Below are 72,089 nucleotides of genomic sequence, written 5' to 3'. Positions count from 1 at the left end.
ATACTACTGAACCTCGTAGATCAACCAGAGCGAGATCCGCGCCAGAGTGGTACGGTAATCCTGTTCTGGAAGTCATGCTACTAGATCATGATGAACCTACAAACTATGAAGAAGCGATGGTGAGCCCAGATTCCGCAAAATGGCTTGAAGCCATGAAATCTGAGATGGGATCCATGTATGAAAACAAAGTATGGACTTTGGTTGACTTGCCCGATGATCGGCAAGCAATTGAGAATAAATGGATCTTCAAGAAGAAGACTGACGCTGATGGTAATATTACTGTCTACAAAGCTCGACTTGTCGCAAAAGGTTTTCGGCAAGTTCAAGGGATTGACTACGATGAGACCTTCTCACCCGTAGCGATGCTTAAGTCTGTCCGAATCATGTTAGCAATTGCCGCATTTTATAATTATGAAATTTGGCAGATGGATGTCAAAACTGCATTCCTAAATGGATTTCTGGAAGAAGAGTTGTATATGATGCAACCAGAAGGTTTTGTCGATCCAAAGGGAGCTAACAAAGTGTGCAAGCTCCAGCGATCCATTTATGGACTGGTGCAAGCCTCTCGGAGTTGGAATAAACATTTTGATAGTGTAATCAAAGCATTTGGTTTTATACAGACTTTTGGTGAAGCCTGTGTTTACAAGAAAGTGAGTGGGAGCTCTGTAGCATTTCTGATATTATATGTGGATGACATATTGCTGATTGGAAATGATATAGAATTTCTGGATAGCATAAAGGGATACTTGAATAAGAGTTTTTCAATGAAAGACCTCGGTGAAGTTGCTTACATATTAGGCATTAAGATCTATAGAGATAGATCAAGACGCTTAATTGCACTTTCACAAACAACATACCTTGACAAAATTTTGAAGAAGTTCAAAATGGATCAATCAAAGAAAGGGTTCTTGCTTGTGTTACAAGGTGTGAAATTGAGTAAGACTCAAAGCCCGACCACGGCAGAAGATAGAAATAGAATGAAAGTCATTCCCTATGCCTCAGCCATAGGTTCTATAAAGTATGCCATGCTGTGTGCCAGATCTATTGTATGACCTACCACTGAGTTTGGCAAGGAAGTACGATAGTGATCTAGGAGTAAATCACTGGACAGTGGTCAAAATTATCCTTAGTAGAATAAGGATATGTTTCTCGATTATGGAAGTAAAAAGAGGTTCGTCGTAAAGGGTTACACCGATGCAAGTTTTAACACTAATCTAGATGACTCTAAGTCTCGATCTAGATACATATTGAAAGTGGGAGCAATAAGCTAGAGTAGCTCCGTGCAGAGTATTGTTGACATAGAAATTCGCAAAATACTTACGGATCTGAATGTTGCAGACCCGTTGACTAAAATTATCTCACAAGCAAAACATGATCACACCTTAGTACTCTTTGGTTGTTAATCACATAGCGATGTGAACTAGATTACTAACTCTAGTAAACCTTTTGGGTGTTGATCACATATCGATGTGAACTATGGGTGTTAATCACATGGTGATGTGAACTATTGCTGTTAAATCACATTTCAAAGGTGTGAAGGAAATATGCCCTAGAGGTAATAATAAAGTTATTATTTATTTCCTTATATCATGATAAATGTTTATTATTCATGCTAGAATTGTATTAACCGGAAACATAATACATGTGTGAATAAATAGACAAACATAGTGTCACTAGTATGCCTCTACTTGACTAGCTCGTTAATCAAAGATGGTTATGTTTCCTAACCATAGACAAAGAGTTGTTATTTGATTAACAAGGTCACATCATTAGTTGAATGATCTGATTGACATAACCCATTCCATTAGCTTAGCACCTGATCGTTTAGTATGTTGCTATTGCTTTCTTCATGACTTATACATGTTCCTATGACTATGAGATTATGCAACTCCCGTTTACTGGAGGAACACTTTGGGTGCTACCAAACGTCACAATGTAACTGGGTGATTATAAAGGAGCATTACAGGTGTCTCCAAAGGTAGATGTTGGGTTGGCGTATTTTGAGATTAGGATTTGTCACTCCGATTGTCGGAGAGGTATCTCTGGGCCCTCTCGGTAATGCACATCACATAAGCCTTGCAAGCATTGCAACTAATGAGTTAGTTGCGAGATGATGTATTACGGAACGAGTAAAGAGACTTGCCGGTAACGAGATTGAACTAGGTATTGGATACCGACGATCGAATCTCGGGCAAGTAACATACCGATGACAAAGGGAACAACGTATGTTGTTATGCGGTCTGACCGATAAAGATCTTCGTAGAATATGTAGGAGCCAATATGGGCACCCAGGTCCCGCTATTGGTTATTGACCGAAGACGAGTCTCGGTCATGTCTACATTGTTCTCGAACCCGTAGGGTCCGCACGCTTAAGGTTACGATGACAGTTATATTATGAGTTTATGCATTTTGATGTACCGAAGGTTGTTCGGAGTCCCGGATGTGATCACAGACATGACGAGGAGTCTCGCAATGGTCGAGACGTAAAGATTGATATATTGGAAGCCTATGTTTGGACATCGGAAGTGTTCCGGGTGAAATCGGGATTTTACTGGAGTACCGGGAAGGTTACCGGAACCCCCCAGGAGTTAAATGGGCCTTGATGGGCCTTAGTGTAAAAGAGAAGAGGTAGCCCTACATGGGCTGCGCGCCTCCCCCCCCTCCCCTAGTCCTATTAGGACTAGGAGAGGTGGCCGCCCCCCCTCTCTCTTTTCCCCCCTCCGCGAATCCTATTCCAACTAGGATTGGGGGGGATCCTACTCCCAGAGGGAGTAGGACTCTCCTGGCGCGCCTCCTATGGCCGGCCAGCCTCCCCCCTTTGGTCCTTTATATACTGAGGTAGAGGCACCCTAGAACACACAAGTTGATCCACGTGATCTATTCCTTAGCCGTGTGCGGTGCCCCCAGCCACCATATTCCTCGATAATACTATAGCGGAGTTTAGGCGAAGCCCTGCTGCTGTAGTGCATCAAGATCGTCACCACGCCGTTGTGCTGACGGAACTCTTTCCCGACACTTTGCTGGATCGGAGTCCGGGGATCGTCATCGAGCTGAACGTGTGCTCGAACTCGGAAGTGTCGTAGTTTCGGTACTTGATCGGTTGGATCGCGAAGACGTACGACTACTTCCTCTATGTTGCGTCAACGCTTCCGCAGTCGGTCTGCATGGGTACGTAGACAACACTCTCCCCTCTCGTTGCTATGCATCACATGATCTTGCGTGTGCGTAGGAATTTTTTTGAAATTACTACGAAACCCAACAAGGTGACCTCCGTAAAGTGATCATGAACGAGGCTCACAATTCTCTCCTCTCCATCCACCCTGGGAGCACGAAGATGTATCAGGACCTTAAGCAATCTTATTGGTGGACTCGAATAAAGTGCGAGATCGCTCAATTCGTGAATGAATGTGATGTCTGCAGAAGAGTGAAGGCAGAACACCAAAGGCCAGCAGGTCTCCTCCAACCTCTTGCCATTCCAAAATGGAAGTTTGACCACATTGAGATGGACTTCGTGACTGGGTTTCCAAAGTCCAAGCGTGGCAATGATGCTATATTTGTTGTCATCGACAAACTCACCAAAGTGGCTCACTTTCTGCCTATCAAAGAGTCGATCACTGCAGCTCAATTGGCGGAACTCTATACCTCTTGTATTGTCTCTCTGCACGGTATTCCTCAACTGATCTCTTCAGACTGTGGCAGCATCTTTACCTCAAAGTTTTGGGATTCTTTTCAGAAGGCCATGGGCACGAACATCCGCTTCAGCACAGCTTTCCATCCTCAAACAAGCGGTCAAGTCGAGCGTGTCAACCAGATTCTTGAAGATATGCTCAGGGCTTGTGTTATCTCCTTCGGCATGAAGTGGGAGGATTGTCTTCCTTATGCTGAGTTCTCCTACAACAACAGTTTTCAAGCAAGTTCGGGCAAGGCCCCTTTCGAAATTCGGTATGGCAGGAAGTGCCGTACCCCTATCAACTGGTCTGAAACTGGTGAACGTCAGCTTTTGGGTAATGACTTAATCACAGAAGCAGAAGAAATGTGCAAAGTCATTCGTGATAACCTCAAAGCAGCCCAATCCCGCTAGAAGAGCTACTATGATAGTAAGCACCGTGATTTGGCTTTTGAGATCGGAGATCATGTTTACCTTCATGTCTCTCCTATGAAAGGTACTCAAAGCTTCGGTATGAAAGGGAAGCTTGCCCTAGATACGTGGGACCTTTCAAGATTGTCAGCAAGAGAGGCGACCTCGCCTATCAACTCGAGCTTCCTTCAAACTTTGCAAATGTTCATGACGTGTTCCATGTCTCTCAGCTTCGAAAGTGCTTCAAGACTCCTGACCGCACCGTCAGCTTCGAGGACATTGAGCTCCAAGAAGATCTCTCTTATCGTGAGCACCCAGTTGCTATTCTGGAAGAGACTGAACGCAAGACTCGCAACAAGTCAATCAAATTTCTCAAAGTCAAGTGGGCTACTTGAGTTTTCAAAATGTTCATCTCAGACAGTACATCATTTCATTCCATTGCATCATTTTCATTTGAGTTCATCTTGATGCCCGAAATGTTGTTAGAAGAGGGCTACTTGAGTTAATTGTCAGATCTGCTACTCTGTTTAGCACTTTTGTCATTTTTGCCATGATTATTGTGTGCATGCTATGCCCGTGAGTTCTACATGTGTTTCGTTAAGGGTTTTGTCATCTATCCAGAGGTGCAACCCATGTATTTTTAGGATGTGTGTGGTGACTTGTGCAAGCTTGCAAAGTGGTGCACTTGCTAATTCTGTTTTCAGGGACTTAGTGATTTCACTAAGTCCTGGGATTGTTTATCTCATGATGCCATATGTTCATGTTGTTTCCTAGTGATCCGTGCCTCTTTTGAGGATGATCAGTAAGGGAGTTTTCTTAATATTGTAGTGCTCTATCCATCCATGTCTTTGTTTGCAATTATGGAGCACCCTAGCTTGAGACAATCGAGCTCTACTTTTGCTTCGTTGCGAATCTGGGCAGATCGTCAACTTGTTTGCGATTTTGCCGATGTTATTGTAGTTTATCCGTGCATGCTATGCCATTGTTCTTGCCATGTCTAGCTTGTATTTTGTGCCTTCTTGGTGGATATATGCTTGTCTTGCCATGACTTGCACCGTAGTGAGTGCATCGAGCTCATAAACATGCCTTCGTGAGTTATATTTCAGCATGTGTCAGTTCTTCACTAAGTCTGAAACTGATTATGTTTTTGCTATGTTCACGTGCTTGCAATTGTATTTCCTGATCCCTTTTGGCTCAAGGTCACTAAGGGACTTCTGTTAAGCTTGTTGAGTAGCTCCATGCCATGTCTTTCTTTGTCATGTTCAGGTCCTGTAGCATGTTGTTTTGTTGCTCCGAAGAGGGCTATATGATCTGAAATTCCAGACAAGTGTTAATTTCACTAAGTCTGAGATCTGTTTACCATTTGCGTTTTTTTCATGCTTGTTTCAACCCCCTAATGGATGAATTGGCCGTAGCTCAGTGCTAGACTTTTGTTAAGCATCTTGTGTGCATCCATGCCATGTATTTTGTTGTCTTGTTTGGGTGCTGTAGCATGTTCATTTCATTGCATTTAGATGCCTACTTGCTGTTAATCGCAGACCGGTGTCATTTTTGAATCGCTTGCCATTTCCAAACCGTAACTCCGATTCCGGCGTTCTTTATATCGTTTTCAAGCGATTTCATCTCATCTTTCCAGTGGCACCCTTGGAATTCCAAGTTGATGCCAGGTTCATGCATTTTCCTGTCATACTTTGCATTTTGCATCCCGCATCGCATCCCGCATAGCATATCATCTTTGCATCGTGTTGTTTGAGTTTGCACGTGGTTGATTGTATCCTTGTTGCTTGTTTGTCTTGTTTGGGTAGAGCCGGGAGACGAGTTCGCTAACGAGGAGCCCGTTGAGTTTGCTTTTGAGGATCCAGTCAACTCTGACAACTGTGCAGGCAAGATGATCATACCCTCGAAATCACTACTATCTTTGCCATGCTAGTTTGCTCGCTCTTTTGCTATGCCATTGCTACGATGCCTACCACTTGCTTGCAAGCCTCCCAAATTGCCATGTCATACCTCTAACCCACCATTGTCCTAGCAAACCGTTGATTGGCTATGTTACCGCTTTGCTCAGCCCCTCTTATAGCGTTGCTAGTTGCAGGTGAAGATTGGAGGCCGTCCCCTGTTGGAACATCTTTTATTTACTTGTTAGGATATCATTATAATGCCATGTTATCTTAATGCATCTATATACTTGGTAAAGGGTGGAAGGCTCGGCCTCTCGCCTAGTGTTTTGTTCCACTCTTGCCGCCCTAGTTTCCGTCATATCGGTGTTATGTTCCCGGATTTTGCGTTCCTTACGCGGTTGGGTTATAATGGGAACCCCTTGATAGTTCACCTTGATTAAAGCTTTTCCAGCAATGCCCAACCTTGGTCTTACCATTTGCCACCTAGCCTCTTTTTCCCTCGGGTTTCCGGAGCCCAAGGGTCATCTTATTTAAACCCCCTCCCCCCCCCCCCCGGGCCAGTGCTCCTCTGAGTGTTGGTCCAAACTAGAGTCCTGTGCAGCGCCCCCTCGGGGAAATTCGAGGTTTGGTTTTAGTTGTATGGAGCGCTCATCTGAGTGTGCCCTGAGAAAGAGATATGTGCAGCTCCTATCGGGATTTGTCGGCATATTCGGCGGTGTTGCTGGTCTTGTTTTAACCTGTCGAATTGTCTTGAGTTACCGAGATACCGAGTCTGATCGGAACTTCTTGGGAGGAGGTATATTCCTTCGTTGACCATGAGAGCTTGTCATGGGCTAAGTTGGGACTTCCCTGCAGGGATTGAACTTTCGAAAGCCGTGCCCGCGGTTATGGGCAGATGGGAATTTGTTAATGTCCGGTTGTAGATAACTTGAACCTTAACTTAATTAAAATGAATCAACCGAGTGTGTTACCGTGATGGCCTCTTCTTGGCGGAGTCCGGGAAGTGGACACGGTGTTGGAGTAATGTTTGTGCAGGTTGTTCTCTAGCTTCTCGCTCGTGCTTTGCCTCCTCTTCTCGCTCTCTTTTGCGTAAGTAAGCCACCATACTTGCTAGTCGCTTGCTGCAGCTCCTCTCATATTTTACCTTGCCATACCTACAAGCTTAAATAGTCTTGATCGCGAGGGTGCGAGATTGCTGAGTCCCTGTGGCTCACAGATTACTATTACACCAGATGCAGGGCCTGATGATTCCGCTCCAGGAGACGCGTATGAGCTCAAGTGGGAGTTTGACGAAGACTCTCAACGTTACTATGTTTCCTTTCCCGATGATCAGTAGTGGTGCCCGGTTGGGGGTGATTGGGACCGTGTCGCATGTTGGGTCATCTTTTATTTTGGCGCCGTAGTCGGGCCATGAGTGTTTGGTTGATGTAATGTTATTTATGTACTTGATTGACGTGGCGAGTGTAAGCCAACTATGTTATCTCCCCTTTATTATTCATATTACATGGGATGTTGTGAAGATTGCCTAACTTGCGACATATGCCTTCAATGCGATTATGCCTCTAAGTCGTGCCTCGACACGTGGGAGATATAGTCGCATCGAGGGTGTTACAAGTTGGTAATCAGAGCCTTCCCTGACCTTAGGAGCCCCATTGCTTGATCATTTTTAGCGGCCGAGTTGTGTCTAGAAAAATGTTTTGAGTCTTTAGGAATTATATATTGGAGAGATTAGGAATTCTTTTTTACTTCCCAGTCTCCTCATCGCTCTGGTAAGGCATTCTGACGTAGAGTTTTGACTCTTCTCTTCTCAAATTTCACTAAATTTTTTTTAGGATCACGCGGGTATCTTGGAATCGTTCCAATGGTTTTATGATGAGAACATTGTCTTGGTGCCTCCTGTCAGGGGTTTAGTGGAAGTGTCCCGGGGAGTTGAGCTCTAAGGTGTTGTCATCATAATTTTATCGTTGCAGTTCTGGAATACCTGAGTTTAGTACGTCGACATCGAAAATCTCTTTTATGCAGTTCGTTGGTGAGATAACCTCGACGCCACCCAGTACTGGGGCGGGAGTTCGGGAGTATCGCCATAACTTGTATAACGGATGCTTTTCGAAGGTTGAGGTAGATGGTTTCCGAAGGTTTCTTGGTTATGTGTTGAAGGATGGATACAGCTGGATGTAGGATTTGCTAGTTTGGGTGAGATATTATGCTTCCCCTGTATCCCCAACACCTGATTGCATAACCGGAAAGGTTCGGGAGTTTCATAGGTGGGAATTCTAGTAGCTCTAGTTTTTCTTCCACGGATATTGGTTTGAGATTGGGATTTCTTACCGATTATTCGTTCTTGATCCGTACCTTGTTGATTTATTTCTCTACCTTAATTCTACGTGGCTTCTCAATTTATGGATATGTGACCATTTCAAGAGGAATGCATTCGTTCATTTTGTTCGGATGTGAAGACTATATGTTGCAATTTTCATTCCATTGGATTCAGCTTCAATATTTATCTGTCAATGTGCTAATGGTGGTCAACCTCTTCAGGATGGCTCCTCCAACGCGCACGACTCCGAATCCTGATCCGCCACCACCCCCACCTCCTCCAGAGGCATGGCAAGCTGTGATGGCCGCAACCAATGCAAACACACAGTTGATAATGCAAATTCTCCAAGAGCGCAATCAAGGCAGTCAAGGGAATCAAGGCAGCAATCAGAGTCACTTTGCTACACTCAACCAGTTCCTTGCTAATGGGCCAAAGACTTTCAGCAATTGTGTTGAGGCAACCGATGCTGACGATTGGCTTGTGGATCTGTGCAAGCATTTCGAGTGCAGTAACGTCAGGCCTGAGGACTTTGTCAAGTTCGCTTCCTTCCAACTCAAAGATCAAGCTGCAGAATGGTTCCAGCAGTACAAGGACTCCAGAGGTGGACGTGTTATCACTTGGGATGATTTCCGTCGAGATTTCCGAGCTCATCATATTCCGCAGAGCATGGTTGAAAGCAAGCGTGAGGAATTCCGCAATTTGAAGCAAGGCTCTTTGTCTGTCTATGACTACAACAAGTTGTTCCAGAAGCTCGCCCGCTTTGCCAAGCAGGACGTACCTGATGAGAAGAGCATGATATATCAGTTCAGGGGTGGTCCCAGAGAAGAAATTCAGCTTGCTCTTGTCCTCTTTGAGCCCTTGAGATACTATGAGTTCTACAACATGGCACTGAAGCAAGAGGCTGCTCAGTTGAGGTGTGATGCTTCCAAGAAGTGCGCCAGAGATGTTACTCCTTCTTCCTCTACTCAAGTGGCCAAGCAGCAGAAGTTCTAGCCTCCTCCTCCTCCGTTCCGTCAGCCGTATCAGCAGAAGAGCAAAGGTGGCAGTGGCTCTTCCCACCCACCCAACCCTGGCTTTCAGAACAAGACTTCGTCTCAAGCTCCAAGATCAAGTGCTCCGTATCACCGTCCGCTTTCAGAGGTCACGTGCAACAAGTGCCAACAGAAGGGTCACTATGCCAACAAGTGTCTCAACCAGAGGCGTCTTCCTCCTCCTCCTCCTGTCAGATCGACAAGTACAGCTGTGGTCAAGCATAACCCCAAGTTCGCCAAGGTCAATATGGTGAATGCAGCTCAGGCAGAGGACTCGTCAGATGTGATCATGGGTAACCTTCATGTTAATGATGTTCCTGCAAATGTTCTTTTTGACATGGGTGCATCGCATTGCTTCATTTCCAAACCTTTTGCATCAAAGTATGAGTGTGATTATCAGTATCTGCAAAGTTCCTTGCAAATTGTGTCACCGGGCAAGCAGATGACAGCTAACACATGTGTCCCTGAGGTTACTATCACATTGGGTGACTACAAGTTCCTTTCTTCCCCAATTGTTCTTGGTAACTCCGATATTGTTCTTATTCTCGGAATGGATTGGCTTTCTAAGCACAAGGCACATCTTGATTGTGCTGCCAGGCAGATTCAATTGACTCATTCCTCTGAGGATGTAATTATCTTTGCCGCTCGGGATAATACTATCCGTCTGTTTTCTCTCAATGAGAAGGGTGAATTGGATGCCATCTCTCAAATTCCAGTCGTTTGCGAATATCAAGACGTCTTTCCAGAAGAACTCCCAGGAATGCCTCCGCACCGGCCAGTTGAATTCGTTATTGATCTTGAGCCTGGTACGGAACCTGTGTGCAAACGTCCTTACAAGATCGGACCTGAAGAGTTGAAGGAGCTGAAGAAGCAACTCGATATGCAAGAGAAAATGGGTCTCATCCGGCCTAGTTCTTCTCCGTGGGGTTGTGATGTTCTTTTTGTGAAGAAGAAGGATGGAACGGACCGACTTTGTGTTGATTATCGTCCACTGAACAAGAAGACCATCAAGAACAAATACCCACTTCCCAACATCAATGAGTTGTTCGAACAACTCAAAGGTGCTCAAGTGTTCTCCAAGCTTGATCTCCGTATGGGTTATCACCAGATTCGCATTCGTGAAGAAGATATTCCCAAGACAGCATTCAGAACAAGCTTTGGTTCATATGAATACACTGTCATGTCTTTTGGCCTCGCCAACGCTCCTCCGACGTTCTCTCGCATGATGAACTTCATCTTCAACGCCTACACCAATGACTTCGTTTTGGTCTATCTCGACGACATTCTGGTTTTCTCCAAGAACAAGGAAGATCGTGCCAAGCACTTGCGTTTGGTTCTCGATAAGCTCAGGGAACATCAGTTCTACGCCAAGTTCTCCAAGTGTGAATTTTGGCTTGATGAGGTTCTTTATCTTGGTCATATCATCTCTGCCAAGGGCATTGCCGTGAATCCTGAGAAGGTGTCTGCAATTGTGAATTGGGAACCTCCCCAGAACATGAAGCAACTCGCAGTTTTCTCAGTCTCGCAAGCTATTGCCGAAGATTCGTTGAAAACTTTTCTAAGATCGCGAAGCCTCTCTCAAATCTTCTTCAGAAGCACGTCAAGTATGTTTGGTCTCCGGAGTGTGACATTGCTTTCAACACTTAGAAAGAGAAATTGATCACTGCTCCAGTTCTGACTCCGCCTGATGAATCCAAGCCGTACGAGGTCTTTTGTGATGCCTCTCTCCAAGGTCTTGGCGCAGTATTGATGCAATAGAAGAAAGTTGTTGCTTATACATCTCGCCAGTTGAAGCCTAATGAGAAGAACTACCCCACTCATGATCTCGAGTTGGTGGCAGTTGTGCATGCTCTTTTGACTTGGAGACATCTTCTATTGGGAAGAAAAGTGGACATTTTCACTGATCACAAGAGTCTCAAGTACATCTTCACTAACCCTAATCTCAACCTCAGGAAAAATCGATGGGTCGAAATGATTCAAGAGTATAATCCGAGTATTGAGTATACTCCAGGCAAGGCCAATGTGATTGCTGACGCATTGAGTAGAAAGGCCTACTGCAACAGTCTGATTCTCAAGCCTTATCAACCCGAGCTTTGTGAAGCTTTCCGCAAACTTAATCTGCAAGTTGTTCCTCAAGGTTTCCTCGCCAACCTTCAAGTCTCTCCTACCTTAGAAGACCAGATTCGCCAAGCCCAGCTTCTTGATGCTATGGTGAAAAAGGTGAAGATTGGGATTGCCAAGAGTCAGTCCAAGTACAAGTGCTACCGCCTTGATGACAAGGACACTCTCTTCTTCGAGGATCGTATTGTTGTACCCAAAGGTGTGAAGGAAATATGCCCTAGAGGTAATAATAAAGTTATTATTTATTTCCTTATATCATGATAAATGTTTATTATTCATGCTAGAATTGTATTAACCGGAAACATAATACATGTGTGAATACATAGACAAACATAGTGTCACTAGTATGCCTCTACTTGACTAGCTCGTTAATCAAAGATGGTTATGTTTCCTAACCATAGACAAAGAGTTGTTATTTGATTAGCGAGGTCACATCATTAGTTGAATGATCTGATTGACATGACCCATTCCATTAGCTTAGCACCTGATCGTTTAGTATGTTGCTATTGCTTTCTTCATGACTTATACATGTTCCTATGACTATGAGATTATGCAACTCCCGTTTGCCGGAGGAACACTTTGGGTGCTACCAAACGTCACAACGTAACTGGGTGATTATAAAGGAGCATTACAGGTGTCTCCAAAGGTAGATGTTGGGTTGGCGTATTTCGAGATTAGGATTTGTCACTCCGATTGTCGGAGAGGTATCTCTGGGCCCTCTCGGTAATGCACATCACATAAGCCTTGCAAGCATTGCAACTAATGAGTTAGTTGCGAGATGATGTATTACGGAACGAGTAAAGAGACTTGCCGGTAACGAGATTGAACTAGGTATTGGATACCGACGATCGAATCTCGGGCAAGTAACATACCGATGACAAAGGGAACAACATATGTTGTTATGCGGTCTGACCGATAAAGATCTTCGTAGAATATGTAGGAGCCAATATGGGCATCCAGGTCCCTCTATTGGTTATTGACCGGAGACGAGTCTCGGTCATGTCTACATTGTTCTCGAACCCGTAGGGTCCGCACGCTTAAGGTTACGATGACAGTTATATTATGAGTTTATGCATTTTGATGTACCGAAGGTTGTTCGGAGTCCCGGATGTGATGACGGACATGACGAGGAGTCTCGAAATGGTCGAGACGTAAAGATTGATATATTGGAAGCCTATGTTAGGACATCGGAAGTGTTCCGGGTGAAATCGGGATTTTACCGGAGTACCGGGAAGGTTACCGGAACCCCCCGGGAGTTAAATGGGCCATAATGGGCCTTAGTGTAAAAGAGAAGAGGCAGACCTACATGGGCTGCGCGCCTCCCCCCTCCCCTAGTCCTATTAGGACTAGGAGAGGTGGCCGGCCCCCCTCTCTCTTTTCCCCCCTCCGCGAATCCTATTCCAACTAGGATTGGGGGGGGGGATCCTACTCCCAGAGGGAGTAGGACTCTCCTGGTGCGCCTCCTATGGCCGGCCAGCCTCCCCCCTTTGGTCCTTTATATACTGAGGTAGAGGCACCCGAGAACACACAAGTTGATCCACGTGATCTATTCCTTAGCCGTGTGCGGTGCCCCCAGCCACCATATTCCTCGATAATATTGTAGCGGAGTTTAGGCGAAGCCCTGCTGCTGTAGTGCATCAAGATCGTCACCACACCGTCGTGCTGATGGAACTCTTCCCCGACACTTTGCTGGATCGGAGTCCGGGGATCGCCATCGAGCTGAACGTGTGCTCGAACTCGGAGGTGTCGTAGTTTCGGTACTTGATCGGTTGGATCGCGAAGACGTACGACTACTTCCTCTATGTTGCGTCAACGCTTCCGCAGTCGGTCTGCGTGGGTACGTAGACAAAACTCTCCCCTCTCATTGCTATGCATCACATGATCTTGCGTGTGCGTAGGAAATTTTTTGAAATTACTACGAAACCCAACAGTGGCATCCGAGCCTAGGTTATTTATGTTGATGTTATATGCACGAGTAGAACACAAGTGAGTTGTGGGCGATATAAGTCATACTGCCTACCAGCATGTCATACTTTGGTTCGGCGGCATTGTTGGACGAGACGACCCGGACCAACATTACGCGTACGCTTACGCGAGACCGGTTCCCCCGACGTGCTTTGCACATAGGTGGCTTGCGGGCGACTGTCTCTCCAACTTTAGTTGAACCAAGTATGGCTACGCCCGGTCCTTGCGAAGGTTAAAATGGAGTCTATTTGACAAACTATCGTTGTGGTTTTGATGCGTAGGTGAGATTGGTTCTTGCTTAAGCCCGTAGCAGCCACGTAAAACTTGCAACAACAAAGTAGAGGACGTCTAACTTGTTTTTGCAGGGCATGTTGTGATGTGATATGGTCAAGACATGATGCTGAATTTTATTGTATGAGATGATCATGTTTTGTAACCGAGTTATCGGCAACTGGCAGGAGCCTTATGGTTGTCGTTTTATTGTATGCAATGAAATCGCGATGCAATGCTTTACTTTATTACTAAGCGGTAGGGATAGTCGTAGAAGCATAAGCTTGGCGAGACGACAACGATGCTACGATGGAGATCAAGGTGTCACGCCGGTGACGATGGTGATCACGACGGTGCTTCGGAGATGGACATCACAAGCACAAGATGATGATGGCCATATCATATCACTTATATTGATTGCATGTGATGTTTATCCTTTTATGCATCTTATCTTGCTTTGATTGACGGTAGCATTATAAGATGATCTCTCACTAAATTATCAAGAAGTGTTCTCCCTGAGTATGCACCGTTGTGAAAGTTCTTCGTGCTGAGACACCACGTGATGATCGGGTGTGATAGGTTCTACGTTCAAATACAACGGGTGCAAAACAGTTGCACACGCGGAATACTCAGGTTATACTTGACGAGCCAAGCATATACAGATATGGCCTCGGAACACGGAGACCGAAAGGTCGAGCGTGAATCATATAGTAGATATGATCAACATAACGATGTTCACCATTGAAAACTACTCCATCTCACGTGATGATTGGACATGGTTTAGTTGATTTGGATCACGTAATCACTTAGAGGATTAGAGGGATGTCTATCTAAGTGGGAGTTCTTAAGTAATATGATTAAATTGAACTTAAATTTATCATGAACTTAGTCCTGGTAGTATTTTGCAAATTATGTTGTAGATCAATAGCTCGCGTTGTTGCTTCCCTGTGTTTATTTTGATATGTTCTGAGAGAAAATTGTGTTGAAAGATGTTAGTAGCAATGATGCGGATTGGATCCGTGATCTAAGGTTTATCCTCATTGCTGCATAGAAGAATTATGTCCTTGATGCACCGCTAGGTGACGGACCTATTGCAGGAGCAGATGCAGACGTTATGAATGTTTGGCTAGCTCAATATGATGACTACTTGATAGTTTAGTGCACCATGCTTAATGGCTTAGAATCGGGACTTCAAAGACGTTTTGAACGTCATGGACCATATGAGATGTTCCAGGAGTTGAAGTTAATATTTCAGCAAATACCCGAGTTGAGAGATATGAAGCCTCCAACAAGTTCTATAGCTAAAAGATGGAGGAGAATCGCTCAACTAGTGAGCATGTACTCAGATTGTCTGGGTACTACAATCGCTTGAATCAAGTGGGAGTTAATCTTCCAGATAAGATAGTGATTGACAGAATTCTCTAGTCACCATCACCAAATTAGTAGAACTTCGTGATGAACTATGATATGCAAGGGATAACGGAAACGATTCCCAAGCTCTTCGTGATGCTGAAATCAACGAAGGTAGAAATCAAGAAAAACATCAAGTGTTGATGGTTGACAAGATCACTAGTTTCAAGAAAAAGGGCAGAGGGAAGAAGGGGAACTTCAAGAAGAACAGCAAGCAAGTTGCTTCTCAAGTGAAGAAGCCCAAGTCTGGTCCTAAGCCTGAGACTAAGTGTTTCTACTGCAAATGGACTGGTCACTGGAAGCGGAACTGCCCCAAGTGATTGGCAGATAAGAAGGATGGCAAAGTGAACATAACTTTATTTGATATACATTTTATTGATGTGTACTTTACTAGTGTTTATAGCAACCCCTCAGTATTTGATACTAGTTCAGTTGCTAAGATTAGTAACTCGAAACGGGAGTTGCAGAATAAACAGAGACTAGTTAAGGGTGAAGTGACGATGTGTGTTGGAAGTGGTTCCAAGATTGATATGATCATCATCGCACACTCCCTATACTTTCGGGATTAGTGTTGAACCTGAATAAGTGTTATTTGGTGTTTGCGTTAAGCATGAATATGATTTGATCATGTTTATTGTAATACGGTTACTCATTTAAGTAAGAGAATAAATTGTTGTTCTGTTTACATGAATAAAACCTTATATGGTTACACACCCAATGAAAAATAGTTCGTTGGATCTCGATTGTAGTGATACACATAATCATAATATTGAAACCAAAAGATGCAAAGTTAATAATGATAGTGCAACTTATTTGTAGCACTTCCGTTTAGGTCATATTGGTGTAAAGTGCATGAAGAAACTCCATGCTGATGGGATTTTGGAATCACTTGATTATGAATCACTTGATGCTTGCGAACCATGCCTCATGGGCAAGATGACTAAGACTCCGTTCTCCGGAGCGAGCAACTGACTTATTGGAAATAGTACATACTGATGTATGTGGTCCGATGAGTGTTAAGGCTCACGGCAAGTATCGTTATTTTCTGAACTTCACAGATGATTTGAGCAGATATGGGTATATCTACTTAATGAAACATAAGTCTGAAACATTTGAAAAGTTCAAAGAATTTCAGAGTGAAGTTGAAAATCATCGTCACAAGAAAATAAAGTTTCTACGATCTGATTGTGGAGGAGAATATTTGAGTTACGAGTTTGGTGTACATTTGAAAAATTGTGGAATAGTTTCGCAACTCACGCCACCCGGAACACCACAGCGTAATGGTGTGTCCGAACGTCGTAATCGTACTTTACTACATATGGTGTGATCTATGATGTCTCTTACTGATTTACCGCTATCGTTTTGGGGATACGCTCTAGAGACGGCCGCATTCACGTTAAATAGGGCACCATCGAAATCCGTTGAGACGACGCCTTATGAATTGTGGTTTGGCAAGAAACCAAAGTTGTTGTTTCTGAAAGTTTGGGGCTGCGATGCTTATGTGAAAAAGCTTCAACCTGATAAGCTCAAACCCAAATCGGAGAAATGTGTCTTCATAGGATATCCAAAGGAAACTATTGGATACACCTTCTATCACAGATCCGAAGGCAATACTTTTGTTGCTAAATTTGGAAACTTTCTAGAGAAGGAGTTTCTCTCAAAAGAAGTGAGTGGGAGGAAAGTAGAACTTGACGAGGTAACTGTACCTGCTCCCTTACTGGAAAGTAGTACATCACAGAAAACTATTTCAGTGACACCTACACCAGTTAGTGAGGAAGCTAAGGATAATGATCATGAAACTTTAGATCAAGATACTACTGAACCTCGTAGATCAGCCAGAGTGAGATCCGCGCCAGAGTGGTACGGTAATCCTGTTCTGGAAGTCATGCTACTAGATCATGATGAACCTATAAACTATGAAGAAGCGATGGTGAGCCCAGATTCCGCAAAATGGCTTGAAGCTATGAAATCTGAGATGGGATCCATGTATGAAAACAAAGTATGGACTTTGGTTGACTTGCCCGATGATCGGCAAGCAATTGAGAATAAATGGATCTTCAAGAAGAAGACTGACGCTGACGGTAATATTACTGTCTACAAAGCTCGACTTGTCGCAAAAGGTTTTCGGCAAGTTCAAGGGATTGACTACGATGAGACCTTCTCACCCGTAGCGATGCTTAAGTCTGTCCGAATCATGTTAGCAATTGCCGCATTTTATAATTATGAAATTTGGCAGATGGATGTCAAAACTGCATTCCTAAATGGATTTCTGGAAGAAGAGTTGTATATGATACAACCAGAAGGTTTTGTCGATCCAAAGGGAGCTAACAAAGTGTGCAAGCTCCAGCGATCCATTTATGGACTGGTGCAAGCCTCTCGGAGTTGGAATAAACGTTTTGATAGTGTAATCAAAGCATTTGGTTTTATACAGACTTTTGGAGAAGCCTGTATTTACAAGAAAGTGAGTGGGAGCTCTGTAGCATTTCTGATATTATATGTGGATGACATATTGCTGATTGGAAATGATATAGAATTTCTGGATAGCATAAAGGGATACTTGAATAAGAGTTTTTCAATGAAAGACCTCGGTGAAGCTGCTTACATATTAGGCATTAAGATCTATAGAGATAGATCAAGACGCTTAATTGGACTTTCACAAACAACATACCATGACAAAATTTTGAAGAAGTTCAAAATGGATCAAGCAAAGAAAGGGTTCTTGCCTGTGTTACAAGGTGTGAAATTGAGTAAGACTCAAAGCTCGACCACGACAGAAGATAGAAATAGAATGAAAGTCATTCCCTATGCCTCAGCCATAGGTTCTATAAAGTATGCCATGCTGTGTGCCAGATCTATTGTATGACCTACCACTGAGTTTGGCAAGGAAGTACGATAGTGATCTAGGAGTAAATCACTGGACAGTGGTCAAAATTATCCTTAGTAGAATAAGGATATGTTTCTCGATTATGGAAGTAAAAAGAGGTTCGTCGTAAAGGGTTACGCCGATGCAAGTTTTGACACTAATCTAGATGACTCTAAGTCTCGATCTAGATACATATTGAAAGTGGGAGCAATAAGCTAGAGTAGCTCCGTGCAGAGTATTGTTGACATAGAAATTCACAAAATACTTACGGATCTGAATGTTGCAGACCCGTTGACTAAAATTATCTCACAAGCAAAACATGATCACACCTTAGTACTCTTTGGTTGTTAATCACATAGCGATGTGAACTAGATTACTGACTCTAGTAAACCCTTTGGGTGTTGATCACATATCGATGTGAACTATGGGTGTTAATCACATGGTGATGTGAACTATTGCTGTTAAATCACATGGCAATGTGAACTAGATTATTGACTCTAGTGCAAGTGGGAGACTGAAGGAAATATGCCCTAGAGGTAATAATAAAGTTATTATTTATTTCCTTATATCATGATAAATGTTTATTATTCATGCTAGAATTGTATTAACCGGAAACATAATACATGTGTGAATACATAGACAAACATAGTGTCACTAGTATGCCTCTACTTGACTAGCTCGTTAATCAAAGATGGTTATGTTTCCTAACCATAGACAAAGAGTTGTTATTTGATTAGCGAGGTCACATCATTAGTTGAATGATCTGATTGACATGACCCATTCCATTAGCTTAGCACCTGATCGTTTAGTATGTTGCTATTGCTTTCTTCATGACTTATACATGTTCCTATGACTATGAGATTATGCAACTCCCGTTTGCCGGAGGAACACTTTGGGTGCTACCAAACGTCACAACGTAACTGGGTGATTATAAAGGAGCATTACAGGTGTCTCCAAAGGTAGATGTTGGGTTGGCGTATTTCGAGATTAGGATTTGTCACTCCGATTGTCGAGAGGTATCTCTGGGCCCTCTCGGTAATGCACATCACATAAGCCTTGCAAGCATTGCAACTAATGAGTTAGTTGCGAGATGATGTATTACGGAACGAGTAAAGAGACTTGTCGGTAACGAGATTGAACTAGGTATTGGATACCGACGATCGAATCTCGGGCAAGTAACATACCGATGAGAAAGGGAACAACGTATGTTGTTATGCGGTCTGACCGATAAAGATCTTCGTAGAATATGTAGGAGCCAATATGGGCATCCAGGTCCCTCTATTGGTTATTGACCGGAGACGAGTCTCGGTCATGTCTACATTGTTCTCGAACCCGTAGGGTCCGCACGCTTAAGGTTACGATGACAGTTATATTATGAGTTTATGCATTTAGATGTACCGAAGGTTGTTCGGAGTCCCGGATGTGATCACGGACATGACGAGGAGTCTCGAAATGGTCGAGACGTAAAGATTGATATATTGGAAGCCTATGTTAGGACATCGGAAGTGTTTCGGGTGAAATCGGGATTTTACCGGAGTACCGGGAAGGTTACCGGAACCCCCCGGGAGTTAAATGGGCCATAATGGGCCTTAGTGTAAAAGAGAAGAGGCAGACCTACATGGGCTGCGCGCCTCCCCCTCCCCTAGTCCTATTAGGACTAGGAGAGGTGGCCGGCCCCCCTCTCTCTTTTCCCCCCTCCGCGAATCCTATTCCAACTAGGATTGGGGGGGGGGATCCTACTCCCAGAGGGAGTAGGACTCTCCTGGCGCGCCTCCTATGGCCGGCCAGCCTTCCCCCTTTGGTCCTTTATATACTGAGGTAGAGGCACCCTAGAACACACAAGTTGATCCACGTGATCTATTCCTTAGCCGTGTGCGGTGCCCCCAGCCACCATATTCCTCGATAATACTGTAGCGGAGTTTAGGCGAAGCCCTGCTGCTGTAGTGCATCAAGATCGTCACCACGCCGTCGTGCTGACGGAACTCTTTCCCGACACTTTGCTGGATCGGAGTTCGGGGATCGTCATCGAGCTGAACGTGTGCTCGAACTCGGAGGTGCCGTAGTTTCGATACTTGATCGGTTGGATCACGAAGACGTACGACTACTTCCTCTATGTTGCGTCAACGCTTCCGCAGTCGGTCTGCGTGGGTATGTAGACAACACTCTCCCCTCTCGTTGCTATGCATCACATGATCTTGCGTGTGCGTAGGAAATTTTTTGAAATTACTACGAAACCCAACAAGGTGACCTCCGTAAAGTGATCATGAACGAGGCTCACAATTCTCTCCTCTCCATCCACCCTGGGAGCACGAAGATGTATCAGGACCTTAAGCAAGCTTATTGGTGGACTCGAATGAAGTGCGAGATCGCTCAATTCGTGAATGAATGTGATGTCTGCAGAAGAGTGAAGGCAGAACACCAAAGGCCAGCAGGTCTCCTCCAACCTCTTGCCATTCCAGAATGGAAGTTTGACCACATTGAGATGGACTTCGTGACTGGGTTTCCAAAGTCCAAGCGTGGCAATGATGCTATATTTGTTGTCATCGACAAACTCACCAAAGTGGCTCACTTTCTGCCTATCAAAGAGTCGATCACTGCAGCTCAATTGGCGGAACTCTATACCTCTTGTATTGTCTCTCTGCACGGTATTCCTCAACTGATCTCTTCAGACCGTGGCAGCATCTTTACCTCGAAGTTTTGGGATTCTTTTCAGAAGGCCATGGGCACGAACATCCGCTTCAGCACAGCTTTCCATCCTCAAACAAGCGATCAAGTCAAGCGTGTCAACCAGATTCTTGAAGATATGCTCAGGGCTTGTGTTATCTCCTTCGGCATGAAGTGGGAGGATTGTCTTCCTTATGCTGAATTCTCCTACAACAACAGTTTTCAAGCAAGTTCGGGCAAGGCCCCTTTCGAAATTCTGTATCGCAGGAAGTGTCGTACCCCTATCAACTGGTCTGAAACTGGTGAACGTCAGCTTTTGGGTAATGACTTAATCACAGAAGCAGAAGAAATGTGCAAAGTCTTCGTGATAACCTCAAAGCAGCCCAATCCCGCCAGAAGAGCTACTATGATAGTAAGCATCGTGATTTGAATTTTGAGATCGGAGATCATGTTTACCTCCGTGTCTCTCCTATGAAAGGTACTCGTTGCTTCGGTATCAAAGGGAAGCTTGCCCTAGATACGTGGGACCTTTCAAGATTGTCAGCAAGAGAGGCGACCTCGCCTATCAACTCGAGCTTCCTTCAAACTTTGCAAATGTTCATGACGTGTTCCATGTCTCTCAGCTTCGAAAGTGCTTCAAGACTCCTGACCGCACCGTCAACTTCGAGGACATTGAGCTCCAAGAAGATCTCTCTTTCATGAGCGCCCAGTTGCTATTCTGGAAGAGACTGAACGCAAGACTCGCAACAAGTCAATCAAATTTCTCAAAGTCAAGTGGGCTACTTGAGTTTTCAAAATGTTCATCTCAGACAGTACATCATTTCATTCCATTGCATCATTTTCATTTGAGTTCATCTTGATGCCCGAAATGCTGTTAGAAGAGGGCTACTTGAGTTAATTGTCAGATCTGCTACTCCGTTTAGCACTTTTGTCATTTTTGCCATGATTATTGTGTGCATGCTATGCCCGTGAGTTCTACATGTGTTTTGTTAAGGGTTTTGTCATCTATCCAAAGGTGCAACTCATGTATTTTTAGGATGTGTGTGGTGACTTGTGCAAGCTTGCAAAGTGGTGCACTTGCTAATTCTGTTTTCAGGGACTTAGTGATATCACTGTCCTGGGATTGTTTATCTCATGATGCCATATGTTCATGTTGTTTCCTAGTGATCTGTGCCTCTTTTGAGGATGATCAGTAAGGGAGTTTTGTTAATATTGTAGTGCTCTATCCATCCATGTCTTTGTTTGCAATTATGGAGCACCCTAGCTTGAGTCAATCGAGCTCTACTTTTGCTTCGTTGTGAATCTGGGCAGATCGTCAACTTGTTTGCGATTTTGCCGATGTTATTGTAGTTTATCCGTGCATGCTATGCCATTGTTCTTGCCATGTCTAGCTTGTATTTTGTGCCTTCTTGGTGGATGTATGCTTGTCTTACCATGACTTGCACCGCAGTGAGTGCATCGAGCTAGTAAACATGCCTTCGTGAGTTATATTTCAGCATGTGTCAGTTCTTCACTAAGTCTGAAACTGATTATGTTTTTGCTATGTTCACGTGCTTGCAATTGTATTTTCTGATCCCTTTTGGCTCAAGGTCACTAAGGGACTTTTGTTAAGCTTGTTGAGTAGCTCCATGCCATGTCTTTCTTTGTCATGTTCAGGTCCTGTAGCATGTTGTTTTGTTGCTCCGAAGAGGGCTATATGATCTGAAATTCCAGACAAGTGTTAATTTCACTAAGTCTGAGATCTGTTTACCATTTGCCTTTTTCCATGCTTGTTTCAATCTCCTAATGGAAGAATTGGCCGTAGCTCAGTGCTAGACTTTTGTTAAGCATCTTGTGTGCATCCATGCCATATATTTTGTTGTCTTGTTTGGATGCTGTAGCATGTTCATTTCATTGCATTTAGATGCCTACTTGCTGTAAATCGCAGACCGGTGTCATTTTTGAATCGATTGCCATTTCCAAACCGTAACTCCGATTCCGGCGTTCTTTATATCGTTTTCAAGCGATTTCATCTCATCTTTCCAGTGGCATCCTTGGAATTCCAAGTTGAGGCCAGGTTCATGCATTTTCCTGTCATATCTTGCATTTTGCATCTCGCATCGCATCCCGCATAGCATATCATCTTTGCATCGTGTTGTTTGAGTTTGCACGTGGTTGATTGTATCCTTGTTGCTTGTTTGTCTTGTTTGGATAGAGCCGGGAGACGAGTTCGCTAACGAGGAGCCCGTTGAGTTTGCTTTTGAGGATCCAGTCAACTCTGACAACTGTGCAGGCAAGATGATCATACCCTCGAAATCACTACTATCTTTGCTATGCTAGTTTGCTCGCTCTTTTGCTATGCCATTGCTACGATGCCTACCACTTGCTTGCAAGCCTCCCAAATTGCCATGTCAAACCTCTAACCCACCATTGTCCTAGCAAACCGTTGATTGGCTATGTTACCGCTTTGCTCAGCCCCTCTTATAGCGTTGCTAGTTGCAGGTGAAGATTGCAGGCCGTTCCCTGTTGGAACATCTTTTATTTACTTGTTGGGATATCATTATAATGCCATGTTATCTTAATGCATCTATATACTTTGTAAAGGGTGGAAGGCTCGGCCTCTCGCCTAGTGTTTTGTTCCACTCTTGCCGCCCTAGTTTCCGTCATATCGGTGTTATGTTCCCGGATTTTGCGTTCCTTACGCGGTTGGGTTATAATGGGAACCCCTTGATAGTTCGCCTTGATTAAAGCTTTTCCAGCAATGCCCAACCTTGGTCTTACCATTTGCCACCTAGCCTTTTTTTCCCTCGGGTTTCCAGAGCCCAAGGGTCATCTTATTTAAACCCCCCCCCGGGCCAGTGCTCCTCTGAGTGTTGGTCCAAACTAGAGTCCTGTGCAGCGCCCCCACGGGGAAACTCGAGGTTTGGTTTTAGTTGTATGGAGCGCTCATCTGAGTGTGCCCTGAGAAAGAGATATGTGCAGCTCCTATCGGGATTTGTCGGCACATTCGGGCGGTGTTGCTGGTCTTGTTTTAACCTGTCGAATTGTCTTGAGTTACCGAGATACCGAGTCTGATCGGAACTTCTTGGGAGGAGGTATATTCCTTCGTTGACCATGAGAGCTTGTCATGGGCTAAGTTGGGACTCCCCTGCAGGGATTGAACTTTCGAAAGCCGTGCCCGCGGTTATGGGCAGATGGGAATTTGTTAATGCCCGGTTGTAGATAACGTGAACCTTAACTTAATTAAAATGAATCAACCGAGTGTGTTACCATGATGGCCTCTTCTCGGCGGAGTCCGGGAAGTGGACACGGTGTTGGAGTAATGTTTGCGCAGGTTGTTCTCTAGCTTCTCGCTCGTGCTTTGCCTCCTCTTCTCGCTCTCTTTTGTGTAAGTAAGCCACCATACTTGCTAGTCGCTTGCTGCAGCTCCTCTCATATTTTACCTTGCCATACCTACAAGCTTAAATAGTCTTGATCGCGAGGGTGCGAGATTGCTGAGTCCCTGTGGCTCACAGATTAGTATTACACCAGATGCAGGGCCTGATGATTCCGCTCCAGGAGACGCGTATGAGCTTAAGTGGGAGTTCGACGAAGACTCTCAACGTTACTATGTTTCCTTTCCCGATGATCAGTAGTGGTGCCCAGTTGGGGGTGATTGGGACCGTGTCGCATGTTGGGTCATCTTTTATTTTGGCACCGTAGTCGGGCCATGAGTGTTTGGTTGATGTAATGTTATTTATGTACTTGATTGACGTGGCGAGTGTAAGCCAACTATGTTATCTCCCCTTTATTATTCATATTACATGGGATGTTGTGAAGATTGTCTAACTTGCGACATATGCCTTCAATGCGATTATGCCTCTAAGTCGTGCCTCGACACGTGGGAGATATAGTCGCATCGAGGGTGTTACATTGCCTATACAACTAAATGTCATTACAAAAATACACTGGCCTAGCTTCGTTCCTTCCTTGTAAAGATATAAAGTACCGAAGGCTTCATGGATAATCTCTACTTCTAATGGAGCAGTTGGTAGTCTCCGTCGGTTTTTTTTCGTCCCACCTTCGTCCGGTTTTTTTTGCCTTTTTTTTCGTCTGGTTTTTCTTTCGTCTTCTCAACGCACAAAGTCTTCATATTGTTTTGCACTACAATGCTTGTACTTCAACCATACTAACATAACAAAGAGATGTGGATCGTTTGTAGATAAAACTTGAGATACATTCTTCATCAGCTGGGATTTAGTTCCGAACTGGCAAAGGCTTACTCAATGGACCCAAGCGGTCAGCTTAGCTGCGGTACTAAGCAGCTTATTACAATTTACAATACGGCAATAACAATCGATCAAGCTAAGACTTCTCACATCCCATTATTTTCCTTCTGGGGTCTGAGTACCGAACGCAGACCCTATGCTCACATACCTTCTTCATCTTCTGCTGCATGTATCGCAAGCCATACATGTTGTAGTGCTAAGCTTCCTACTATTTGTTGTACTACTATAATTTTTTGCCTTCCTTCCACGTGCATTGTCGTGTGCATCAGCGCTTTCTAGCATCCAAAGTCATAGGAAACCAATCCTTGCAGCTCCGGGCCGTTCAGTCTGCTGTTGTTCTCGAAGCTGGAAAAGTAACAATTATGTCTTATTAGCCATTCATCGGATGAATTCATTGTCAGAGAAGATGCCATATCTGATACGAAAGCTATCAAGTTATGAATGACACAGCAGTCGAAAAAAACTTATGAATGACACGACCTCAAACACCATCGTCCTAACATCTCTAGTCTACGCAATCATGAAAAACTAGACCATCGCCCTTGAGGACATCACAGTACAAATGTAGAGGTTTTTAGGTCTCCAGATCCATGTTAGTTCCACAAAATATGCTAGTGGACTTTGAGATATTACCTTCTAAGAGGGAAGCTTGAGAATGGACCATCGACAGGGATCGTCCCACATAAGTCATTGTTAGACAAATCACTGCATGTCACAATGACTTAAAAGTCAGCAACCATAGAGAATCAACGGCACAACTAAATCTGGTATACATATGTTAAGATGCACACTCACATGACTTTAAGGTTGGAGAGTTTGGCCAGCTCCCGTGGAATTGATCCAGCAAGTTTGTTGTTGTTCAAACGCCTGTAAGATATCAATTTAGTATTCGCTTGGGGAAAATTGTTCCCATATGAATTAAGACAGGCAAACGTACTTCCTTTTAATACATCTAATGCTTAACTATGCCAAAAGCAAATTTTTAAATTGCATTTCAGTTTATTCAGAACTATGGCCACGACTGCCCAGCCATTTTGGGTACATCACTTGGACAAAAGATGCCATGAATTAGTGCTGTAGTTTTTTTTAGAGGGGGCATTTGTACTGTGGAGGAATGAAGTGCAATCAGAGGATAATACATACATGAATCTCAGCGAGCTGAGCTTGGAAAGCGACTTGGGGATTCTTCCGGTGAGCTTATTGGCATACAGATCCAAGCTGATCAAATTCTTCAGCTTGCCCAACTCTTTTGGGATCTCGCCGTTGAGGTTGTTCCTGTACAGCTCCCTGCAAATCAAGTTCCAATTGAGGAAATCAAAACCATTTTGCTCCGTTTGAATAACAGAGACGGTGGAATTCATCACAGGGGCACATACAGGTACTGAAGATTCACAAGGCGGCTGAGCTCGGGGCCGATGGAGCCGGAGACGTTGGAGTTGCCTAAATCCCTGCACAAGTTTGCCACAAAGAGCGTCACGCAACACGGTCATCCAACCAGCAGGACGCAATATCGTTGAACTATGACAGACAGACGCCACAACTATTGATTATGCTTGCAAGTTGTTCTTTTTTTTATATAAATCGGCCCTTTTGAATGAACAGTTAGTATGATTATTCAACTATCGCTTAAGCTATCAATCCCTTGAACAAGAAGCAAGTGCAAGAGTAAAGATGAAAGACCGTCGATATCCTTGCAGCACGCAAGCAATTTGACCTAGTAGCAGTTCAAATCGAGCTGGGTTCCTGGGCTAATCTGAGTAGGCGCGGGGAAACCTGGAAGATGAACTGAGCGGAGGTGGGCGGGAGGGGGACGAGCGGTAGCTTACAGGCGCACGACGCGGCTGGCGGTGTCGCAGGTGACGTGGAACCAGGTGCAGGGGTTGACGAGGGTGGGATCCCAGCTCTGGAGCACGCCGTTGGGGTCCGACAGCCGCATCCGCAGCGCGTACAGCGCGTCCCCCTCCTCGTTGGACGCCCGCGCCGCGCCGGCCGCCAGGCCCAGGAGCAGCGCGGCGCCGACGAGGAGGAGGGAGGAGGGCACGCGAGGCGCCATGGCGGCGAGGAGCGGCCGGGTCTGGGGGGGAGAGGAGCGCGGAGTAGATCGACGGGGCTGCTGCTGCTGCTCTGCTGTAGCGTGGGAGGGGGAGGAGGAGGAGGACGGGCGGTTGTGGAAATGGGGAAGGCGCTGCGTGACCGGGTGGGGGCGTGGTCAATACGGCAAAGGGAGGGTACAAGTCCACGGTCAAACTTTGGACCGAGCACGCGGAGGAATCGATTTATCTGCAGAGGCTCACTGGGGTGGAAGCTGCGTCAGTAATGAAAAGTGACAAGGACAGGAGGTAGAGAATAAAAGAAAAGCTGGACCGAGCCGATCAAAAAGCTTGTAGTACATGGAACTGAAAGATACGGTGCAGGCAAAAGCAATTCATGATCTCAGGAACCATGATGCCGACTCTATACACATCAGACCTCGCTCAGAATTTCCTACTAGACATGATATGTTCAGGATCCATATAACCACCGCAAGATTAAAGTTGAATTGACATCTGAATTATAAAAATTCTTTGAAATCTTGATAGAACAATTTAGAATTGAAATCTCGGTGAATATAGTTTTAGAGAAAATAGACCTTGGCCCGAGGCGTTTTTTCTACCCCCGCTCTTGGTTGGCATGTATTCGTAGACAAGGATGATCTCTCTCTTGTTGAATTTGAAACCCCGGAAATCGCTTTTCCCTTTGAATGCAAAACCAAAGTATCCTTATTACATTTCTGTTTTTAAGGATTTGCAATTATTTCAACCTCAGTAGTGAATTCTGTTGAGCCTTGAGTTGATGATGATGTCAATCTTTTGACGGCAATCTCAGTCCCGCTAGGTAGTTTTCCCTAAAACATCCATATCAGGTTCGAGAAACAAATACCAACTTTTCTTTGGTGGACGAAGAAAGACAGATGTATCTAACTCCTCTTTTCACTAAGCACGGCATATCTAAAGACTTAAGGGGTCTCAAGACTCTTATTTACAATACAGGAAATCAAAAGTGAATATAATCTTAGTACATAATGGAACATAACAGATCAAAATTTAGGCTCATGATAGAAAATAACGCCACTATGAAAGACACGTACAATCTTAGCTGATTCCCCTACATCATTTTATTAAGGGTAGTAGCCTAGTAGTATGTGGGTGTACTTTAACTGCCTAAAAAGAATAACTAAGGCTGCTTCATAAATGACATAAAGGAAAATGGTACCTTGTAAACACAACAAAAAGAACTGTATCCAACCACGTTATCCAATTTAAATTTTATGTAAACTTTTCAATCTGGGAGAGTTAGAATAGAATGACAACAGTCGCGAACGTCCTTCTACAAGTACGTTCTTGCCCATAGCAACTCCTTTGATGCATAGAGCTCAGATTTGTTTATAGTGGAATGACAACAGTCGTGAAAAAAGTTGAAACAAATTGGTTATTTAAATTGGGCCAACCTGATCATTAAGTTAACATGAGCTCGGATTTGTTTATAGTGGAATAAGGGGAATAGAACTGGACAAGCACAAATTTCATTTACAATAATAATACTTAACAAAAGCATGTGTTCTGAATTACATAACCAAAACAACATTATTTTGAGTAGGACCCATCCCTACTCTTCTCATTTTCTAAATAACGAAGCAAACTAAGACAACAAACTAAAAAAACAAAATTATATTGTAAAATATAGAATGTTTCTTTGGAGAAGACCTAAATGTGTAGCTGATGAATATAATTACCCCACAAAAAAATAATGAATATAATTACTTGATAATTGTTCTTTATTATATCTGTCAAGTTCTTATTTGCTCCCTAAAGTCTTGATTCAACAATCTCAGTTGCGGCTTAAATCCTGAAATTTGTAGTCCAATGCATAAAGAAATAAGATGTAAGCTTCTGGGGATAAACATGCAAGTGTTGTGATTAATGAAATAGCAAGATTCCAGTTTGTATGGCTGATATGATATTCTAGTGGAGGAAGGCAGGAGAAACTACATATGTAGATTGTAAATATAAATGTAAGGCTAGTTTAATGGTTTGGATCAGTTGCAACTGAATTTCACAGTTACTTTTTCTTTAAACAGAAGCAAAAACTTTGCCTTTTTCATTAATTAACAAGAAGATAGTTTGCCCGGTTAATCGATAGAAAACCAGGATAAAACCATTGCATCCAGGGCCAAGCCCACACGACATCTCAAACAGCCGACAAAGACCAGACAGATGGCAAGCCCAACAAGATAATCCATGAAACCACATGGGCCCTTCAGCTAGTTGATGTACATCTCAGATTTCACGGTTACAATACTGAACTATGTATTGTGTGGGAGGGTCTTAAAAAATCAAAACAATTGTTAACTGTCCATATTTTTACTTGACCAAATATTAGTCTCAGTTGAGTTAATAATTTCGAGATGTACATCAACTGGCTGAAGACCCCCCGCCCCGCCATCCACACACACACAACGGAGAAAACCTTTTTTTTAAGTAGAAAAATATCATTGTACTTTGAATGAATGATGAGTTTCCCGCAGAAAAAGAAAGAAAGAAAGATGAACAACTAACCAATTTTGCAACACTTAAGATTTCAGCAAGCACATGCACGATGAGCATCGAAATGAATCTGCTTGATGTATCTCGACAACTATTTGGCTGAGATTTCAGTATGTATACATGGGCACATGGATGAGTATTCTCTGCCATGGTATTTAGTATCTACTCCCTCTGTCTCATTCTTAGCAAAGAAAAAATACTCCCTCTGTCTCATCTCTCCATATGTTCCTGATACGGTAAAAAGCACCGTATTTGCATTGAACAACAAGTTAGATGACTATAAATTCGTATTTTTTAACATTTTAGCACTAAACTGAACATTCAGCGCAAGTTATACGAGTGCCAGTGATATTACCTCTTTTTTAGTGAACCTGTTGGAGTTTTTTAGTTTTTTTTTTAGAAATTGTTGGAGTTTTTTAGGTGGAAAGGATTGGAGAGATTGAAGGTTGGTATTGCATTGTACCTCTCGGCCACTGCGGAGCACTGCCCAGAACGTCAAACCCCAGCCCACAACGTAGCAAAAGGAGCTCTCTTTTTTAAGGGTAGCAAAAGGAGCTTATGACTGAAATCAATAATTGGGAAGTACTTCTTGTAAAGATCACTCTCATCTTCCCAGATTATGACAAATGGCACCATGTGTCGCAACTTGAGAGTTTTTTTTGTACACTCGTTTATTCAAAACGGTTTATCTCTTAAACTGTGTGTTCAAATCTCGAACTTTTTTCACCGTTGGATTCCTCGCGTCGAGATCTTTAAAACTAGATACGATATTGATAGGTTTTGACAAACTTTTTTCCACACAAAAACCGGACAAAAAGACCGAACCGGGAGCACTGTTTTTCCCTTTCCGAAAGAGGCACGGCTGTGCCTCTCACGAAAACACAACCGTGTCTCTAGCGGAAGGAAAAAACAGAAAACACGTATTTTTCCATTTCCGAGAGGCACGGCCGTGTCTCTCGCGAAAGCAAAACCGTGCCTCTCACGAAAGAAAAAAACAAAAAACATGTTTTTTTTTCTGTTTGGAGAGACGAGGTCATGCCGTGCCTCTCGCGGAAGGAAAAAAACAGAAAACACATTTTTTTTGTTTTAGAGAGAGACGGCTGTGCCTCTTGCGAAAGCAAAAAGTGTGCCTCTCGTGAAAGAAAAAATGTGCCTCTCATGAAAGAAAAAGAAAAGAAAACATGTTTTTTTCGTGAGATTTTTTGGTCCAAAAGCTAAAGAAGACTGATGGAAAACCAAAAGGTCGAAAAAAACCCGGGGAAAAAACGAAAACGCATGTGGAAAATAAAAAAAAGAAAATCAGAGAGCGTTCAGAGGCGACACGTGGCGGACGTGCTTTCAGCCCACCCGCAAGTGATCATTGCGAGGCCCCCGAAGAAGCGCTCGTCAACTAGTTGCTCCCACTTATAACAGACTGCTGTAGACTTGGGCCAAGTGGTGGGACGGAATGGATATAATGGGCCACATACCCTGTTAATTATTTTTTGTAGTTTTGGAAGATTGGGCCATGGCCCAGTATGGTCCCCAAGAGGATCCGCCAGTGTGCCCATGCATAATATATGCTGAAATCTCGATGAAACAGCTGTTGAGATACATATTGCCATGCTCATCGCAAGTTTCAGGCCAACTCCAACACACAACCCCGAATGGTCCATCCGTATTTGTTTGGGGGCAAACGGACAAAGCAGACCCTTTAACGCGTAGCCGCAAACGGACCATCGTCCCTTTTTTGTTCGCTTTCGACCCATTTTTAGCTTAAATTTGGGCTGAGTTTACGTCCAAACGGACACACGCAAACGGTGCGTGGTGCACGACCCTGTCCTCCCCTGGCCTGCTCGTCGGGGACGCAGACCCCCTTTTTCTACCCCCTCCCGCTCCAGCCACACCCCTGCCCCTCTCGTCCCTCGCCGCCACCGCCATTGCCGCTGTGCAGCTCGGTCGTGCGCTCGCCACAACCCTTGTCGCAGCCTCCATTCCCTCGACGCCCCGAGTTGCCCAACTACGGCCACCTGATTTGCGCATCCGACGGGCGGATTTAGAGCGGATCCGGCCGGACTTGAGCTCGCCCGGCTATGGGAGGCCGCGCCGGGCACAGGGCCGGAAGGCCCCAGCAAGGCCTCAAGGCCGCATGCAGGTACTGACTCCGCCTCTAGCTGCTCAGATCTACCCCGTCAGCGGATCGCCGACAAATACAAGAACGACCGTCGGCCGGGCTCGGTGCTGGCCCAAAGGCTCGTCGGCGCACCGTTGCCACTCATAAAGTGCGACGACTACCCAAGAAAGGTCTTGCGCCGCATGTCTACAACGCCAGAACATTCCAGATGGGTGTTCGTCAAGTGCTCAAACGATTGGGTATGTGCTAATTTAGCTTCGGTTGTGCTCTTGAATTCGACTAGTTGTACTCACTCAAATTTTTATTGTGTAGAATGGATGCAACTTTTGGTATTGGGAAGAAGAATGCATCGATCTATTGATAGAGCGTAATTTAATAGATGTTTGTGCACTTGTTGCTATAAATAGAGGCTAGAGATGATACTAGATGTGAGGAAGCAACATCTACTTCTTTAGACTCGAAGAAGAAAGAAGCACGCAAGATCGAGCCTCCGCAGATCAACAATGAATGCATCGAGAAGTCACTAATCCAACTTACGAGAGCGGTTATGGAAGTTGAATATCTTCTAAAATGTCTTCTTGTGGTTTTTGTTTTCTTTGGTCTTATTATTCTAGTCAAGATTTGGTGATGTGCTTCCATGTATTAAAAATCAATGATGAAAAATAAAGATATGTGTTTGCAAAAATAAAATTTATGCGGACGAGATGCGGCTGAAATGCGGTCGTGTGTTGGATCCATAAATCCGGGTGAACACGACTCCATTGTCACCCCCAAACGGATGAAAAGCGGTAAAAACGGATGTCCGTTTGAGGTGATGCGTTGAAGTTGGCCTCAGGTGATGGCTCATTCTCTGTTTCTCACTGTTATAGTATTTACTAATAAGATGCCCGTGCTACGCTATGGAATCACAGAAAATCGGGTGAGAATTGTTTATTGAAGTGTCAATAGCCTACTAAATAACTAAAGATGTGCCAAGACATCTATCAAAGTGATGCCATATCGTTGATAAGTACACATCGAGCAAAATTAGATATACGGTTTCCGACTGATGAACCTCTCGTCCAAGCCAAACATTTTCTTCTCAATTATCACTTTGCAGAAGACTTTCGGTTCTTCCTACCCAGCTTTCTCCTAGTGACGGGTGAGGAGAGCATCCAACAAATAGAAAATCCATCCAGACACATTTGGCAATTGCGACCACCCCAACCAGCTTTTGGTTAACACATGATCCACCTCGTCCGCAACTCCGCATTCCATTAACTGCTACAAGATCTACCATGCAAAAAAGAACTGCTACATGAATCTACATACACCGCCACCATGAAAAGAAGCAGTATTTTAGACCAATTCATGCTTAGTTACATACCGTAGGCATCTATGAGGCCATGGAATCATTCGCCAAGCAAAGTATACCCTTCTTTTAGTCATTTGCTCAAAACATATGTGCGAATAATATTAGCCCTCGAGCTCGCCCTCATCTACCTTCTCACAAAAAAATGGTATGTAGTATATATAACAATATGTACATACAAAAATATTAGTATTAGACTATTTGTAACTTTATTACATCAACCAGGTTTCTGTAAAGATAATGTTCATAACAGATAGCCAGGAAATAAATATTCGGGAGGTGGCTTGAAAAATTGAATGTTTCTCCATATATGTGCAATCTGAAGTCAACACCAAGAAATTAACATAGAGAAAAATAAAACATAACAAATGCAAACTAACACTTTATCAGAAAGGAAGGAATGGAGAATTGACAAGACAAACACCGCAACCACAACATTTTGCAAAGATAATTTGCTACCTACATCTGTCAATGATGAAAATGATAGAATAGGCAAGGCATAACTACAGTCTGGCACATAGGGGCAAATACTAATTATTCTCTCTTTAGGGCATAGGCCAACAACTTTGAACTACAATAGAGCTGGTGTACTTCCATGCTCGCGATGAAATTATATCAGCTATTGGCAGCAAAGACACAGATAAATAGAACAGGCTGAAGTGCATTACTTGTATCAGGATTTAAAAGAGCGACCATCCACCTAAATACCGACAGTACAGTAAAGTACCAGCTCTGAACTGTTGGAAACATTAATTTACAAAATTTTGAAGCTCACCTTCTAGATAATACGAATCACCTGAGGATATAGTTACTCATGCATGAGCTTTGACATGGTCAAGCATGTCGAGCATACAAGTTTCCTCTAAAGGTATTTGTCCAATTTTGCACTTATATTATCGGGAACTTTGTGTTCATGCAAGTGATCATGTTTGCTTGATTCTAGCCCATGCAAAGGTCTGTGAGCAGATTGCCTAAGGCCCTTCAACAAGCGTTCTCCCTGTCTCCCATCAGGTAATTGGCCCAAGTGATTATAAATTATTAAGCTATTGATTAGTCTATATATCTAAAAGAGCTGATCAAATAAGTAATACTAGGATGACATCATATCAACTATTGCAGACCCAAAGTTGATCCAATAATAAGCAAATAACATAAGCAGTATTGGGGATGAAATATACGTGCGCGCACCTCCCAGCGCATGGAATCGCAAGAGCGAAGCATGGAGGCAGAATACAGTAGCATCGGCACGGACGATGCGAGGTGCTGTGCCAGTGTGATTGCGCTACTGCTGGCAGCACGTATCCTGGAAGCCGAGAACTGAGACGGGGCGGCTCCGTCACGGTAATATGAACAGTTCGGAGCTTGCAATGCTCGTCAGAATAAACACGGGATACTCCTCGTCCCCCGCAGACCCGGCTGTTGTCCGTGAGCGCACAAGGAACACAGCCAGTGGGAGACGGACGCTGGCGTAGACACCATTAAGCAATCCAATTTGCAAAAAGGAAAATCTTATCAAACCATATAATCTGGAGATTGAATGAAAACCAAACCCAACACCTGGGGTATTGATACATCTCCAACGTATCTATAATTTTTGATTGCTCTATGCTATTATATATTCTGTTCTGAATGTTTAATGGGCTTATTTATACACTTTTATATTATTTTTGGGATTAACCTATTAACCTTGGCCCAGCCTAAATTGCTGTTTTTTTGTCTATTTCAGTGTTTCGTAGAAAAAGAATATCAAACGGAGTCCAAATGAAATGAAACCTTCGAGAGTGTGATTTTTGAAACAAACATGATCTATAGGACATGGAGTGGACGTCAAGCAACCAACGAGGAGGCCACGAGGCAGGGGGCGCGCCTATCCCCTGGGCGCGCCCTCCATCCTCGTGGGCCCCTCGTGGCTCCACCGACCTACTTCTTCATCCTATATATACCTACGTATCCTGAAAACATCGGGGAGCATCACGAAAACCTAATTCCACCGCCGCAACCTTCTGTACCCGTGAGATCCCATCTTGGGGCCTTTTCCGGCGCTCCGCCGGAGGAGGCATTGATCACGGAGGGCTTCTACATCAACATCATAGTTCCTCCGATGATGTATGAGTAGTTTACCTCAGACCTTCGGGTCCATAGTTATTAGCTAGATGGCTTCTTCTCTCTCTTTGGATCTCAATACAAAGTTCTCCTCGGTTCTTTTGGAGATCTATTTGATGTAATCTTCTTTTGCGGTGTGTTTGTCGAGATCCGATGAATTGTGGGTTTATGATCGAGATTATCTATTAACAATATTTGAATCTTCTCTGAATTCTTTTATGTATGATTGGTTATCTTTGCAAGTCTCTTTGAATTTTCAGTTTGGTTTGGCCTACTAGATTGATCTTTCTTGCAATGGAAGAAGTGATTAGCTTTGGGTTCAATCTTGCGGTGCTCGATCCCACTGACAGTAAGGGAAATGACACATATTGTATTGTTGCCATCGAGGATAAAAAGATGAGGTTTATATCATATTGCATGAGTTTATCCCACTACATCATGTCATCTTGCTTAAAGTGTTACTCCGTTTTTATGAACTTAATACTCTAGATGCATGCTGGATAGCGGTTGATGTGTGGAATAATAGTAGTAGATGCAGCAGGAGTCGGTCTACTTGTCACGGACGTGATGCTTATATACATGATCATACCTAGATATTCTCATAACTATACTCAATTCTATCAATCGCTCGACAGTAATTTGTTCACCCATATGCTATCTTGAGAGAAGCCACTAGTGAAACCTATGGCCCTCGGGTCTATCTTCCATCATATTAATCTTCCGTCAACTAGCTATTTTTGACACCATTTATTTTGCAATCTTTACTTTCAATCTATATCATAAAAATACCAAAAATATTTATCTTATTATTATTATCTCTATCAGATCTCACTCTTGCAAGCGGTCGTGAAGGGATTGACAACCCCTTTATCGCGTTGATTGCGAGGTTCTTATTTGTTTGTGTAGGTACGAGGTGACTCGCGCATGATCTCCTACTGGATTGATACCTTGGTTCTTAAAAACTGAGGGAAATACTTGCGCTGCTTTGCTGCATCACCTTTTCCTCTTCAAGGGAAAACCAACGCATGCTCAAGAGGTAGCAAGAAGGATTTCTGGCGCCGTTGCCGGGGAGATCTACGCCAAGTCAAGACATACCAAGTACCCATCACAACTCTTATCCTTCGCATTAAATTATTTGCCATTTGCCTCTCGTTTTCCTCTCCCCCACTTCACCCTTGCCGTTTTATTCGCCCTCTTTTCCTTTTGTTCTCTCGTTCTGTTTTTTTTTCTTTTCGCTTGTTTGCTTGTGTGTTGGATTGCTTGCTTATCACGATGGCTCAAGATAATACTAAATTATGTGACTTTGCCAATACCATCAATAATGATTTTATTAGCACTCCGATTTCTCCTCTTACCGATGCGGAATCTTGTGAAATTAATACTGCTTTCTTGAATCTTGTCATGAAAGATCCGTTTTCTAGCCTTCCTAGTGAAGATGTCGCTACCCATCTAAACAACTTTGTTGATTTGTGTGATATGCAAAAGAAGAAAGATGTGGATAATGATATTGTTAAACTTAAGCTATTTCCGTTTTCGCTTAGAGATCGTGCTAAAGCTTTGTTTTCGTCTTTGCCTAAAAATAGTATTGATTCATGGAATGCGTGCAAATATGCTTTTATCTCTAAGTATTTTCCTCCCGCTAAGATCATCTCTCTTAGAAACGATATTATGAATTTTAAGCAACTTGATCATGAACATGTTGCACAATCTTGGGAGAGGATGAAATTAATGATACGTAATTGCCCTACACATGGATTGAATTTATGGATGATTATACAAAAAAATTATGCCGGATTGAATTTTGCTTCTAGAAATCTTTTAGATTCGGCCGCGGGAGGCACTTTTATGGAAATCACTTTAGGAGAAGCTACTAAACTCCTAGATAATATTATGGTTAATTATTCTCAATGGCACACCGAAAGATCTATTAGTAAAAAAGTTCATGCGATTGAAGAGATTAATGTTCTAAGTGGAAAGATAGATGAACTTATGAAATTGTTTGCTAATAAGAGTGCTCCTACTGATCCTAATGATATGCCTTTGTCTACTTTGATTGAGAATAATAATGAATCTATGGATGTGAATCTTGTTGGTAGGAACAATTTTGGTAACAACACGTATAGAGGTAATTTTAATTCTAGGCCGTTTTCTAGTAATTCCTCTAATAATTATAGTAATTCCTACAACAGCTCTTATGGAAATTATAATAAGATGCCCTATGATTTTGAATCTAGTATTAAATAATTTATTAGTTCGCAAAAGAGTTTCAATGCTTTGATTGAAGAAAAATTACTTAAGATTAATGAGTTGGCTAGGAACGTGGATAGAATTTCTCTTGATATCAATGAGTCTCTCAAAGCCATGAGAATTTCCATTGATGAGTTCAAAGAAAGAACCGCTAGAATGCGTGCTAAGAAAGATTGATTTGTGAAGGCGTGTTCTTCTAGTTTTTATGAGAATAAAGATGAAGATCTAAAAGTGATTGATGTGTCCCCTATTAAATCCTTGTTTTTCAATATGGATCTTGATAATGATTGGACTGGAGATGAGTCAACTTTAGTTAGAAGGCGTCCCAAAAATTCGGAGTTTTTAGATCTTGATGCGAAAATTGGTAAAAGTGGGATTGAAGAGGTTAGAACTTTAGATAGCAACGAACCCAATATCTTGGATTTCAAGAAATTTAATTATGATAATTGCTCTTTGATAGATTGTATTTCCTTGTTGCAATCTGTGCTAAATTCTCCTCATGCTTATAGTCAAAATAAAGCTTTACTAAACATATCATTGATGCTTTAATGCAATCTTATGCAGAAAAACTTGAGTTGGAAGTTTCTATCCCTAGAAAACTTTATGATGAGTGGGAACCTACAATAAAAATTAAAATTAAAGATCATGAATGCTATGCTTTGTGTGATTTGGGTGCTAGTGTTTCCACGATCCCAAAAACTTTGTGTGATTTGCTAGGTTTCCGTGAATTTGATGATTGCTCTTTAAACTTGCACCTTACGGATTCCACTATTAAAAAACCTATGGGAAGAATTAATGATGTTCTTATTGTTGCAAATAGGAATTATGTGTCCGTAGATTTCATTGTTCTTGATATAGATTGCAACCCTTCATGTCCTATTATTCTTGGTAGACCTTTCCTTACAACGATTGGTGCAATTATTGATATGAAGGAAGGAAATATTAGATTCCAATTTTCGTTAAGGAAAGGCATGGAACACTTCCCTAGAAAGAAAATTAAATTACCATATGAATCTATTATGAGAGCCACTTATGGATTGCCCACCAAAGATGGCAATACCTAGATCTATCCTCGCTTTTATGCCTAGCTAGGGGCGTTAGACGATAGCGCTTGTTGGGAGGCAACCCAATTTTATTTTTGTTCCTTGCTTTTTGTTCCTGTTTAGTAATAAATAATTTATCTAGCCTCTGTTTTTTTGTGTTTTTTGTGTTTAATTAGTGTTTGTGCCAAGTAGAACCGTTGGGAAGACTTGGGGAAAGTCTTTTTGATCTTGCTGTAAAAAACATAAACTTTAGCGCTCGCGAGAATTTATGCCATTATTTATTGGAGAGTGATATTTAGTTAATTCTTTTTGCAGATGATTAATAGATAAATTCCTCACGTCCAAAAATTTATTTTAGAATTTTTGGGGTTCCAGAAGTATGCGTTTGATACAGATTACTACAGACTATTCTGTTTTTGACAGATTCTGTTTTTCGTGTGTTGTTTGCTTATTTTGATGAACCTATGGCTAGTAATGAATTTTATAAACCATAGAGAATTTGAAATACAGTATGTTTAACACCAATATAAATAAAGAATGAGTTCATTAAAGTACCTTGAAGTGGTGTTTTGTTTTCTTTCGCTAACGTAGCTCACGAGATTTTCTGTTAAGTTTTGTGTTGTGAAGTTTCTAAGTTTTGGGTAAGGATTTGATGGATAATGGAACAAGGAGTGGCAAGAGCCTAATCTTAGGGATGCCCAAGGCATCCCAAGGTAAAATCCAAGGACACCAAAAAGCCTAATCTTGGGGATGCCCCGGAAGACATCCCCTCTTTTGTCTTCGTTCATCGGTAACTTTACTTGGAGCTATATTTTTATTCACCACATGATATGTGTTTTGCTTGGAGCGTCTTGTATGATTTGAGGCTTTGCTTTTTAGTTTACCACAATCATCCTTGCTGTACACACCTTTTGAGAGAGACACACATGAATCGGAATTTATTAGAATACTCTGTGTGCTTCACTTATATCTTTTGAGTTATATAATTTTTGCTCTAGTGCTTCACTTATATCTTTTAGAGCACGGTGGTGGTTTCATTTTATAAAAATAATTGATCTCTCATGCTTCACTTATATTATTTGAGAGTCCTTTAGAACAGCATGGTAATTTTCTTTTGATATTATAAAAAACTTTCATATAAGTGCATTGAATACTAAGAGAAGTTTGATACTTGATGATTGTTTTGAGATATGGAGATAGTAATATTAAAGTTGTGCTAGCTGAGTAGTTGTGAATTTGAGAAATACTTGTATTGAAGTTTGCAAGTTGTGGACGCTCAAAAGTGGCATGTTTATAAAGAGTGGCTTGAAGCTATGTCAAGATTAATTCAAACTTACTATTGAAAGTCATCATAAAATGGCTCTTTTCGAGAAGATGAAGATGAATATGAAGATGGTATAAAACGGAGTTTGGATGTAAAAGTTATGACAAGTTCAGAGATCCTCATGTCGACACCACACTACTAGGGAAAATCTTATACACAGAATCTTAGCAGCAGCGCGGTTTAAAAACAAACGCTACTGCTAATTAGCAGTAGCGAGCTTGAGGAAACCGCGCTACTAATAACCCGATAGTAGTAGCGCATGTTTTTACCCCTCGCTACTACTAAGTGATTTCCACCGTGCCTTCCGGACCAGCCGTAGTAGTAGCGTGGGTTATAAACCCACGCTACTACTAAGTCGATAGTAGTAGCGCGGGTTATAAACCCCACGCTACCACCTGCATCTGCTCCCACCCCACCAACCATACCACTCCATGTCTCAAAAAAAAAACACTCACGCCCGATCCAGATCCCCAATCCCGTCTCCGCTCCACCTCCTCTCCTTCTCTCCCAAGTCCCAACCCGCCATGGAGGGGGAGCCGCCCGCGCAGGGCCCGTCCCCCAGCGCCGCCGCCGCCTACGGCTCCGGCGGCGGCGGGGAGAAGGGTGCCCCGTGCCAGGAGTGCGGGGAGCAGCCATGGAAGTACCGGTGCCCGCGCTGCTCCCGCCTCACCTGCTGCCTCCCCTGCATGTAGGCCCACAAGCGCTACACTACCTGCTTCGGCAAGCGCCCCCGCACCGTCCCCGTCCCGCTCGCCCAGTTCGATGGCAACCAGCTCCTCTCGGGTGAAAGATTCGTCCCTCGACCTCCAGTCCAGTCCCTCGCTCGCCGTGGCCTCCATCCATGCTGAGGAAGCCATGGCGCCGGTGCAGATCGACGTGAGGATATGTGGAAACTCCCTCCACCCTCATCCCCCCTCGCCCTCCTGACTGAAGCATCCTCTGCCTTGTTTTCTTCTGATTTTTGTATTGGATGATTTGGAGATTGGCGAATCTGAAGATGACGGAGCTGGAGATCCTGGGCATGAACTTCGTCTGCGTCCTCTCGGCGCTGTCGGACGCCAAGATACCGGAGAAAGAATGCCTTCTCCCGCTCGTCTCCAAGCTCCTCGGCTACTGCATCGTGGCCGCCTCCACCACCGTCAAGCTCCCGCAGGTTCGTTCCGTTCTTTGCCTTTTGTTGCCTGAACTTTGTTGGTGATTTCTCAAGATTACAACATTGGGCACCCATAGGAGTAGATTATTGTGCCATATGAATCCAAAGAAGCGCGTTCCATGTGGCTGTTTTGATTCATGTGGCGGTGGGTGGTGTGAGAGGACCTCAGGTTCTTTACGTGAGCACGGCGTGCAAAATTGCGCATAAATAAAGGGTTGTTTGTTTGGTAGCCTGGCCTGGTCGAATCCTTGGAACGGCATGGCAAGGTCCCTGTGCTAGATTGTGCATAAAACCAACAAAGCGAGAAGCCACCGGTGGAATTCTTTGTTTGTTTGCTCCATGGTCGTGTGATCCCTGTGATTGTTAGTTTGTAGGCGTGGATGCTGCAAATTCTCTCTAGCCATGAGAGATACAATTCTCCACCCTCTGAGGCATTTGCAGGTCTCACTACATAGCCGCTTGCTTGAATCTATAAATTGATTAGCGAGCATGATTCCTTGGTGCCACATGCTCTGCTCTCTCACCACCAATAGTGCATTCCGATCCTGGCCGGTTGACAGAAAAACATGCTCTACAACCCCCACAGCTCTCACCCTAAAACTAAAAATCACAGGGATCGGCGCTGCTCCACTGCCAGGCATGCCTCCTCCCCCTCAAGCCCCCGTGTTCAGGGACTTCAGCTGGGACCTACCACGGCGATTGAATGTTTGAGCTGGTGCATTGGTTCTATGCGTGAATCGTTTGGTTTGCTACCAATTTCAATGTACTATACTAGAGAATTATGAATGTTTGTAGGAATTCTTGTAAGGTCGCATATGAGGCATGCATAAGGTAGAGGTTCTTATAGGTGTTGATATAGTTGGTCTGGACCTGCATTTTGGGCCTTGACCAATTGGACCAAACAGCGTACTAATTTTTTGTTATTCTCGGTGCTTAGAAGAATTAATTTGCTATCAGGTAGCTTGGTAACGAGTTATCAGCACCTTATAAACATTTCTTTTGCATTTAATCCTGCCGTCGATGCCTCCTCGGCCGCCGATGTCTCGTCGTGGCCGTGCTTATGCATAGGCGCCGCCAGCGTCGCGTGCAAGTTAGCCTGTCAGCAACATGAGCAGTCTGCCCAACCTCTCCCCACTAGGAATTTAATCTTGCTATACTGAAGTCCAGCTCTTTGATTATGCCTTTTTAGTGTAGATTCTTTCATGTTAACTAATTGGAACAAGTTCTAATTAGGTCACAGATTTTGTACTGAATAAAAAGTGTTGTTTAGAGACAGTAATGGTTAAGGGCAAAACCATTGATTTTACAATTTGTACCACAAGTGTCGAGCGTGCATTTTCTACTTTGAGGTTATTTAGGCAAGCTACAGTCATATGGTGGAAGGTGTTTTTCTATCCAACAGGTTGTAGCTAGTAAGCATAGAGTAAAATAATAGATGAAGATTTCCTTATGCAATTTAGGAGCGGAAAGAAACATATAGCTGATTAGTCTGTTTCAGCCAAACATTTTTTTGTTCGTTCATGTTTGAGGAAGAAAACCAAACGTATAGCGATTTAAGGTAGTTCCGTTTTTTGTCTTGTGACAGGCGCATGACGACCATGGCAATTGGCGCCAAATCCCGGCTTTCACTGGAACATGTTTGAAGAAATGCCTGTCACCTAGTACTTCAAGCCGGTGGCCACCTTCTTCTTCACCCAGAAGAAGGTGAGAGTTATACCGTGGGTGCTGTCCTTATTGATTCTTTACCCAATCCATAGTGAAGTAATCCTGGGAAATTTTCCACACAACAAAGAAGTGGCTACTTTCTGTTATGTCCAGTGTTTTCTAGCCATATTTTATAGAACTCTTGATTTCCTTGGATTCACAACGGGATATAATGGTGATCAAAATGTTGATACGTTAGGATTAGTTTCCTAGTGCAAATGCACTAAGGAAAATCTATATTCAGTTGGTAGGTGCTAGTACTTAAACTGCATTTAAAATTTAAGCTTAGTGTTACCTATCTAGTCTAATTTATACACTGCATTCCTAAGCTGAAATATTTTTTGTAACTGAAATATATAGTTTGAGTTTCATTCAGTTATTTGTAACTTTTTAACTAAATATCATTTTGTAACTGAAATATATGTGTACTTATAGTGCATATTCGCATTGTATCAGAATCTTAGTCCATGTGTCTCTTGTATCATCTGAGATTATGCTTCCTCTCCATTTATTGATAAAATCTATATGCCTTGCTGATGCTCATTTCCATCGCTGCAGGATAATGAGATGTTGAAGCGGCATAGTGAATCCAAGAGACTGCAGTGCAATTGCACCGTTCCATTGAATATTACTCAGGAATAAGGACATTCCAATGGCAGATTAGCTCTATTTTTCCTTTTCATTTTTCTTACTATTGGAGTGAGGACATGTAGAATGAGAAACTGTCTGGTAGCAGATATGGCAACTATGTGATAGTAGAATCATGAATAAGGAATATGGCAACTGTGTGATAGTGACATTTTTCCATCACTATTGTTTCTTGGAATTGTATGCATAAAACGGAATTGGTTGATTTTATTTTTTTAAAATCCGAAATAGTTAGTAGTAGCGTGGGAACAAATTGAGCGCTACTAGTACTTAGGATACTAGTAGCGCTGGTATTATAAGCACGCCGCTACTACTACGTTAGTAGTAGCGCGGTTCTTAATAGCAATAGCGCGGGTGTCACACACGCTACTACTAACAAAGTTAGTAGTACCGCGGGTCTACCCGCGCTACTACTAACTATTAGTTGTAGCGCGATACTAGTAGCGCGGGTACCCACGCTGCTAGTAGCCATTTTACCCGCGCTGCTAGTTGCCTTTTTCCTAGTAGTGTCAGATTAAAGAATGTCTAGTAACCCAATGAATATGGCTTCAAATGGAGAAAGTTTCAACAAGAAAGTTGTGCGTCTCGTCGAAATGATCAATTTTGATATAAAGATCGTCCCAATCCGAGGTCTTATGCAAAAGTTAGAGCCCACACAGCGCGACCCTCCAGTGAGCAAAATATGACGCCCGGAACCAGACACATATGCGGGTATTTCTGATGAGCTGCGTGAATAATTAGCTGTTTTGCGCGAGCGATTTGACCTTCGAGATGACCTCCGATAAAAAAACGTTCAACATGAAAGTTGTTGCTCTCGTCGAAACGGTCAATATTGCTTTTGGGCTCGTTTCCATCCGAGGTCGTTTACCACCTCAAAAAAGACCCACAATGTGCAGCCAATTTTAGACCGAACAGTTTTGGAAAGTTCGGACAAAACCAATCCGAATTTGACTAGGGTTTTGGACGTGAATCCAAGCCTTTTCCTTGCACGGGAAGTTCAGCCCCCTCTTATATACCTAAGGATGACGGCCGATTGAACAACACACAATCGCAAACACATCTACAGCTTTTTCATCTACGTCTTGTCCTTCCCTCGTTCTTGCTCCCTCGTTCTTCGTCGTTCTTCGTGTTGGAGAGCTGCGAATCGCGAGGCTCTAGGGGCGGCTTGGCCGACCTAGGGCAGCCCATAGTTGCCGCACTCCCCGACGGGGTCCCTCCCGAGAGTGTAGGGTTTTGGGTCCTCAAAAGCTCTCGCCGGTCGACTTGTGAATCGCACTTCCGATGAGACTCCTTCGACGTGAGCTGCGGTGCATCACCCCCGGCGTCGAGGGTACACGTGACTTGTTCGTGTGCGAACACACTTTTTGGCGACTCCGCTGGGGACAAAGAGTAATCATCATCATCCATCATGGTTGATCTTCCCAAGCCATCTGAAGTGGATGCCAATAACATCATCAAGCCCAATTTTGAGGAATTATCGGCAGAACATCGCCAAGCTTTTGAGGAGTACAAGAATGCGCGTGAAGAGAAGGAGATGCAGGAGTTCCTTGCTAAGTTCAAAAAGGATCACCAAGGCAACATCACTTCAATTGAAGAAATCAAGTTTCCTCCTCTTCACAATGAGCAGGTAGAACCGGTTGTAAGCAAAATCTTCTCTCCTGAACAGTCGGCTGAAATTACTACTCTTATTTCTCAGAATAATGATCTTATTTACCAAGCTATCATAGACAATAATACTGCTCAAAATAATACTCCTCAGTCATATCATGGTAGTGGCAGTATGTCTGCTGGTGTGGAAAATTTTAGTCCAACTTTACCTATTTCATCGGCGCCGCCCGTGCCGTTGAATTCTTATCCCAGTCAGACAAATCAACTTGTTGCTCCACCCTTTAATCCTGCCATGAACGTACCAAGTTCAGTGAATCCAACTGCATTGCTAGGTTATGGTTCGGCAAGTCCAAGTGGATTGCTGCCGAACTATGGTACAACATACACACCACCATCTCTTCCGACTAGCACTATAGCAACTATTAGAAATCATATTCACCATGCGCGACAACCACACACAACGTCACTCAATACGAGTGATATTTTGGCTAATGTTAGAGAGGAAATGTCTAGGGTGTTCCAAGAGCATTGTGGGATTGAACTACCTAAACCATGAATTTCCAGGAAACCATATCTAGAAATTTTTGATGCCGTGCCATGTCCTCCCAGATATAAAGTTCCAGATTTTGTTAAGTTTAGCGGAGAGGGAAAAAGACTACATGGGAGCATGTTAGTCAATACTTGGCACAATTAGGTGAGGCAAGTTCACGTGACGAGTGGAAAGTACGTTATTTTCCTTTATCTTTAACCGGTACTGCTTTCTCGTGGTTTTCTGCATTACCACCCGGTTCTATTACTACATGGTTTCAATTGGAGCAAAAGTTTCATGATCACTTCTACAGTGGTGACAATGAGCTTAAACTATCCCATCTTACATCGGTTAAGAAAAAGCATGATGAATCGGTCTCTGCTACCTCTTGAGCACTGCGTTGGTTTTCCCCGAAGAGGAAGGGATGATGCAGGAAAGTAACATAAGTATTTCCCTCAGTTTTTGAGAACCAAGGTATCAATATAGTAGGAGGCTATGCGCGAGTCCCTCGTACCTGCACAAAACAAATAAATCCTCGCAACCAACGCAAATAGGGGTTGTCAATCCCTATAAGGCCACTTACGAGAGTGAGATCTGATAGATATGATAAGATAATATTTTTGGTATTTTTATGATAAAGATGCAAAGTAAAATAAAGGCAAAGTAAATAGCAAAGGAAATAACTAAGTAGTAGGAGATTAATATGATGAAGATAGACCCGGGGGCCATAGGTTTCACTAGTGGCTTCTCCCGAGAGCATAAGTATTCTACGGTGGGTGAACAAATTACTGTTGAGCAATTGACAGAATTGAGCATAGTTATGAGAATATCTAGGTATGATCATGTATATAGGCATCACGTCCGAGACAAGTAGACCGACTCCTGCCTGCATCTACTACTATTACTCCACTCATCGACCGCTATCCAGCATGCATCTAGAGTATTAAGTTAAAAACAGAGTAACGCCTTAAGCAAGATGACATGATGTAGAGGGATAGACTCATGCAATATGAAGAAAACCCCATCTTGTTATCCTCGATGGCAACAATACAATACGTGCCTTGCTGCCCCTACTGTCACTGGGAAAGGACACCGCAAGATTGAACCCAAAGCTAAGCACTTCTCCCATTGCAAGAAAGATCAATCTAGTAGGCCAAACCAAACTGATAATTCGAAGAGACTTGCAAAGATAACCAATCATACATAAAAGAATTCAGAGAAGATTCAACTATTATTCATAGATAGACTTGACCATTAACCCACAATTCATCGGTCTCAACAAACAAACCGCAAAAAGAAGATTACATCGAATAGTTCTCCACAAGAGAGGGGTAGAACATTGTATTGAGATCCAAAAAGAGAGAAGAAGCCATCTAGCTACTAACTATGGACCCGTAGGTCTGAGGTAAACTACTCACACTTCATAGGAGAGGCTATGGTGTTGATGTAGAAGCCCTCCGTGATCGATGCCCCCTCCGGCGGAGCTCCGGAACAGGCCCCAAGATGGGATCTCGTGGATACAAAAAGTTGTGGTGATGGAATTAGGTTTTTGGATCCGTATCTGATCGTTTGGGGGTACGTAGGTATATATAGGAGGAAGGAATACGTCGGTGGAGCAACAGGGGGCCCACGAGGGTGGAGGGCACGCCTGGTGAGGGGCGGTAGGCGCGCCCCCTACCTTGTGGCCTCCTCTTTTCTTTCTTGACATAGGGTCCAAGTCTCCCGGGTCTTGTTCGTTGAGAAAATCACGTTCCCAAAGGTTTCATTCCGTTTGGACTCCGTTTGATATTCCTTTTCTTCGAAACCCTAAAACATGTAAAAACAACAATTCTGGGCTGGGCCTCCGGTTAATAGGTTAGTCCCAAAAATAATATAAAAGTGGATAATAAAGCCCAATAATGTCCAAAACAGTAGATAATATAGAATGGAGCAATAAAAAATTATAGATACGTTGGAGACGTATCAAGCATCCCCAAGCTTAATTCCTGCTCGTCCTCGAGTAGGTAAATGATAAAAACAGAATTTTTGATGCAGAGTGCTACTTGGCATAATTTTAATGTAATTCTTCTTAATTGTGGTATGAATATTCAGATCCGAAAGATTCAAGACAAAAAGTTCATATTGACATAAAAATAATAATACTTCAAGCATACTAACAAAGCAATTATGTCTTCTCAAAATAATATGGCTAAAGAAAGTTATCCCTACAAAATCATATAGTCTGGCTATGCTCTATCTTCACCACACAAAATATTTAAATCATGCACAACCCCGATGACAAGCCAAGCAATTGTTTCATACTTTTGACATTCTCAAAACTTTTTCAATCTTCACGCAATACATGAGCGTGAGCCATGGATATAGCACTATAGGTGGAATAGAGTGGTGGTTGTGGAGAAGACCAACACTACAAAAAAATACACTTCCGTGATGATACGTGTTTGTCATAGTAGGTCACATTTTTTGTCATGCATATACATCCATGACGATTTTATGACATAATCAAGATAGTCATACCTGTGTTGTCGTAGAAGTGTTCCATGATATTACCAAAATTATCATCACGGAAGTGTCCACTTCCATGACGATAAATCCCACGTCACAGAAGTGCTTTCGTCAAGGGTGACCGACACGTGGCATCCACCATAACGGAACGCCATTAAGCTATCGGGTCGGGTTTTGGATCCGATAACCCGTTAACAGCCCGGACCAATGGGGATTTTCCACGTGTAAAATCATCATTGGTTGGAGGAAACACGTGTCGGCTCATCATTGGGACAGATGTCATCCACTCATTGGACAGAAGGCGCCTATGATACGTCGACACGTGGCACGGCCCAACAGAGGCCCATTCATGTGAAAAGGCTGGCCCGTTTGACTTGGTCAAAAGGTGGCGGGCCGGCCCATGTAAAGCCTGTTAACGGCCTGTTCGCATATAGCCCATTTACAACCCGCTAACCCAAGGCCCGTTACACCCTATCCGAATTAGGCCCAGTAGCGTCATCTGGGCCACCCAATATGATTCCAGCCCGTTTTCACTTCTAGCCCATGTATGGCCCATGACGTCTTTCGGCCCATATGAGGCCCTATGTAACTCTTGGCCTATTAACGGCCCGTGGTGAAACTGGCCTGTAATGAACAGTGTATCACTTTACACCCATTAACGGCCCGTGGTGAAACTGGCCCGTAATGAACAGTGTATCACTTTATACCCATTAATGGCCCGTTATTCCATTGGGCCGTTTCCATCCCATGTTATCTTTCGACCTTCTCAGAGCCCATTTATTCTTGGGCTCATTTCCAGCATTCGTTTACTTATGGCATGTTACTGTCATTTTCTGCTTGTGGGCCAAATTCAGCCCGTGGTTACAGTCGGCCCGTTTGTGGTCCGTTAATACGTTGGGCCGTTTTCATAACGTCATCAAATACGGCCTATTAATGATGGCCCGTTATGGTCGGCCCATGAACGGACGATTCCAACTCTAGCCCGCTTACGGCCATAATGCGGCCTGTTATTGGCCCATGTTTGGCCAATCGATATACTGCCCATATAAGGCCCATTGATGATACGTCCCGTAGAAGGCCCATTGTTTCTACGGCCCGTAGAAGGCCCACTGTTTCTACGACCCGTAGAAGGCCCACTGTTTCTACGGCCCGTAGGAGGCCCAGTGTCACTACAGTAAATATTAGCCCATGGTTGTTGTGGCCTAGTTTTAAAAAATAGGTTATTGCAGCCACTAGCAAACCGCGGAAAAAGAACTGCAATGACTACAAGCAAACAAATAAACAAGACAACAAGGAAATAAATAAGAAAGCAACTTACGCTAGGCTATCACGGCTATCACACATATTACACCCACTGGGCATCAAAGTTCGCCACCAGTGCAAATAAACGCGCCGACAAAAGAATATACAAAACTGAGAGCACTTCAGAAGGCACTAGGCCTGGCCAGGTCACCCCCCCCAAACAGCTGAAGAAGCTGAGTAGACCTCAGTTGTGTCAACGATAGATGCATCAACACTAGATTTAAGGCATGATGGTGCGCACGACAGTCCTCTGACATCTTCATTGCATCTTTGACTTCAAGTCAGAGCTGAGCTGAAGCAAGCCTTTTCGCTTTAAGTTGAGACTGAAGAAGTCGAACTCATTGAGGCAACGACTGCACAGAGGTTGTCTCACACCTTCTGGTGAGTAGCTTCAACTCACTGTCTTCATCAAGACAGGACCTTGGGGTCATCTCGCAGTCCTCAAGATGGTTTGGCTCACTATCTTCCCTAAAGTTCTGCCTGGCATAAGAGATACGAGTCTGAAAGATAAACAAGGAGACATGTAACAGGCTTCACAATTATATAAGCAAATAAATGGATCTGTTCTGCATAAAGGAACATGTTTTTACAACTACAATTTGAAATTGGTAGTTGTTGCAAATATCCAATCAGATGTAAATAGCAAAGCAAACAGCAGTGGAGGAAATGATGCCTATCCAAATCTATACTAGAACAAAGTTTGAAGGCTTGAGAAGGATGAACTTACATTACATGTTAACACAGGCTGGACAAAGCCCTTCTCCATGTTGATGGAAGGATAATTCAATAAATTCCCCAAAGAAAATTCTTTATAAGCATTGCCATTATTCTACATTTTGCAAAGAGTAAATATAGATCAAATAATATTGGAAGAAACAGAGGATAATGAAGCTTAGGTGCAGACTGATGATACATAATCAAATAGCAATTAATTAAGTACAGCGTTACAAGGCAAAAGGGAGAGAGGTACTGACAAGAGCAATGCAGAGCCCATTATTGTTTTGAGATCGTATGATCCTTTGAGCAAGGAGATTCATCTGAAATTAGTGTTCATACAAGAGAGAATGTAAGGCACAAGCAGAAATTTAGGAGTTCAAATTTTGAATTGATATCATAGACAATACCTAATGCTGGGCTCCCAGCAGTTCTAATAGGGGTTTGGCCACTGGAGTAGGGGTAAAGTGTGGTACAGTTGGGCCTGTGTTTTCTGTGGCTGCTGATCTATCGGATTTAACAGGTATCACTACCTTTTCCAAATACCTAGTTTGTACTCCTTGAGGATCTGCGCTCACCCTCTTCGTTTTGGACATCTATTACGAAAGAACAACATTTGACTGGAAAAACATAGTGTGACGACACATGGAATAGGTACAGAAAATGGATAGGTATGGCATATACTCATATATGATGCTTAAACTAAGCAGATGGTGTAACAAAGTAGAAGTAATGCAAGAGGTCGGATGAAAAATATGTGCGACCAATACAACTTTGCAAAGTTAGAGCAAGCACCTTGATGGGTGAATAAGATAGGCCATCCTCCACCATGCCAAGTTTGTTCGCCAGTGGATCATTCCGCAATATTCCTCTCGTGCGCCCATTCTCATATTCATTTTGATAATGTTCAATATCTAACATGCATGAAAACATAAAAACAAGTGAGAATTTCTTTGTAATGCAGAAGTGATTCTAATCCAATACTGCCTCCCTGTAAACCCCTTTGTGCTATCTCTGCAATTCTTTTAAAATATGCCATGCATGCTGTAATTTGTTGTGTGCATTAATATAATGTGGCCTACTACTCAAAATATGAGAGCTCCAGAAGTGATGACACTTCGCGGATGATAGCTTCAACATATAGTAAAGAAGAACAAGTCGACCTGACCTGACAGATTCAAAATATACTAAGGGAGAACAACTCGACCTGACCAGTCGACCGCAAGAGAAGAGTATCATCTTAAAGAAGAGCAGAAGAGCAAGAAGATTGAAGATATTACAAGTCTTTCAATACAATGTCGGTTGGCCACCCATGATGAACCAGAGCGCATGGAGAAATACTATTCTTCCCGGTCTCTTCATATGTGGCTCACATGCATTTTGAAACTAAAGTAGGAACATTTAGCTAACCAATTAAACATCTCTCAGTTTTACTAATATCAGCAATAATATCATATATGAATTTGCACAACTAAGCTTGTTTAGCTCGATGGGTGGAGCAGTGCTATTACGACACGAACCACGTAGGCTGATTGTGGTCATCATAAAATGGGGAAAACATAAGCATGATGAGTACAATGTTGACCGTGGCAGTGGGATGGCAGATCTGAAGCTGTAAACCGCGCAAAGGGTAGTTAGCAACCGATGTTTGCTTTGAAATAACAACTAAGATTTGGTATGGAAAAGAAAGTATGGTCAACAAGTGACAAAGAAATGCAATTATGATGTCTCTCTATATGTCGCGACATGCATTTGGAAACTCAAGTGGGACCTTTAGCTAACCAATTAAATGTGTCGGTTAACTAATATCAGTATCATATCACAATCATATTTGAACAACTAAGCTTTCGAATTCTGAGTGTTGTGTTGTTTAGCTTGAAGGGTGGAGTAATGCTAGTATGACAGAAAGCACCTACGCAAATCATAGTAGAGTACTCCCTCCGTTCGGAATTACTTGTCGCAGAAATGGATGTATCTAGACGTAATTTAGCTCTAGATACATCCATTTCAGAGACAAGTAATTCCGAATGGAGGGAGTAGATAAAAGGGGAAAACCCTTAGCATCAAGAGAAAAATCAGGAAAGTGGAACTAGCTGGACCAGTGGGTGGCGCACATGCTCTTCGAAACGAATATAGGAACATTAGGTGACCAATTAAACGTTCTCTGTTTTAGTGATATGAGCATCATATCAGATTCGTATTTCAACATGTAAGCTTTGGGTTGAGGTCTTGAGGAGCAGTGCTAGCACGACACGAAGCACCTACGATGATGGTAGTGAATATAAAGGGGGAAACCATAAGCTTTACGAGTATAGTACCCGTGCCATGGCGGATCTGAAGGTGCAAACCGGACAAAGCTACTTCGCAACCAATGTTTGCTTTCAACTAGCCACTACGATTTGGTACGGACAAGAAAAGTACAGTAAACAAATTACGATCTATTTTCTGGGTGAAATGAATAACTTAAGCACATATGGAAGAGTACCACCTCTCTTGCGACGCCGTGTAGGCCTATGCTGATACGTTGAGGGTGCTGCGGGTGCGATGGCTATCAATGGCAGGGAAGAAGACTTTAGAGGGCAGACGTCCGGGTCGGGGGATATATCCTGTTGCCGTGGACGAGGCGATCGTAGGAGCGGCAACGACAAGGTGGACGACGGCGCCGATGAAGCGAGAGGAGGCGATGAAAGGATCCTGGTCCAGCGCGTGGATGAGAGATGTCCATCTCCTGCAGTGGACGACGGGGTAGGGGTAGCGACTCCGGCAAGGTGAAGGATGGGGTGGCAGACGGAGGAGGCTGGTCGCAGTGCATAGGTTGTCGTGCCGCCGACGGTGTATGAATGGAGAAATGGAGGGGAGGGGGATCTCAAACTTTGGGACGCGCTTCTCTGAAATGGGGGAAAGTTACGAACTTATCCCCCGTTTAAAATTTCGAACATCGCGTCGGTTGGGGATAGGACGGTAATCTCGCATCTCCCAAATATTTACCGGTAACTATTTCGGGCGAGGAGAGGGTGTTTTGCCGCCCATGGTGTATGAACGGGGCTGACAGGTAGGGCGGTTGTGTCACGTCTGATGGAAGTTACACATCTGCCCCTATTTAAAATATTAGGCTACATCGATTTCGGACGAGGAGAGTTTGTTTTGCCGCCCACCGTGTATGAATGGGGAAATGGAGGAAGAGACACATGTCTTTCGGACGAGCTTGAATCAAATGTGTTTTGCCGCCCACGTTTGGCGCCCACCGTGTCTGAATGGCTTAGAGGCCGTCGTGTCACGTCTGATTGAAGTTACTAGTCTACCCCTATCGACAACAGTGTAAATCCGGTCGATAAGGATGTCAAGTGTCAGGGGTAGACAGTAATTTCCATCTCGCAAACACTTGCTTCGGGCAGCCCACAAATTATAGTGGGTGTTTAGCCGCTTCGTTCAAAACTTGGGAGAATTAGCATTCACGTTTGCCCTGGGACTTGGCAAACTAAATTCAAATCCAATTTGTATTCGATTACGAATATCCACAGATAATTATACGTTTTGTTATTTATTTCTTCAAAAACACAACAAAGATTGATTCCACCTTTATATATGATTATGATTTAGAAATGTCGTGATCTTCGAATTCAGTAGGTTGGATACACTCTGAGTCAAACAGTTATTTCATCCAATACAATATGCTCACACGAAAAATAGTTCACCTTATGTCAATAATACAAGTACTGAGGATTACCTTGCCTAAAAAATTTGGACCATTACAACACATGGACAACATAGGGGGTCTTGCAACATAATCCATTCAGAGACATGACACAACATGCAAGTACAATAATCTAATGACAATTTCAACTGGTATCTAAAGAAGAACCGGGATTACCTTGGGCTTCAAATAGCAAAAACAGTAGGACCTCCTCCGTCTTCAAATGCAACATTCTTACTTCCTCCAATTCTTGGGTTGTTTGCATAATGCGTGCCGCTAGTACCGTAATTTCCAGCCTCAAGATAAAGATTACCTCATTCATGGCAGCCACACCATCTCTTTCTGCCTCTAGTAGAGCCTCAAGCACTATAATATCTGTGCTCAGACTGATCTCCGGCGGTGTTGCCTCTGAACTGCTACCATTTGGTAACATGGATGGCGCACTGCTTCCACAAATAGATTCTGGGGTTGTACATTGTGTCCTAGTGTGAACGGCATCCTGAAAGGTTTCCGCTGGACATCAGTAAGAGATAGTTATCGTATGATCCAGGCAGTAAGCTTACATGGTAAACGACGGGCGAATTATTGCCGAGCATGGCAAACTATATTTAAATGGTTTGAAGCAGCATCAGCCGAAAAGAAATTAAAATGGTAAGATGAAACTAGGGATGTAAGTGGCAAATAAACGACATCCGCCAGTCCCATCTAGTTAGTTTTTGCTACCTTCCTAGTTCATTTTCCTCAAAAAATAAAAACTCTTTTGAACTATCATACCACTAGTGGACTTTAATCAGGATTAAACGGGACCCAGTTGACATCCCTAGTTGAAAGGGAGTGTGCAACCGCTATATTTAAGTTGCCAAGGCATCTAAGCAGTTGAAATAATCTGAGAAAGCACTTAACAGTGTGGCCTCATATAAACTACGAAGACAGTCTTCTGATGAAGTTGAGAGGAAAAGTTAAGGACTCAAATGAAATAGGCATGCATTTCTTTACGATAGTACAGCAGGCATTGCTGACATATTGCCCAACTCAGGTATAGCGTAACAACAAATAAGCATTCGAATCAAGCAATACAGCAAAGCAGACAACTGAACTATTTGTAATCCGGTAGAATTACATGTTGAGGGCACAAGCCAAGAAAGCAGCCCACTCGCATTACATTTCACATGTACTAAAACACACTGGCTTACCATATGTTGCTGTGAAGCCTAGCTGTTGTTGCAATGTTCTTTGAAGATATCGTCAGCATCCCGTGGTTGCAAATCTAGTTGTTGTAGTTTATTCTGCACCATCTATTTAGGTAAAATTAATTTTAATCGCATGCACTGGTCCGAATTGATCGTTAATGGTTCATCTAAACTAATGAAAGAAGGGTGTGTGCATACACGACAATATATCTGCTTCCCTCTATTTTTATGCTTGTTCGAGGTGCCAGCCCCAAAAGAAGAAATATTTTTCTTGATGGGGTTGGCAGCTCCATAATTAATAGAAGCATCAAATTAGTCATGCAACTTGGGAAGATCAAGAACACACAAACAAGTAATGAACAGAGGCTCGGAGCAGTGATGTAATAGCTAGCATCAGAAAATGTAGGGTAAAACAAACAAAAAGCAGCAGAACCACATGCTAGTTTGCTGATGTGTAATTAAGCATAAAGAAGATTAAGCAGTCTGATGGAACCAACAGGTGGCATCAGAACAAAACTAAAGCATATTAACTATATGTGCACTGGTATGTAATTTAGCACATGTAACATGTTCACTGCCAGAAGTATGGCCCTACAGGTGCAAGCAGAATAACGCGTCTCATGAAAAACTGAATGATGCCCTGAAGAAATTCAAAGGTGCGGTGCTTATGCTAGGAAAGTGAACGTAGGCGCCGGCCGTTGGATAATAGTACATGATTCTCAGCGGCGTATGGGTATCGTTGACATACTTGATAGCTAAGGATCGTCGATGGTGCTCGTGTTGCAGTTGAGTTTGGACCGGCTGTCGCCGTCGCTGAAGCGGCCCCGGTGCTATGGTTGCGGCGCCTATCGACATACAAGAAAGCTCATCTGTGGTAAGGGAACAGTTGCACGATAAAGAGAAAAACCGAAGGAGTACAAATCGAAATAACCTGATGAGGCTGTGGCGTCGGTAAAGCAGGGCCGGTGGAGTTGAATATGGCATCCGTGGAGCGGGTCTAGTGCAGTGGACGAAGGCTTCGGCGGGCGCGTTGTACAGTGCTTTCGGTGAGGCGGATCTGTTGCGGCGGACGAGGGCTTGTATGAAGGGCCAGCAAAGGGGCGGACGAGGGAGTCAGTGAAGGGCCTACGCTGTGGTGGACGAGGGTGCCGGTTAAGCAGATCCGGTGCGGTGGACCATGATGGCGGTCAAGAAGATCTGGAGCGGTGGACAAGCCAGTCGCTGAAGCGGCTCCGGTGAAGTGGTGAGTTGGCAGTTGGGGGTTCCAAGGTGCGGAAGGTAGATCCGGCGGGGTGTGAGGTCCACCGCTGCGGCGGAGGACTAGATTCGGCGGCTTGCCGTGGTTGGGGGGTCGGGGAGGGGAAGGGTAGGGGCTCTAGGGAAGAATGTTGGGGGCAAAGAGGGGAAAACAATGGAGTTACCAAAGCAGCCCTTTTCCGTTCATGTGGCAGGGGTAAAACAGGAATATCGCAGGGCTAAACTTTCGGCGCGTGATATTTCGATGTGAGCGGGAAGTTTGAAAGCTTTTGGCGCCTAAAATTATAAGTATTCTGCTCTCGTACGGCCGACTATGATATCATGGCCAACAATTTGTTTGTTTTGCACGCAAAAAAATATGCAAGTTTTGAAAATCAATGTCTCCAACTCGAAACTTAGATTGTCCATTCAATTCAAATATGGATCATTGAGCTACTACAAGCAAATACCATCATACGGTCCAATTCAAATGAAATTCCAAATGTGTTTATCCTAAATATGATGACAAAAGCAAAAATGTGTATGTGTATGAATAAAGTGGATGATTATAAAGTTTGAACATGCCGTATGTGTATATCTCTAGGTTTGATATATGAATTTGAAATCATGAAATCCTGGCTTAAAAAATGTACCTCCGTTAAAATGAATTACAAAAGCTAATGATGGAGTTGAATTTCAAAATTCCAATCTTAGGTTTGTAATTCTGGTACATCAAGGTATATCACGCATGTTCAAAAGTATCGTTATATCATAGTTCAAACTGTGAAACAAATTGGTCAACCATGAGTGCACAATATCTCAATTACGCTAAAGTCCCTCAAATATAGACACCTCACTCTTTATCTTAAGTCAACCCCCCACCACCACCACACACATACACACATAGAGAAGTCGTTCTCTCCCCGAAACACCAACACACGAGCACACTAACACCCCTCTCTCTTGTAAAGTCCGGACCCCAACATAGGTCTCTATCACTTTGTCTCTCGGGCATGCACACATCTCTTCCCTCACTCTCTAGGTCTCCCGCTATCTCTCTTACCCAAGCACACGCACTATGTAGAGTGTATATTTCCCATACACACAAAACGTCGCCCCCAAATGTCTATCTCCCTAGTTATGTGGTTCTCACGCACTCACCTCACACACCACCCCCACTGCAAACAAGCACACTTTGTCTCCTTGTGCACCACTCTCCTTTTTCTATCTCTCCCACATGCGGACCCGCCCCAGCTCCTTCCCTGTATACATATATGTCGTGACTCTTTGCATAGCTCCCTAATGTATAATCGTTCTCGATTTCGCACATTGTTCTCTACACCATCTATTCTAGATCTCTCATGAAGTCCCTATCACACACACGATGACTCGCTTCCCTTGCGTCTCCGTTCATAGGCCAATTTCGGACAACATCAACATTGTCTCCCTATCTATACGCCATTTATGGACACAAACGACCCCTCTCGCCCCCTCTCTTCCTCTCTCTCTCTCTCTCTCCGTCGCTAGCTCTCTCTTTCTCTCGCTCTCACACCCCTCTCCCACACACACACTCGATGTCTCTTCCAAATAGTCTGCTCCCCCCGCCCGCACCCGTGCTATCTCGCTACTACACATGTCACACCATTCCCCCTTCCCTTATACTAGGTTTACATCATCAGTGGTCTCTCTACTCCACATACACTCTCTCCCTCTCACACACAAACGCGTGCACAAACACACACAGACACGCACAAACACCCATTTATCTGGATCCTCATCTCTCCTCATGTCCGCATGTGTATCTCACACACTCACTCTCTAATTATGTATATGTGTCTCCATGTTACACAACACAAAGCCCCATGTACATGTCTCTCTCTATCCTCCACACACATAGACACAAAGAATCTGTTATCATTGCCTCAGTCTCTAACATATCACACACGCACACTGTCTCTCTCTCTCTCGCAAACACGCTCAACAAGGGTTTCCCTGTGAATAACTTACCGTCTATTCATCAACAGTCGTGGCAGTACGGCGAACACGAGACGTGAAAAAGAATAAATCTACACGTGCTTAGACCACCTAGTATGACTACTAGGACTAGAGCAAGCCAAAAAGCGCGCCGCTGTCAGCCCCTCCTTGTCGGCGATGGGAAAATCTTTGTTTTGCACAGTTGAGAAGTCATTGTGCTAAGGCCCCACATGCCGAGGCGTTGAATAGAATGTAGATGCTAATTTATGGAAGCAAGTATCGGTAATACGTTTGTATCTCCATACTTATATTTCTTTTCTTATAAAAGACTGAGTTGGTGATGATGGTACGTGTGTCATCTTGCAATATAGACCGTTCGATCTATATCTGACGGATGGAAATTCAACTAAAAGATACCCGCACCCCTCTCCACATTTGCAGAGAAGGCCTTCCCCCGTTCATCCTTATCTCCAACAAACCTCATTGTTGAGAAATTAAGAAAGGAAGCCTCTGGAACAAACTGGCCTGGTGGCCGCTGCCGGCGTCGTCAATCCCCATGCCTCCGCTCAGTCCGACCACCAACCACCACCACACCCCACTCCTCTTCACCTTATCTCATATTTCTCGAGATATCATTAGTTTTTACACACGGGATTACTCCCGCAAGAGTCAATCACAACAAGTGTTTTATAAAAAAATGCATCTTGATGTTCCGTGCAATGCACGGATCTTGCTAGTACTCCTACACAAGACTAAGTTGGTGATGCTGGTGTGTCTGCCATCCGTCGTTTCTGACCATTAGATCTACATCTAACGATTGTGAGGTAAGTTGTTGCCTTTTCTCACCAACATCCCACTTGTCTACCAATTTGCAGAAAAACCCATAATTAGTATCTTAAAACCAACCACATCCCTCCCTGACCTCACCAAAACAGCCCAAGGAATATATTCTAATTGAAACATAATATATCTCTAGTGACATATGTATATCAAAATTAGAGTGTTTTGTACCAAGTTTGTGAATAAGTATTATTCTAATTATGATTCGTTGCAACGGACATGAACATTGCTAGTATTTCCAACCATGCATTTTTTCCTAGTATTCCATAGTTTCGAGTTTTCCATCAAGATATTAGTCACTCATGGTTGATATTTACTTTCAATCATGTACACATATGCACTATGTAACTAGCCTTGCTTATTGGCTTCCAAAGCTTAACTTTCGCTCCTACTTACAATATGTAGAGTATTTAACAAAAAACTACCACTTTCAACCAGCCCTAGGAAGAATCTATTGTACAAAAAATAGCAAAAACATACCCAAAATTTCTTAATCCATGCCAAAAACTACCTAGTACTCCTACCGATTAGGTTCGTTTAAACCCATTTATGACAGGGTTGGCCCACACGTCCGTGCTGACGAGGCAGCTTAAACCAACACATTTTGTTTGACCGTTGACACGAGGGACCCACATCTGACCTTCTATCCTGTTATTCCCCCTCAAATCATTATTTTTCCTGAACATTACTTCAAACAGTACTGATGCATGTTCGTCGGTGGCGCCGGTGATGAGCGAGTTGGCCGCCGCTCCGCCACACGGGCCGGACGCCGCGCTGGTCTCCGCACGGGTTGGTAGGCTGGCCCGAGCATGACTCACGAGCGAGCAAGCCGCCGTGCTGTTCTTCGCTCGAGCCAGATGGCTGGCCTTAGCGCGGCGCGCGCGAGCAAGCCGCCGCGCTGCCGTGCCAATCTAGCTAGCAAACCTTGCAGACAAGTAGCTGGACGGAGCTATCTTGGCTAGCTAGCGGCCGTGAGCGCCGGACGGAGCTGGCATCGGGGCTGTCGCAACATGGGCTCCGCACCGCCGGCGGTTTTGACCTTGCCTTCTGCCGGCGGCGGTAGCTGCGTCCCATGGCCGAGGATGACTAGGTGGACGAGCCGGAGGTAGGAGGTCACTCGAGGATTTTTGTTGGTAAGAGCATGTACAATGGTTGATAAGGTAGTCTTATCTTAAGTCTGCCACGTATGCAAGTGGTAGTAGTTTCTTGGCATTTTAGTGGTTTCTTGCATTATTAGAGCAAGTACAATAGAGCTGAGTCAGCGGACTATAAGAAATAAACTAGTATATTTCTGCTTAATTGGAGGAAAGAGAAGAGGAGAGAGAAGGTAAACAGGCTCTTCGTGAAGTGTCAGATCTAGCACGTGCTCCTAGGCACTTTGTGAGAATGAGAAGTGGGCCACATAATAAAAAAGCAGGACACTCTTTTGATCTATTATTGTACATGTTGGCTATAAGATGGGCTGTAGATGACATGGCATTGGCTTATAGCCAGCAGCAGATGATAGGGGTTTCTTGTAAGGAACAATGTACGTACTACTAGCGACAAAAGGCGATTCTAGGTTGCGTTGTACTCCAACGAGTACTACTAGTGGTCGCGGGAGTGCATACCTCGTTTTGTGGGTTCGATCCCGACCGAACGCACAGCGGCCTTTTTTTTAAATAGTACTACTACACTTCGCTGCGAGCCAATATTTTACACGGGTAGTTTGAGTTTTGAAGTCAAACGGACGTGCGGCCCCACAATCTGGGTGCACTGGATAGCCTAGCCAGGTGAACGGGTTTTCCTTCCCAGCATCCCGTGGCTCGCGTGCTCGCCCTAGCCACAGCTCGCTTGCAACTTCCTCATCAGCTAGTAGCATATTTAAACTAGCGCCTCCCAATTAAGCCCGAGGAGCCAGAAAAGCCTGGCGGGGCATTGGGAACTGTGCAATATGGCTCTCTACGTAAAGTGCTCTACTCCCTCCGTCTAGGTGTGTAAGTCACCTTACGAAAACCATATAATCCCAAAACACTTAGGCACCATACATTAATTCCCTTCTCATTTTTTGTTTTGTGGCATATCAACCAATAAGATATGTGGGTTGTGCATGCTTTCAATGACTTGAGACTACCAAACATAACATGTAGTGGTTAGTTCATTGCATGCAATGCTATTAATTAGCAAAAAGACATTAAGTTTTCTCGTTTTCCTCTCCGCCTTGGTCGCGATGCACAATGTAAGATGACTTACACACCTAGACGGAGGAAATACTACTACTCTGTAGCTTGTGGCGTTACACGCATGGACTTCACTCCATTATCAGCTCTACTATAAAAGAAATTCCTCTTGACGTGTTTTTTTAAAATGGAGGCAAAAGCTTTGCTTCATCTCATTCATAAAGAAGGAACTACTAACAAAGTTCGACGAGATCCATTACACATCCACAAATGGAAGCGAAAAGCCTAGTCTCGTTGTATCAAATAACTCAAATGTTCTGCCCCCGCAGTAACCGTCGCTGATAAACATGCTGCTAGTGTGTGCGTGAGAGGAGCGGCTGAGTAGGCCAGCTACGTGAGAGGAGCGGCTGAATAGAGCACCGAGAGTACCCACTAGGCCACTACGCAGGTGTACTTCCCCTGCATTGATAGTACAGCGATGGTTCTAGAGAACAGTAGTACCCTCCACTTCCAACTGTAGCTCCTTGGCCCTGAGATTCAAGAGTTCAAAACTAGTGCACTATACTAGACTAGACTAGAAGTACAGTACATCGCACTACTAGTTGAGAAAAGTAGTACTAGTACTGTTATAGTATGAGTGCGTACTCCTCCGTCACATGATGTAAGACGTTTTTTGACACTAGTTGGCGTGTACAAAAAATGGCAAAAACATATCCAACATTTCTTAATCCACGCCAAAAATTACTACCTAGTGCCAAAAATTTCTTACTACTGCTATTATTTACAGTATAATGCAATCCCATAACGTTCCATAATCCATTTCTTTCAAAAAAATCTCTTCTGGAGAGAAGATTGCTATCTCCATGCGAGCTTCTCATAGGCCAGCGCCACCGCATGCGGTCATGTGAGAGAGAGGGAGACATCCATGCAGCATGCAGAGAGAGGAGAATGTGGGCGGACAACCAATGGGCTGCATGGGGCATTTATAGCTGCTAGCTCCTCCCATCCATGCGCCAGGGGTATTTTCATCCAGAAAGCATGCAGCGAGCCCCTGCCTTGGTATCCGGGTCTGCTCTTATGCGCAGAGTAAAAAGAATCGGAGGGAGTACCAGTATTAAATAATAGCCTCACCCCTTCGCTGAGGAACGATCTACAGTTGGAAGGGACGAGGCCCTGCGGTTACTACACTCTTATCTCCTCCTCGCCAGTTCCCCTCCCCCGAAGAGAAGGCAGTTCGTCGCTGCTCCCATGGATTCGCCAGGCGGTTCTCCTCCTCGTCGGGGCTGGGAGACCTTGGACGACGATCCTGTGGGAGAAATTGCATGCCGCTCCGACGTCCTCACCGCCGCAAGACTCGGTGCTTCCTACACCAACTTTTTCAAAACGCTGCTTAAACATGCCATGCTTGTTGGTATTCCATGCGTCCTCGAGGAGAAGGTTCTTCTATGGGACAATCCTTCGAACAGTCCACCGCTCCCTTGCCATGGTTGCACGTTGACTCCGCTAGAGTTGCCGACCTTGAGAGGTAGTCGGATTTTGTCCGATGAGCAGGTCAGTAATGGAGTTTGATCATGTAGTACTTAGTTATTACATTTCCATCCCGTAATTTCTCCGCTGCCCACCGTCTTATATATAGGTCTGGGTCGGTGCCAACGAAGATTGGCTTGCATACCTCCGGCCGGATACCACCATCATTTTGCACAACATCCACAGCAGTGCGGCCGTTCCGGTAGACCCCTTCTCCACCATTGGGATCGGCCTTCTGGACTGGCTGGGCTTGAATACGTATGATGATGCCTACATGAGATTGAAGAAGATAGCAATTGCGGACCCACCGACAAAGCGACGCGGCTATGACGATTACTATCTCATAGCGGTGTTCGACATAATTGCCATCAATGCAAGAGGCAGTAACGGCAGAGGCTGGCGCATGTTGGCGGCGGCAGATTTGTACCCCTACATGTTTGAAGACAGCGTGCGCCATCTAGGCCGCATCTTCGCGGTGACAAGCCAGGGGACTTGTTTCATCTGGTTGCCATCCTACGGTAAGGGAGATTACAAACGGAATGCACAAACCATCATTTGCATCCCTAACGGTACTCCATTATTTTGTAGGGACTAGTCATCCCCCGATCAAAATAAGATCGCCGATCCTGGATGTGCATTTGCATCCGCGATTCGGTCTAACCTAGAACCTTGTAGCTGACTTTGGCATATTGGGATCAACTATCTTAGCAGTCGTTACCCATGGTACCACTGATGTGCAACATGGTCACACAATCTACCACGATCGGACCGTCACCATCAACCCAGGTATTCCATTTTTTAACCCTCTCGCCTTCTCTTTCATTGTTGTACTAGTAGTATACTTTGTAGTACTAGTAGGAGTACTTTTTACCTTGGAGGATGCGTATAGCTAGCTAGGCCCTTGAAGACTTGCACCCACTAGCTTCCACCATTTTTGTTTTTCCATGTCTTACTATCTCATCCATGTAGCCAAGAGTGGCTATATATAATAAGCCGGTTATTTTACTTCCTCTATATCGGAGTAGTACTATTTGCTCCACAGTATTACTGACCGACATATTTGAGCACAACATTATTATGCATGGACTTTGACTATGTACATCACCATGTGTCCAGATCTGGGATGCCACGTGTACCAGATGAACGGCGTCGAGTTCGACCCCCATGATGCTACGTGGGTGCCGAGGAACACTCTTGGAGAGTACTCTCTTTTCATCGGGGACAGCTACCCCATTGTGAAGCGGATGCCACCTTCCGTGCACGACACAGAAGGCCCGCTGTTCATGAAGCATGGTTGTGTCTTCAGTGTGCACCGCCGGATGAACGACATGCTGGGACACGATATCCCTGATTTATGCCGCTTCAGCTTGGATGAGTCTCCATCATGTGGAACCGGACTAGAAAGCTGCGGCAATGATTCCCGTTGCCCACCGCTATGGATCGTGCCATCCATGAAGAACACCTGGGACTAGAACCTGGAGGAGGACATGTAGCCCATCTATAACGTGTAAGTGGAGTACGGTAATTGTGAACGGTAGCGCTGTGAATATATGTAGACTAGCCGTGCACAAATTTATCACATGAATTGGAGATGAACTTGTGTGGCATACTGGCATTTGTCCTTTAGAATTTATTACTAGTAAATGTGTTATGTGTACGTGCAACTTGTGTAGTTGTTGCACGGGCTCCAACATGCTCTTTGAGAAAAAAGGTGGCAAAGCTTTGGATATACGTGATGTGGCGGCATCATACAGTAACATCATTCGCTATAGTTGTAGTACACTCCTACTAGGACGACAACTCCTATAAAACCTTGTGCTTGGCTCTTTGCCTCTTCGGGAGGTTCAACAGTTCGTACTCGTGTGAACCTTGCACTTGGCTCTTCGCCTCTTCGGAAGGTCCAACAATGATGATACTACAGTACAATATGCTTCTGGCAATATGACACCGATTGAACTGTTGCACGTCCACCGCGAGGGCGAGGGTGAGGGCGAGGGAGAGGAAGAGGGCGCTATAGTCAAAACCCTCCCCTCGTCCTGCGAACCACCGTGCGTGTGGGCGAGGGAGAGGCGTAGTAAGCAAGCTTCTCCTCGTTCGGCGAGTTGACGGGACACATCAAAGCAGTACTAGTACTAGTACTAGTAGTAGTCCATACTGTGTCCTTTTCGATTAATATGGCTTAATTTGAAATGAGAAAAATACACTAGCGGTCAACATATGTAACAATACGCTCTTTACGGTCACTATATATAGTTTTGCGGCGATTATACGATCACTTGCTCATCATAGAGCACTGTATTGCACCCTACTGACCGGCCACATAGTCGACGTGGCACTTTGTTGACTGGTTAAATTGTCACCCCGTTTCTGGGTCCCACCTGTCAGTTGGCAGAGCAAAGAAATGAGTTAAACAAAACTTTACGCAGGCGCGAGACGAGTCCAACCCTTGCAGGCGAACCGCCCTGGCTATGTATGTGAGTGCATGCACGTGTCCTCCCTCGGACTTCCAACAAAGAGTGTACATCAGCTATAAAACAAAGAGTGTAGTACATGATGTACATCTACACTTCCAATGCATTTAGCCTTTAATCTAAATCGATATTGATTTACTAATGCACCAACTTGTGCTGTAGGTATAGGCTACATGTCTATCCTTAATTACAACATGCAACGGCCTTCATTTAATCTTCTTATCTCAATGGTCGCATGCACACATAAGTCTGCTACTTTTGGGCGTTAATTATGCCATGGTCAATGTGTAAATCTCTAAATATACAGTCTTTCACGGACGTAGGGAGTAGGTTGAGCACTTGAGTGTGAGTATGTGTGTTGCGTCGTGTGTTGTGTGTCGCATGGGTGCGTGAGTGTTGCGTGCGTCCATGTGTACGTGTGAGTGTTGCATGTTGCATGCATGCATGCATGGGGCTTACTCCCTCCCATTGAGTTGTTCATATTTCAAGCTTCCTCTGTTCCCTCCATATGGTGATACTCCCTCTGTTCCCAAATAGTACGGAGTAAAAGCCTCCCTCTGTTCCGGAATATGGAGTATTTGTCTTTCTACATATTTCAACAAGTGACTAGGTACGGAGCAAAATGAGTGAAGTGAGCATAGAGGCATAGGGATACTGTAGAAAGGAAGTCCTCACGATCCATTATTCCCCATCTCGGTCAGAGAGAACTATTCAACTAGTCTTTGTAGTGAAGTGACAATACACGCTGCAGCAGATTGGACACGTAATTAATAAGCTGAACCAGCATGTTGATGTTACTAAATCAGCCTTACCTAGTACTGCTATCTCTTCTTCTTCCTCCTCTCTTCTTCTTCCTCCTCTCTTCCCCATCGTCGGCCGCACACCATTTACCCCCGCTCACTGCTTGCCCACCCGCGCCATCTTCCTTGGTAGCTCGCGCGTACCATATCCCCCCGCTCACTGCTCGTCCACATGAGGAGAAGCTTCTTTGCTCGCCCGCCCAAATCCACTTCCCCGCTGGCTCGCAGGCACCGAAAACCCCAATGGTAGAACCGACTGACACACAGAGGCGCGATTAGAATTCCCTCCCCGGTGTTCTCTTGGAGCAGATCTGTAGTCATATGGACCTACTCAGCACTGTCCATCTGGCCGCATGCTCAGTGTCTTTGTACTGTCTACTCGTCTACAACCAACCGGCTCTTTTCAAGACACCCTACTTGCTGATGCCCGATCCTCGCAGGTGGCCCAGACACCAACTTGACGATCCTACAGAGGTTGCCGTGGTGCCCCTCGACATGCTACCACTACCCGTCCACCTATCCTTCATGCGCGGCCACTACTGGGCGGGCATGAAGGCCAACTGGATCGTCCTCATCCACCACACTGGTAGTCCGTGGCGTCTCGTGGATATCTACACCCAGCGAGAGATCACCCTTCCGTCATTGGATACCGCCACCATCGAGCCTCGCGGCCCGCCGGACACTCCTTCCTACTACGCACGAGATGCGTCAAGCTTTTGGCTCGACCTCTGTTTGCAGAAAGTTGTAATCTGCGAAGTGCCCACACCATCAGAAGACTACATGGATTACAAGCTCATTGCCTTGTTCAACATGGGATTAGTCTATCTAGAATCCGGTCGCCATACATGGTTATGGCTCATCATCAATCCTGTTGAGGCAACATTTCTGTCTGATGCTATAGTGCATGATGGCATCGTTTACGCGGTCGACGCACAGATTGGTTGCCTATACTGGTGGAATCTATCGTCGTGTAATTGTTCTACCTCATCTCATCTTTACCTTATGAATACGACTGCATGTTCATTTGTTACAAATTTAGAATGCATAGCATGTCTGTAACCACATCATTGCTATATGTTCCTCTCATTTCCTAGATTTTTATGACCACACATGTTATTGTTAGAGTTGATATGAGAACAATTGGCATCTAATGATTGTTAGAATACATATTATGAGCATAACATCATGATTGCTATATGTTACTCTCGTTTACAAGATTTTTATAACAACACATGTTATTGCTTAGAGTTGTATGAGAACAGTAGTAGTAAGTGCTATGGTGGAATATGAGTAGGCGCTGTCATAGTTGTTTTCCTCTCATTGTTACATGATGTTTGAACCATGACATATTGCTAGAATATGAAAGCCATTGGCTTATTTTTTTTAACTTGGGGTATGATTATGACCACGGTATTGCAATTCTCTGTCTATGATATGTGTCACTGTTATAATAATCTTAATGCCACACATACTCTGAACATGATTGTTTATTTTTGTCCTTTTGGTCTCCAATTTGAATTGTTGCAGCAGACGCAAATGCGCTGGCATTCATGATTCCAGGACCTGGAATCATACCAGCCGATGGCTGGTGGTTTATCGCTCGTTCAGCTGACGGCGGTCATTTGATGCTCATTCGCACGTACCAAATTGACCAAACCATTACATCAAACCACATGCAGTACAATGCGTGGGGCATTCATGACATTGATGGCTATGGCTGCTTCGTGTTCGAGAAAGATCCCAGCTCCATTGTGCCAGGCGTATTCAACTGGAGGCGGGTTTACAGCCTCGGCAACCACTCCTTGTTCCTCGGGCTCAGTTATCCGATCATCCAACCAATCATCGATCATATCACCGGCGATGATTACTGTGTTATGCAACTTCCATTCGCGAGGGGGGGGGGGGCTGTGTTTACACATCATACCATGGGTTTCATGAATCACCATATCCAGAGATTCGTCGACACAGCTTGTTGCCAGATAATCTTCAGTGTGTGAAAGGCATCAAGCTTCCATGCGATGGATGGCTTTTGCAAAACCGACATGCGGCGATGTGGTTCATGCCAACAACAAATATGCACAACTTGATTTGTGCTGATATCTAGACTGAGCCATGTATTCTGCTGCTGTAGCACGACCCTCTTTTATTGGATATTATGTACCGTTGTTAGTTTGAAGCACTCCTCTGGTTTGAAGGATAGATACCTTCCTGGGATCAAGTGCATCCTAACTCACCTGCGTAGGATGTACTGATAATGATGATGGAGATGTTGTGCAGAAGCCATATATATATATATATATATATATATATATATATATATATATATATATATATATACAGCGTCTATTCTGATAATATTATCAGAATAGTTATTCTGATAGCACTTCCGCACTGCATGCTCAACGCGAGGGCACTGCACTTTCATTAGCAAGAGCACTGCATTACAGAGACTAGTGAACTTCGTGTCGGAAAAAACTGCGCGTAGTGTTTTTTCGGTACTGTTTTCACTTTAATTTTTTGACCGTTTATCAGAATGAGGCATGTAATATACCGTTGGAAAGCTACGGATCAGGCGCAACTTCACCATGTTTAACACTTTTCATGATTCCCCGTGGTTTAAGAGCAGTTTCAAAAACGGTGCGGCCCACAAAGAGTGGCAGCGAGCGTTTTTTCACGTTTTTTTCCTAAACTGCTCGTCGGAATGAGGCAAATAATACACCGTTGGATAGATATCATCGAGGCGCATCTTTTTCATAACTAGTGTTTTCTATAATTCTTTATGGTTTAAGAGCAGTTTCAAATTTACTAAATCGCGGAATCCTGTTTTTCATTTTTTTTTCAAATTTTCGGTATTTTTTTCACTCCAGTTTTTGAACCGTTTGTCGAAACAAGGTGTATAATATACCGTTGAAAAGCTATGGATGAGGCGCAACTTTCATATGTTGAAATGTTTTTGAGATTCCTTATGCTTTTAAGTTAATTTTAAAAATTGTGCGGCGGATGACGAGTGGCAGCAGCCGTTTTTCACGAAATTTTTACAAACCGCTGGTCGGAATGATTCAAACTATACGCCGTTGGAAAGATATCAATGAGGCGCAACTTTTTCATGTAGAACACTCTTTCTAATTCTTTACGGTTTAAGAGGAATTTCAAATTTACCGAAATGCGGACACTGTTTTGCGCGACACGCAAATCGACGTGCGTACTTCATCCGACTAAAAACTGCACTGCATCGGACGAAAAAACGCACTGCATCGGATGGGTAAGAGAACTGCATGGTTTCTTTTATTCAAATATAATTTTTTTAAGGACGAGAAAGTAGAGTGCACTTCACATCGGGTGTAAATGAACCACAACCACTAGTAGAAAACAGGGCTATGGTCCAGGCCGGCTCAGCCCATTAGTCCCGGTTCAGTCTAGAACCGGGACCAATGTGGGCATTGGTCCCGGTTCGTGAGCCCAGTGGGCCAGTCGGGCCACGTGGGCCATTGGTCCCGGTTCGTTTGGACCTTTTGGTCCCGGTTGGTGGGACGAACCGGGACCAATGGGCCTCGCTCCTGGCCCACCACCATTGGTCCCGGTTGGTGGCTTGAACCGGGACCAAAGGCTTCCCTTTAGTCCCGGTTCATGTCATCAACCAGGACCAATGAGGTGCATATATATACCCCCTCGCGCAAGAGCAGAGCATAGTGCTCTGTTTTTTCTGGCCGAGGGGGAGAGGGCTTTGTGGTGCTCTAGCTCACCTCCTATGCACATGAGGTGTTCGATGGAATGCCCGAGCCACACTACTTAAGCTTTCTCCTCTCGAAGCTCGACCTCCAAGCTCCATTTTCCTCGAGATTTGTCTAGATTTAGCGGTCCGTCACGCCCCGTCCCCGTCTTCACCGCCGTCGATCACCCGCGCCGATCTCATCACCGACACCACCGTGGTGAGCCTCTTGTTCTTATCTTCTTTCTGAAAGGAAAAATATTCTTACTTGTATGTTTAGATAGATACTTGTATCATTTTCTTACATTTATTATTGCATCTTATATAGTGCGATGGTTTTGGTATCCGCCCCCGTCGGCCCTCGTCCTGTCTATGATTCGGATTTGGTATGTATATTATCTTTATAACTATTGGTTCATTTATTGTTTATGAAAATTATGCCGACCAACGTGACATAGATTTTATTTATCTAGGATGTATGTGAATCGGAAATGCCAACCGACCCTATTGTCGAGAGGTTAAATTTAGTTGAAGAAGAAAACAATTTGTTGAAGGAAAAAATAAAAAAATTGAGGAGGAGAAGATGATATTGGAGTTGCATGTTGCGGATGTCGTCGATGATCACAAGATCAAGATGGATGCAATGCGCTTGAAGATTAGAAAGATTAGAAAATATGCCATTCATACCGAGGCTTGGTATCATTATGCCGTTGGATCAATTGTTACCTTGGTTGCGATTATGATCGCATTTGTTTTCGCATTGAAATGTTTTACATAGTTTCAATGTATGGTTTAATTAATTAGATGCTCTGGAGAGCTATATGTTGTTAGATGAGAACTATGTATGCACTTTGGTTTTAATGTGATGATGAACTTCTATTAATTTGGACACTTAATTATATATAATGCACGCAGATGAACCGGCAATGGATGTACGGTGACAGACACACCCGCGAGTACATTAAGGGCGTGCATGAGTTTCTCTATGCGGCTGAGGCAAACAAGCAGAATGGTTTTATGTGTTGTCCATGCACTGAATGTGGGAATACGAGGTCTTACTCTAACCGGAAAATCCTTCACTCCCACCTGCTTTACAAGGGTTTCATGCCACACTATAATGTTTGGACGAGGCACGGAGAAATAGGGGTTATGATGGAAGACGGCGAAGAAGAAGAGTACGATGACAACTATGTGCCCCCTGAATACGGTGATGCTGCAACGGGGGGAGCTGGTGAAGATCAAGAGGAACCAGACGATGTGCCCAATGATGCTGCCACGGGTGAAGCTGCTGAAGATCAAGAGGAACCAGACGATGTGCCCGATGATGATGATCTCCGCCGGGTCATTGTCGATGCAAGGACGCAATGCATTAGTCAAAAGGAGAAGCTGAAGTTCGATCGCATGTTAGAGGATCACAAAAAAGGGTTATACCCCAATTGCGAAGATGGCAACACAAAGCTCGGTACCGTACTGGAATTGCTGCAGTGGAAGGCAGAGAATGCTGTGGCTGACAAAGGATTTGAGAAGCTACTGAAAATATTGAAGAAGAAGCTTCCAAAGGATAACGAATTGCCCGACAGTACATACGCAGCAAAGAAGGTCGTATGCCCTCTAGGATTGGAGGTGGAGAAGATACATGCATGCCCTAATGACTGCATCCTCTACCGCGGTGCATACAAGGATCTGAACGCATGCCCGGTATGCGGTGCGTTGCGGTATAAGATCAGACGAGATGACCCTGGTGATGTTGACGGCGAGCCCCTCAGGAAGAGGGTTCCTGCGAAGGTGATGTGGTATGCTCCTATAATACCACGGTTGAAACGTCTGTTCAGAAACGAAGAGCATGCCAAGTTGATGCGATGGCACAGTGAGAACCGAAAGAAAGATGGGAAGTTGAGAGCACCCGCTGACGGGTCGCAGTGGAGAAAAATCGAGAGAAAGTACTGGGATGAGTTTGCAAAGGACCCAAGGAATGTATGGTTTGCTTTAAGCGCGGATGGCATTAATCCTTTCGGGGAGCAGAGCAGCAATCACAGCACCTGGCCCGTGACTCTATGTATGTATAACCTTCCTCCTTGGATGTGCATGAAGCGGAAGTTCATTATGATGCCAGTTCTCATCCAAGGCCCTAAGCAACCCGGCAACGAAATTGATGTGTACCTAAGGCCATTAGTTGAAGAACTTTTACAGCTGTGGAATGGAAACGGTGTACGTACGTGGGATGAGCACAGACAGGAGGAATTTAACCTTAAGGCGTTGCTGTTCGTGACCATCAACGATTGGCCCGCTCTCAGTAACCTTTCAGGACAGACAAACAAAGGATACCACGCATGCACGCACTGTTTAGATGACACTGAAAGTATATACCTGGACAAATGCAGGAAGAATGTGTACCTGGGCCATCGTCGATTTCTTCCGACCAACCATCAATGTCGAAAGAAAGGCAAGCATTTCAAAGGCGAGGCAGATCACCGGAAGAAGCCCGCCATGCGCACCGGTGATCACGTGCTTGCTATGGTCAATGATTTACACTACGTAATCTTTGGAAAGGGTCCCGGTGGACTAGCTGTTCCGAATGACGCTGAGGGACACGCACCCATGTGGAAGAAGAAATCTATATTTTGGGACCTACCCTACTGGAAAGACCTAGAGGTCCGCTCCTCAATCGACGTGATGCACGTGACGAAGAACCTTTGCG

General features: G+C 43.9%; 2 protein-coding genes across 3 annotated transcripts; one reads left to right on the top strand and one right to left on the bottom strand.

The window, feature by feature from the left end:
• Positions 1 to 24,751: 24,751 nt before the first annotated feature.
• On the bottom strand, positions 24,752 to 27,054 carry LOC543172 (leucine-rich repeat protein 2). Its single transcript, XM_044568206.1, has 6 exons — positions 26,691 to 27,054; positions 26,241 to 26,312; positions 26,008 to 26,151; positions 25,660 to 25,731; positions 25,498 to 25,569; positions 24,752 to 25,209 (listed from the first exon to the last, which is right to left on the bottom strand). The coding sequence occupies exons 1-6, from the start codon at positions 26,915 to 26,917 to the stop codon at positions 25,140 to 25,142; spliced, it is 657 nt and encodes a 218-aa protein (XP_044424141.1). The 5' UTR covers positions 26,918 to 27,054; the 3' UTR covers positions 24,752 to 25,139.
• Positions 27,055 to 40,125: 13,071 nt separating this feature from the next.
• LOC123153301 (mannose-P-dolichol utilization defect 1 protein homolog 2) lies at positions 40,126 to 43,335 on the top strand. 2 transcript variants are annotated; one of them, XM_044572489.1, is made up of 4 exons: positions 40,126 to 40,504; positions 40,610 to 40,781; positions 42,367 to 42,485; positions 43,044 to 43,335. In XM_044572489.1, the coding sequence occupies exons 1-4, from the start codon at positions 40,470 to 40,472 to the stop codon at positions 43,057 to 43,059; spliced, it is 342 nt and encodes a 113-aa protein (XP_044428424.1). In that variant the 5' UTR covers positions 40,126 to 40,469; the 3' UTR covers positions 43,060 to 43,335. The 2 variants fall into 2 exon arrangements, with proteins under 2 accessions (XP_044428424.1, XP_044428425.1); XM_044572490.1 differs by lacking the exon at positions 42,367 to 42,485.
• Positions 43,336 to 72,089: the final 28,754 nt, after the last annotated feature.

Source organism: Triticum aestivum, chromosome 7A (assembly GCF_018294505.1).
Source record: "Triticum aestivum cultivar Chinese Spring chromosome 7A, IWGSC CS RefSeq v2.1, whole genome shotgun sequence".
Lineage (NCBI taxonomy): Eukaryota > Viridiplantae > Streptophyta > Magnoliopsida > Poales > Poaceae > Triticum > Triticum aestivum.
Note: the sequence above shows the minus strand (reverse complement) of the source record. Positions and strands in the feature narration are given on the sequence as shown.

Bases quoted from the DNA above. Each gene is read 5' to 3' on its own strand.
- LOC543172 (XM_044568206.1), bottom strand. From the start codon at position 26,917: ATGGCGCCTCGCGTGCCCTCCTCCCTCCTCCTCGTCGGCGCCGCGCTG. The intron at 25,732-26,007 runs GTATGTATTATC...GATATCTTACAG, and splicing joins CTCAGCTCGCTGAGATTCAT to GCGTTTGAACAACAACAAAC. The intron at 25,210-25,497 runs GTAATATCTCAA...TTACTTTTCCAG, and splicing joins TCAAGCTTCCCTCTTAGAAG to CTTCGAGAACAACAGCAGAC.
- LOC123153301 (XM_044572489.1), top strand. From the start codon at position 40,470: ATGCTGAGGAAGCCATGGCGCCGGTGCAGATCGAC. The intron at 40,505-40,609 runs GTGAGGATATGT...GATGATTTGGAG, and splicing joins TGGCGCCGGTGCAGATCGAC to ATTGGCGAATCTGAAGATGA. The intron at 40,782-42,366 runs GTTCGTTCCGTT...GTCTTGTGACAG, and splicing joins CCACCGTCAAGCTCCCGCAG to GCGCATGACGACCATGGCAA.